This window comes from Cornus florida, unplaced genomic scaffold (genome assembly GCF_030987335.1).
Source record: "Cornus florida cultivar Cherokee Brave unplaced genomic scaffold, ASM3098733v1 CherokeeBrave_3.0.0_Hap2_Chr02, whole genome shotgun sequence".
Lineage (NCBI taxonomy): Eukaryota > Viridiplantae > Streptophyta > Magnoliopsida > Cornales > Cornaceae > Cornus > Cornus florida.
This window is the reverse complement of record NW_026775572.1, coordinates 19696478-19768566: the sequence shown is the minus strand read 5'-3', so window position 1 is coordinate 19768566 and position 72089 is coordinate 19696478. Positions and strand designations below refer to the sequence as shown.

General features: G+C 34.3%; 5 protein-coding genes and 1 pseudogene across 10 annotated transcripts; 3 read left to right on the top strand and 3 right to left on the bottom strand.

Annotated features, from left to right (window-relative positions):
- The first annotated feature begins 5047 nt into the window (after positions 1–5047).
- On the top strand, positions 5048–12116 carry LOC132294102 (polyadenylate-binding protein 8-like). Its single transcript, XM_059791834.1, has 9 exons — positions 5048–5637; positions 6639–6757; positions 6874–7530; positions 7621–7698; positions 7768–7857; positions 8227–8361; positions 8741–8920; positions 9069–9272; positions 11656–12116. Exons 1-9 carry the CDS (start codon positions 5415–5417, stop codon positions 11905–11907), a joined length of 1938 nt encoding a protein of 645 aa, XP_059647817.1. The 5' UTR covers positions 5048–5414; the 3' UTR covers positions 11908–12116.
- Positions 12117–15232: 3116 nt separating this feature from the next.
- Positions 15233–23258, top strand: LOC132294101 (probable histone H2A.3). 6 transcript variants are annotated; one of them, XR_009477972.1, is made up of 3 exons: positions 15233–15593; positions 16659–16706; positions 16828–17275. XR_009477972.1 is itself a non-coding variant. In XM_059791831.1 (3 exons), the coding sequence occupies exons 1-3, from the start codon at positions 15439–15441 to the stop codon at positions 23049–23051; spliced, it is 273 nt and encodes a 90-aa protein (XP_059647814.1). In that variant the 5' UTR covers positions 15250–15438; the 3' UTR covers positions 23052–23258. The 6 variants fall into 6 exon arrangements, 2 of the variants coding, with proteins under 2 accessions (XP_059647814.1, XP_059647816.1); XR_009477971.1 differs by lacking the exon at positions 16828–17275 and adding an exon at positions 22909–23258 and having other exon boundaries at positions 15234–15593; XR_009477969.1 differs by lacking the exon at positions 16828–17275 and adding an exon at positions 22902–23258 and having other exon boundaries at positions 15237–15593.
- Positions 23259–26391: 3133 nt separating this feature from the next.
- LOC132294100 (wax ester synthase/diacylglycerol acyltransferase 11-like) lies at positions 26392–31676 on the bottom strand (annotated as a pseudogene).
- A 5248-nt stretch (positions 31677–36924) lies between these two features.
- LOC132294099 (wax ester synthase/diacylglycerol acyltransferase 11-like) lies at positions 36925–40912 on the bottom strand. The gene is made up of 6 exons (XM_059791830.1): positions 40083–40912; positions 38172–38244; positions 38026–38093; positions 37709–37921; positions 37466–37603; positions 36925–37352 (listed from the first exon to the last, which is right to left on the bottom strand). Exons 1-6 carry the CDS (start codon positions 40827–40829, stop codon positions 37197–37199), a joined length of 1395 nt encoding a protein of 464 aa, XP_059647813.1. The 5' UTR covers positions 40830–40912; the 3' UTR covers positions 36925–37196.
- A 12969-nt stretch (positions 40913–53881) lies between these two features.
- On the top strand, positions 53882–54652 carry LOC132294098 (small ribosomal subunit protein uS9). Its single transcript, XM_059791829.1, has one exon. It carries the CDS (start codon positions 53985–53987, stop codon positions 54429–54431), a length of 447 nt encoding a protein of 148 aa, XP_059647812.1. The 5' UTR covers positions 53882–53984; the 3' UTR covers positions 54432–54652.
- A 5635-nt stretch (positions 54653–60287) lies between these two features.
- LOC132294097 (caffeoyl-CoA O-methyltransferase) lies at positions 60288–61742 on the bottom strand. Its single transcript, XM_059791828.1, has 5 exons — positions 61577–61742; positions 61401–61480; positions 61126–61270; positions 60872–61003; positions 60288–60774 (listed from the first exon to the last, which is right to left on the bottom strand). Exons 1-5 carry the CDS (start codon positions 61652–61654, stop codon positions 60481–60483), a joined length of 729 nt encoding a protein of 242 aa, XP_059647811.1. The 5' UTR covers positions 61655–61742; the 3' UTR covers positions 60288–60480.
- Between the last annotated feature and the right edge of the window lie 10347 nt (positions 61743–72089).

Below are 72089 nucleotides of genomic sequence, written 5' to 3'. Positions count from 1 at the left end.
GTGATCCTACTTGCTTCTTGTTTTTCAATTGACTCGATACCATTCGAATAAAATCGTGTTTTGGTCAGAGAGGATTCATCTATGTTATACATAGGATCTTGGGGAATGTCTTTCAAAAGAGATTTGAACGCTTGGTCAAGGATGAGATTATTAGGCCACAAATTTTATGCGTTGGTTGTGTTAAAGGACAAATGCTAAGAAACGCAATTTTGAGGCTAGTCGGTCATTTGGTTTTAGACTATATTTATACTGACATTTGTGGTCCATTTCTTATTGTAGCTCGTTTGCAGCAAAGGTATTTCATTGTCTTCATTGATTGGTTCTCAAGGTATGATTGTGTACTTAATCCACCAGAAGTCCGAAGCACTTGATGTGTGTAAAATCTACTAGACTAAAGTTGAAAGTAGTTGGTATAAAGATTATGGTTTTAAGATCAGACTAAGGTGGTGAGTTTTAATGAGAGAATGATAAGGAAGGTGTAAATAGTTGTATTTTTCAATACATACTTAAAGAGTAAGGTAATGTGCCACAATACACCATTCTTAGTTTTCCTGAACAGAATAAAGTTGCAGAAAATAGAAAGTGTAGGGATATCTTATAGAGACATAGTTATATAATGCAGATATTAAGGAGCTTAACACTCACATTACCAATGATTATTTCATTAGACATCTTAAAAGATTAAAGAATTCGAGATTTTACTGTCCTGTAGACCTATGGGGATTATTGGAATATGTCATGCATATGTAATGAGAGTGGTGAATCCAGTGGGAGTTTAAGATATTGTAGTTTCTTTTTGTAGAAAGGTATTTTCAGCATCTGTTCTATTTATTCCAAGCTTCATTCCACTTTCTTTAGTGGTTTCAGTTAAAGCTCATATTCCTACCTTTCAGTTATTTCTCCTTTGTAGACCTTTCTTTCAGTTTCCAATCTAGTTCCTAAGCCAGTTTAGCTTAGGAGATTTTCTAGAGCTTGGAAGTATACTGTAGTTGGTAATTTTGATATGTCTGGTGGATATAAGAAAAAAAAAAATTGATGGCTAAGTGCTTAAGCAAAAGTTAAGTGTTGATTTTTTTTTGAGATTTTCTCTAGCTTAATTAAACGACTTTTTAAAAGTCATTCTTTCATTATCACTCATTTATGGATTAAGTAAAGTTTAAAGCAGTAGTATCCAAAATTTTGATACAATGGTAATTAATTGTAAGTTCAAAGAGAATGTTATGGATAAATGCATATACCTCAAGTTCAGTGGCAGTCATTTTGTTTTCCTTGTCCTATATGTTGATGATATTTTACAAGGTAGCAATAACATTCATGTGATACATGATATTAAGAATTTTATGTAAAGTTTTGACATGAAAGACATGGGTATGCAAAGTATGTCATTGGCTTTAGAATCCACATAGATCATGCTACTGAAATATTTGGACTTTCTCAAAAGGCTTATATTAATTAAGTATATGAAAAATTTTAACGGTGACCAACCGTAATAAGCCCATTGACATAAAGTTTATTTTCAAGCATGAGAAAGTTAAGGTTTAAGTGCCTTTAAGATTTCCCCATATGGGTATAGAAAGATTGTTACATGTCCTCTCATTAAAGGTCTTCAGCCAAAGATAATAAAGTATTTATAAAGCATGTGATTCGGATAGGTGTTCGAGAGTTATTATGTTATGATGTCCGGTATTTCTTTTATATATGCTACATTGCAGTTAGTTTGTTTACGCCTTATGGTGACAGTTATTTGCATCCAAAATAAAGTTATGATGCATAATTATTATTATCTTGATATACATGGTTTATGCACGTGCTATCATGTTTGCTTGGAGTGATATTTCACTCATGAGGTTGTTTGGGTTAGATGTGAGATTGGCACCACATCGATAAATCAAAAATAATTATTAAAGGTTGTCTGAGAGTGATAATTCACTCATACGGTTGTTTGGGCTAGATATGAGATTGACGCCATATCGGTAAATCCAAATATAAGATTTGTCTGGGAGTGGTATTTCACTCATGAGGTTGTTTGGATTAGATGTGAGATTGACATCAGATTGATAAATCTAAACATAAATATTAAATTTTGCCTGTGGGAGTTTTTCACACTCCATGAGGATAACTTGGGCTAGATATGGGATTGACTCCATATCGGTAAACCCTCACATTGAATAGAAGGTTGGCGGTTTGCTGTAATATGTTCAGGTGGCATACCGCGATGGTATGAAGTAGGATGGATAGCTTGGGCTAGATATGGGATTGGCTCCATATCGGTAAACTCTCACACTGAACAGAAGGTTGGTGGTTTGCTGTAATATGTTTAGGTGACATACCGCGATGGTATGAAGCAGGACTGATAGTGAGGTGTGCGTTTAGACCCCATGCAGTTTGTACATCTCATGAAATACAGTAAAACCACTATATTTGCTTGAATCCTAGATGGAATCAGTTTTGAAACCATGGAACTGTTTAGACTAATATATTACTTGTCTACGCATTCATAATCCACTATTGAGGAAATTTATGGAGGAGAGTGTTCTAAAGTTTCAATCCATCAATTTCGATAATTGTGTTTTCTAAATAAAAATGAGTGGCCACTCGACTTTTATAAAGTGTGTTGCAATCCACAGTGTCACTTTATAAAACTTAGAATGCATGGACCAAGTGAGAGATTGTTGGAATTTATATATATATATTTAAATAATAAAAATTATTTTATAGTCCTATGTACTACGTTTTCTAAAATAGGATTGCAATGTGATTATTGATACTTGATGGATTGGGTTGTACTTTCCAATTTGGTGGTCTAATTGGGAGTATGGTTTTATACCGTTGGATTGTGGTTTTTCAACTTATTTGGTGTGATTTAATTTTAACCATTGATATCTAAGTTTCCATGATAGGAAGGGAGACTTAAATATGCTTGTTTGTAGAGAAGCCGTCCTCCCCTGTTGTTGTTATATATAAGGGTTTTAAAACCCTTATTCAGTCCTATTATATCGACGACTTTCAGAAGGGGGTAAAGCGCTCTAATTTTTTTTCAGATCTCTCAAAGGGCGTTAAGGAATTCTTAAAGGTATCTAAAGTTGAATTTTCTAATCAGGTATGATATCTAAATTACTCTTTAATTAATTACAGTATATTTGATTTCTACATGAATTATTGAAATAAAACCCAACATATCTTACGTCCGATCTAAGTCACATAAAAATGGGAGTAGGATCGAAAGTGAATTCAAAAACAGAAGTCTGAAAGCGACAAAATTAAACATAAACAGTGAAAATGGAATCGAATTGAGAGCGCGGGTTTTGACTTCTGAGCGCTAGAGTAGCATAAATTGAATAAAGTGTCAAACCTGTCTCTCACACACACACACACTAAAAAAAAAAAGAAAAAAAAAAAAACTACTAATGGGCCCTGCATGTGTGTATGTCAATTCTGGGCTTATGTTGGGATGGACTGGATTTAAGTAAAAGATTTCACCCTGCCTACAGACCCATGTTCTATTCAAGCATTCAACCTGGGTTAGACTTTGTGAATAAGAGAGAATCGAACAAGGCCTCTCTTTTTAAAATATATTCAAGTAAAAAGACCATTTAGACCCCACTTGGACATGTTCTATTCAAGCGTTCAAACTGGTTTATTCAGGTCTTGCCCATACGCAATTGAAACACCCTATTGAGAAATTAGTTTGTGAACCAACCGCATATATAAAATTCAGCAGGACATTTGAAGGAAAAAAAAGATAAATATACACAATCAACCTGGGTTAGACTTTGTGAATAAGAGAAGTTCTAAACACATTATGTCATTTATGCATTCAATGCAATGACAAAGCTAACTTGGGTCAAAAAAATAAAAAAATAAAAAAATTTAGTATTATTGTACATCAGTTCAGTCCGGTCTATATGTAATACTATTCTTCCTCTTAGTTCAATCCATATGTAATATTACTCTTCCTCTTAACCTAGTCTACTTTGCAATTTTGGTTCTTGATTCAATTTAATTATATAACAACACATATTTGCAGTAAAAATAAAAAAATAAAATAAAATAAAATAAAACAAAACGCACTCACATATTTGCCTGCCCCATTAAATTACCAAAGCACTTTTGTTACAAAAGATTCATATCTGGTTTTGTTAAAAACTTTTGCAACATGATCAACTAACATCACAAATAAAAAGAGGGGCAACTAATATAGTAATAGTAGGTAAAGGGTGCAAAGAGTTAGCAACTTTTATTTAGAGTTTAAGCAATGAAGACTATTTTGTAGTTATTCTATTAAATAAAGTCAACCTTCTAAAAATAAAACTTATCTTTTCAGTAATTATCCCAATCACTAAGCCCTACAACAAAACTCCTCTTTAAGGTCAGTTTTTAATCAGTATAATAAAGTCATCAATTATATCACTTTTCTTTATATATTCATAATATATATCTAGAAACAAATTTTCAAAATGGAATGAATTTGGAGTGATTTCAAAAGAAATAATATAAGATTATGAAACGAAAAAAAAAATAAATAAATAAAATAATAATAATAATAATAATAATAATGATGATGATGATGATGTAATTTGAGTGGATTTGGAAAGTAATTATTTTTCTACCAAAATTATTCCTCTAATGACGGCTTTCAAGTCTCTCTCTCTCATCCTAAACTGGAGCCAAAATTAAATTATTTTTTTAAGTTACAATTCAATTTCTTTTCCAATTCTAATTTTAAATTCTAAATTTATTTTGATTCCAGACAAAGTGTTAATAGGATTAAATTGTAATTTTTCGACAAGAATGTTGGGGTCCAACACGAGTCCTATTAAGATAACAACGCACTTGCAAGTTAAATTATGGTTCAATAATACTTCTTCAATTGTTTATGGGGCTTCTTGCCGAGATTAATTAAATTTATTTCTTTTTTTTAAAAAAACTTATGTTTATCTTTTGTGATGACGTGGAGTGACCTGCAAATCGGACGGCCAATATTTCGTGGGTCTAGATCATATTAGGTTTTGTACAACGACCAACCTAACAACTATATAAAAGATTCCAGCACCTTTGATTGCAGTGTGCAGTTCGAAGCTGCCCAATCTCACATTTAGAAACTCCGCCTCTCCGGCGTCGCCGTTGCACCCGGCGGCGATCTCATTCCGCTCTTAGTCGGATTCCGGCAATCTATCACTCTCTATCCTTCCCTCTCCCCTATCTATCACTCTATCCAACAAAAAGAAAAGAAAATCTTCCAAAAATTTCAACTTCTAGGGTTTATTTCTTCCTTTCGTGATTTATAGGGTTTGGTATTTTCAGCTTTTTTTTTTTTTAAAAAAAAAAAAGGAGGAGGGGGAAGAAATATTAAAAAAAGAACCAAAAATTTGAAAATTTTTGAAGAAAAGGAAATTCCTAGGGTTTCGATTGAGATGGCACAGATTCAAGTTCAGTCTCAGCCGATGAATGCTGCTGGGAACCAGTTGGTCACTACATCTCTATATGTCGGCGACTTGGAGCTGAATGTAACTGATTCACAGCTTTATGATGTGTTTAATCAGCTGGGTCAGGTGGTCTCCGTTCGAGTTTGTAGGGATTTGACTAGTCACCAGTCACTCGGCTATGGGTATGTCAATTATGGCAACCCACAAGATGGTTAGTCCTCTGCTTGATTCTTTAATGTATTTGTTGTTTCTTTGGTTGATATGCTTTAGTTTTATTCGGTGTTTTGTGCATAAAGATTCAATCTTTTTTATTGTTTCATGCATCCGCAGAAAACGGTAATTCACCACATAGCTTCATATTCCTATACCAGAATTGTTCTTCATGTTCCTATACCAGAATTATAATAAGAACAGTTAATAATCAATTGATTCTTGCAATGTAGGACTAGGATATGGTTATTTTGGTGAAGGAGCTAACTGAATAATCATATTGAGGTCTCCAATTGCATCATCTGTTTCACATCAAGAAATATCTTCAATGAGAAACTTATAGCTTCTTGTATTTAATAATTGAATTTAGTAACTTTAAAGATCGAAAAAGGAGAATGTAGAACAAGGTTTATAGTCATAATATGTGTAGAGAATTGCAGGTTTTCTTCTTATTATTATTGTAACTTTTTTTTGGTTACAACAATATCTCCACAATTCATTTGGACAGAAATTAATTTTGGGGATCCGCTGTTTGATTTAATATACATGCATCCCCTTGCTGTTTGATTTAATATAAGAAAAAAGCCAATTTAAAAAAGGAAAGGACCAAGAGGGAAGGTAGAAACTTAAACACCGGAACTTTGTATCTTGTGGAAACAACTTGCGGTTCGACTGCAATTATCGTTTGGTGCAGACCTTAAAAGAATGAAACTTCATCACTTACAAGCCGAATAGCAATGAATAAGGTGAAACCATCGGCAGTGCGTCTTGTCATGCAACATTCTATCATCGTGAGAAGCTTTTTTTTTTTTTCTTCTATTTTTCTCCTTGAATTTCGTGCTAGTGTGCTCAATTGGAGCATCCTGTACACAGGGAGCATGCTGCTTTCTTTGTTGGAATTGACAATTTTTCAAGTGTTTGTCTCTGAGTTGTGCATTGAGTGGGGCACCTTCTTCCTTGTTTTATTGTCATGTTTTACTTTTTATATATATTTTGATACAGCTGCAAGGGCATTGGAGATGCTGAACTTCACTCCTATAAATGGAAAGTCCATCAGGATAATGTATTCTCATCGTGATCCTAGTATACGCAAAAGTGGGGCCGGAAATATATTTATAAAGGTAGGAGTATCTTCTTTTTGTCATCTTGTTTTCATGTGACCAGTTTCAATATTTTCCTCCTGCTGTTTCATTTGTTTTGTTTCTGGTCAAGTTTACATGTTTGTTGGGCTTTGCAGAATTTGGATAAGGCAATTGACCACAAAGCACTGCATGATACATTTTCCGCATTCGGTAACATTCTCTCTTGCAAGGTAGCTACGGATTCCTCGGGTCAGTCAAAAGGATATGGTTTTGTGCAATATGACAGTGAGGAAGGTGCCCAAAAAGCTATCGAACAGCTGAATGGTATGCTATTGAATGATAAGCAAGTATATGTTGGGCCCTTCCTTCGTAAGCAGGAGAGAGAAACGGCTACGGACAGGACAAAATTTAATAATGTCTTTGTAAAGAATCTCTCAGAATTGACTACAGATGAAGATCTGAAGAAAGCATTTGGCGAATTTGGATCAATCACTAGTGCAGTAGTGATGAGGGATGAGGATGGAAACTCTAGATGCTTTGGATTTGTCAACTTTGAGAATGCCGATGCTGCTGCTAAATCTGTTGAGGCTCTTAATGGACAAAAAATTGATAATAAGGACTGGTATGTTGGGAGAGCCCAAAAAAAATCTGAAAGGGAAAATGAACTGAAACAGCGGTTTGAACAAACTGTGAAGGACGCTGTGGATAAATCTCAAGGACTGAACCTGTACATTAAAAATTTAGATGATACCATTGGTGACGATAAACTCAAGGAATTGTTCTCTCCATTTGGTACCATTACTTCATGCAAGGTGGGGTCTATTTTTTGAATTGTAAAACACCTACATAATTGGCCATGTTAGCCATTTTGTTGATATTTTGCTGTTTGGATATTTGAACAGGTTATGAGAGACCCTAATGGCATAAGTAGAGGATCTGGGTTTGTCGCGTTTGCAATTCCTGAAGAGGCATCTAGAGCTGTAAGTTGATATGACTTTATTCAATTATGAAACTCTTCTGCAAGTTCAACTGATTTTTTATTTTTATAGCTCTCGGAGATGAATGGCAAGATGGTAGTGAGCAAACCTCTTTATGTTGCACTAGCACAAAGAAAGGAAGATAGAAGAGCAAGGTTGCAGGTACATTTTTTAGCATTGTTTTCAGCTTCTTACCAACCTTAGAAGAACACCTCACCCTGCTCCCAAAATCTCAGCAACTAAAAGAGACAATAAAAAAAAATTAAAAAAAAAAAATGAAGAAGAAAATTTTGGGGTTCTCATGAAGTTGACAAAAAACTGTGGGTTTCTCTCGTTAATGCTTCATTGCTTGTTGTGAAGGAAAATCAAAATTCATTTTCTCAGACTTGTTTCACCAAAAAAATGCTGCTCAGATGAATGACACACACTGTTTTAGAGGGCCCTTTTCTGCATCAATTTTATCGACTGCTTGTGTATCTGTGTATGTGGTAAAGAATGATATATCAATGGTTGCTTTTATTGTCTATGCAGGCACAATTTTCTCAAATGCATCCAGTTTCAATGGCACCTTCAGTTCTTCCTCGTATGATGATGTACCCTCCTGGTGGTCCAGGTCTTGGACAACAAATATTCTATAGACAAGCCCCTCCTATCATTCCTCCCCAGGTATGCCATCCTCCGTTATAAGCATTTTTCCCAACACATTTTATTTGTAGCTCATGCATATGTTCAAGGCTTCAATTAACGAAACTACTATTCTAAGTTCTGCATAATTAACTAAGTACATAATTATCCTTTATTGGAGATTTGGTACAATCTGAACTTGTGGTATACTCGGAGTACTACTACTTGCAAAGATTTCATGTTCCTTGTTGAGGCTTGGAGCTTTGGAACAGGAAATGAGATTAAAGCCAGGAAATTGTTGTTACAAGTTCAATTTTCTCTATTTCATACTTTACTGTTTGAATTTGTGATGTTGGCGGTACTTTTCTAACTTCAACATGTTGGTGACATATTTTCTGTGCTTGCATTGATACTTTGTCAGCCTGGTTTTGGGTATCAGCAACAACTGGTTCCTGGTATGAGGCCTAGTGGGGCTCCCATGCCAAATTTCTTTATGCCAATGGTTCAGCAGGGACAGCAGGGGCAGCATCGTGGTGGCAGACGTGCAGGTTCTGTTCCAATGCAGCAGAACCAACAGCCAGTTCCGCTAATGCAGCAGCAGGCAAATATTTCTTATTTCTTATTACTTCCTGCAGAAATGAACAATTGTTGGTCATGTTTATTTACTTATTTTATTATTTTTCCTCCTACCTTTTGGGTTTTTGTTCTAACAGGGGACACTCATCATCTAATGGTTGTTTTCAATGTAGATGCTTCCTAGGGGGCGTGTCTACCGTTACTCCCCGGGGCGTGGCTTACCTGACGTTTCTATGCCAGGTGTTGCTGGAGGCATGCTTTCTGTTCCATATGATATGGGTGGCATGCAGCTGCGTGACACAGGAATGTCTCAGCCAGTTCCAGTTGGAGCTTTGGCTTCTGCCCTTGCAAATGCTACTCCAACGGATCAGAGGACGGTAAGCATTAAGTATTTACTTTTGGGAGGAGTAAACAGATAGGTTTATTAATGCATGACTGGTAGGGTTATTTTGATATATGATTTAGAACCATAATGAAAGAAAGGGTGAGAATGAGATGAGGCTAGAAGGAGGAGGTGAGAAACAGACAAATGGGGTGAGAAATTAGATAGGTTGGACAGACAGAGTGGTCAAGAAGAGCATGACAATGAGGAAGAACAAGGGACGAAGGAGAGTTCTCAAACTCATTAATAATTCAATATTTGAAGTTGAATTGTCTGATTACAAATGAACCTAAAAGCCTAACCCTTTATTTAGTCCTAGGAAGCACGGACACGCCTAAAAGGGCAAAGAATCTATGTCGGATACCGACACGCGCCGGACACGCCTTGCCACGTGCCGGTCGGACATGCCAAAAGACGTGTTCGAATATTTTATATTTTCTTGAACATTTGGACACGCCATGGATACGTGTCCGACGCACATGTCCCATTCTTGGGGATTTTTAAGCAAGTTTTAGAAACAATGTTGAGTTGAAGTATAAATATTAGGAGTTGTTTAATAACTTTCAGCAATATGATGGTAATTACATAAAAGAAATTGTTTTATAAAATAATTTTATATTAAAACAATTAGATATTTATCCTTATATTTTTGTTCAAGGTTCGAACTCTTGCACGGTTATCTTTGACTCTCTTGTTCTCCCACCAACCAAGCTTCGTTACCGGTGGATGGTCTCTCTATCTCTCTCTTCTCTTTTCTCCCTTCATCCTCTTCTTTTCTTCTTCTTGTTCTTCACAAATCCTAGATACTTATTTTTTTCCTTTCACAATAAATTTCTTTTTGTGTTTCTTTTTCCTTTTTCCTCTATTCCCCATGAACATTTTTCTCTTCTATGGATTCTTACCTTTATTTTTAATTGTGGCCTAATTCTTTTTCTACCAAAACCCTAAGCCTCTTTGTTTCTTTGTTTTTTTTTTCCCCTCTTTCTACCATTCTTTCTTTTTCCTAGCAAAACACAAATTTTTTTTCTTCATTATGAGGTTGTAAAAACTAATATTATTCTTAATTTCTTAAAGTACAACGTCATATATATATATATATATATATATATATAATATTTATTTATATATATATATATATATATATATATATATATATAATATTTATAATTTGCCGTGTCCGTGTTCTAATTTTTTTGAATTTGTTGTGTCGCTGTGTTCATGTCGTATCCGTTTCCGTGCTGCTTAGATTTAATCCGAAGGGTTTGGCTCAAGTGGGTAAGTTACTTGCCCCTGGTGCCTCATGAAGCATCGAATCTAAGGTTTGACTCCTCATGGGTGCAAACAATTCCTTTTTTTGTTTGTTTGTTTGTTTTTTTTTTTTTTTTGGGAGGGGGTGGGGTGAGCATTAATTAATTATAAAGCAAGCCTAAAAATCCTAAAACATAAAATTACCAAAATACAACATTACCAAAAATAACAATAAGCATAAATAAAAATCGTAATTTACTAAAGTTCGTAATTTTATTTCTCCTTTTCTCTTCTCCAAAAGTACTGCTGAAACATGTGCAACTCGTGTGCGAATTTCGTCTTGTTCTCCACCATCTATTTATCAAGCTAAGTAAATCGGTACTCATCAAGATTATTATTTTTTCATTAATAGTACTTGTAATGGCATGTATAGCTATTACTAGTATTTTCCTCCTTATCTTCTATGTTAATGTAGGTGGTTATGGGTTCAAGGTAGTGATGTGGAGTTATTACTCAAGACTCAGTGAGGATAGATGAGCTGGCCCAGGTGGAAACCCAGGCAATCTCAAATGGGAGAGAGAAAAGGTGGCAATTAATGAGATAGCCCACATGGCTCTTGAGTTGGCTTCTGGGAGAAATGATTAGGTTTTGAGTATGGCTTAGACGTGATCACCATTGATGTTGAGTTACTCGGGGTAACTACTGAGGCATTGATTCTCTGTAGTAGGTTAAGCATTTAATGTGGGACTAGTGGAGGACATAGAAGTGAAGTGATGTCATAAGAGGTCACATAGTGAGTCATTTCGAGGTAGATGTGCTCCTTGAGGATGGGTTTCCTTGATGGTTCTTGGGTTTCATCAGTAAAAAAAAGTATCAGTGCCTGCTCCTTGCAATTTATTTATGTAAAAGTAATATTTAAAGTGTTTCTAGTAGCGGATAATAGATATTAGCCATTCCGTTGGTTAATCACCTTAATTGCATATTCTAGTTTGAAAGCCTTCATATTATATATATACCACAACCATCCGTAGATGCTTACTGATGACAACTTCTTTATTGGAGCCAGCTATTTATTGCCTCTGGCTGTTGTGTTCTGGACTAATAACAAGTTTTCTGTGTTGGGATTGTAGATGTTGGGCGAAAACCTGTACCCACTTGTGGATCAGCTGGAACCTGAAAATGCAGCTAAGGTAACTGGCATGCTCTTGGAGATGGATCAGACGGAGGTGTTGCACTTGCTCGAGTCACCGGAAGCGCTGAAAGCAAAGGTTGCAGAGGCCATGGAAGTCCTGAGGAATGTTACTCAGCAGCAGCAGCAGCAAGCCAGCAGTCCTGCTGATCAATTGGCCTCATTGTCATTGAATGATGGCCTTGTTTCTTGAGTGCTTGTCTTCTTTTCGGTAAGTTTTGAGTGCGTGACTTAAAATAAGGAGTTTTTACTCCCTAAAGTACTTCGTATGAGTCAGTTTTAGGTGTGTCGCAGAGACTCGAGTCCTCTAGCAAAGGAAAGTACTGGTTTTTGTATGGCTTTAGACTATATTATGTGTGTTTTTCCAGAGATATGATATTTATGCCTATCGTTTTCCATCAATTTTTTTTGTTGTCTTAGGCACATTACAATGGATGGATCACAGCAATTTTTCCCTAGATAGGAAATTCCATCGGTTTGACATATTTGCTGATATGTGCTTGAAAATTTGAGGTTTATTCCGTTTTGGCTCAAAGAAGGTGTAGTTCTTAAATAGGTGTAAGCACGTATTGAAGGTGGTCGACTGAGGGATAGTATATGGGCATGTTTGGTTAGGTTTTGTTTTCATAGAACTGGAAATCAAGAATCAGTAATTTTTTTCTTTTTTTGATTCCCGGATGGAGTGCATTAGGCCCCACTTCAATGCATCAAATGGCAACTAAAGTCGTCGTGTCCATCAAATGGCAACTAAAGTCGTTCTGTCCGTGAATTCGGTGCAGTCGAATCATTTTCCTTTAAAAGAATGCTTGCTTTCTTGTACGAGTCTGTGTGAATGCAGAGGACCAATTCTCTCCCTCTCTTCTCTTTTGGTACCAATCAATTCAATTCAAATTTCAAACCATAAACTTAAAATTCAACAAATTTGCTTTCTAATAGCGTAACGAGCAGAGAAAAATAAAGGGAAATATTGATATTGACCTGTGATCCTGATCTTTAAGTTAACCATAGCAACACCTGTAATTCCTCCTTGAACTCAATTTAGTTAAGGTGTGATTATATGATGTGATATGGTATTATGGTGTGTATATATATATACACAAGACTTACCTTTGGACGGATATCCCGAAAAGGACATTAATGATCTGCATAGTGATATAGTCATTAGATTAATAATGAGTTTCGAAATCCATAACTTCCATGTACTCTTTAAACATAAGTGACGTGACAACAACCAGAGCAATGCTTGAAGTACAGTAATTCAAAAATTATTTTTCCGATAAAAGCTAAACTTAAGAGCGCGATTTTGCTATGGCACCAAATTTTGGTAAGGGAACTTAAAATTTCATCCTTTTTACTACTTACATTGATTCTAAAAAGATGTGAATACTAGAAAATATCGATACAATACAATTCTTGATCAAATTTTGTGTTTGATGAGACTTTTTCACCATTTCCTGGTGCTTCATTCACGGAATTCCAGGGAAATTTGGATTTTTAAGCATTTTCCTTCAATCATTTATGCTACTAGCTTATTTTTGGTAAGACCATTTATGCTACTGTCACGAATCTAATTATTAATCATTTATGATGCTGTCCTTTCTTTATTATTGGGTAAGATCTTATGCTACTGTCACAAAACTAAACATTTATGCATCTATCTATTTTATGTAGGAAAATAATTTTTGCACCTGAATTGTTAGACTTACTCTTCTAATTAGTTTATTATGCAATAAATAATAAAGTAGAACTCTTCATTTAATTGTATTTGGTATAAATAGTCAATTACAAATTATACAAATTATACAAATTATTCGGTTAGACAATTCACGACAACTGTTCGGTATGAATATCACAAAACTAAAATTTAATAATTTCATTCAACTATTATTTTTAGGTAAGATCATTTATTCTACTGTCCCAAAACTAAAAGTATATGAAGATCGCGTTCTCATTGAAAGTAGTTTAAATATAAAAATAAATAATTATGGAAATGGTTAAATTGTTTTCACATTAGAATGAAGTTAAGATTAAAAATCCACATGTGAGATGTAAAAAGGTCATCCCGTTCCACCCTATTTATACTATTCTCTCCATATCATATAATTTTTGCACTCTTGATATTATAATTTTTAACGAGATATGCAATTAATGCATTGTTTCTTTTTAAAATTATCATGTTGTCTTTTTAGATATAAAGGTATATATTACCAAGTTAGGAAATATTTATTTGTCTTCCAAATTATCTTAGTGCCTTATCATTGCTTAGAGAGAACCGCATAAGCTGAATTTCATCATAAGTGGGTCTGGGGATGGATATGAGGGGTGGAATGAACACATATGGAAATAATGTTGAGATATATGGAGTGCGAGTGTCAGCACCTGGGTAGGAACGAGGCTGCATTCCCCAGTGTAGAATGGTAGTAGGACAGGATTTCCTACTTAATTGCAGTTTCAGTTTCGGTTTCAACAGGAACTCCATTAGCACTAGTAAGACCATCTCCAATGCAAAATACCGTTTTTGTATGCCAAATTTATATTTTGAGAGGAGCTACAGTGTTAAAATACTATATTTTAACAATTTTGCTCCAATGGTGCATTTAATAAAAAATATTAATTTTTTTTATACAACAACCATTCTTTTTCAACTACCATTCCTAACTACCAATTTTCAACAACCATTTTTTTTTTTTTTTTTTTTTTTTTTTGAGTGTTTGTATTTTATTTAGCTTATTTGCCTCATTAAAAATAAATAAAATATAAATGATATATTTGATTATATTATTAGTAACTCTAAATCAAAAAATAAAATATTTTTAGGGTAAATCATTTTAGTTGAACTTGCCCTCTCAGCCACCCCAATCGCCTCCATCTCTATTCTTGTTCTCGACTCTAAACTTGCCCTAATAATGCACATGTGGTAGACATATGAAAAGATTAATAAATCATATTCATTTTTTCATGCCAACTTTAAAAAATATTGATCGTTTCAGTTATTGTAGTGTGATGTACTTGTGCATATTCATGTGATATTTTTTTATCTTTAAAAAAATATATATATATATATATATATATATATATATATATATATATACATTTAAATTATATATATATATATAGTTAGATGATGCATTATTTATATGGACAACGATGAAAAAAAGAAAAAATTATACATGTCTTATATAAATACGGAGTAACTTTTTTAGTTTATTTTATTTTAAAGCACTTGTTTGGATAAGTTTACATTTCATAATTTTTGTAAACTATTCTGCGGTGAGTTTATGTAATGTTATGACTCATATATATATATATATAATTAAATGTGTGGTGAAGAATTTTTGTAAACTATTCTGCGGTGAGTTTATGTAATGTTATGACTCATATATATATATATATATTTAGTTTATTTTATTTTAAAGCACTTGTTTGGATAAGTTTACATTTCATAATTTTTGTAAACTATTCTGCGGTGAGTTTATGTAATGTTATGACTCATATATATATATATATATATATATATATATATATAATTAAATGTGTGGTGAAGAATAAAAAGGAAAAAAAAAAGAAAATTTTAATTAAAAATGGTGGGATCACCACCACCTTTTTCATTGCAAATGGCCTTATGGCCATCAGTTTCTCTCTCTTCCCTTATTCTCTCTCGGCATACCTCTCTTTCTCCCTTCTCTTTTTATTTTTCTTTTCCATTTCAAAGCTTTAAGCTTTGATGTCTCTCTCACCATTTGGTATTTTTGGGTGTCGTTTGCGGCAAATTAAAGAGCGCATCGAGATCTTTAAGTGGGTGTGAGCAATTTCAGTTTCGGTGCACTCTAGGAATTTTGAATTTTTGACTCACTTTGGAGATTTTTGCATCTAAGTGAAGTAGGGGTGTTCTAATTTACAATTTCTTTGATTCTTTGTGAATTTTTCCTTCTAAAGTTGGTCATAAGCATGCTTAGTTTTAGTTATGTTGAATATGGTGATTGTATTTAGTTGTATTCATGATGCTAAGTGATGTGATGTGTTAATTGAACCTATGAACTTAATTAATTTGTTGTGATGAAAAGCATGCTTAATTATGACAAGTTATATGTAAAATGTTTGTCAATTGCTATGTAAAATTGGGGTTATTGGTTGTAAAAATAAATGTAAAATTGGGATTATTAGTTATGAAAATAAAAGTAAAAATTGGGATTATTAGTTATAGAAATAAATTTAGAATTTCTTTTCAAAATGTGAATATGACATTGATGGAATGTGTAGAATTTAATTGTTGGATCTGTGAATTGAAAGTATGTAAAATACCATAATTTGAAAATATGAGAATGCGATATTGTGTGAAAATTCATGTTTTAAAACATGCTTAAATGATGCGGATAATATGTATGAGATTCTATGTTGTCATGGCATTAAAGGAATTGCATAATTCATGCATTGTCATTGGGAAAGTAAAGGGAAAAGTTTGTTTTAAAAACAAATGCAATTATTTTTGGGGAAAAAGTTTTTCTAAAAGTGTTTGCGAAAACTGGATGCCTAGGAGGCGCCTAGTGGTCCGTGGTGTTAGTGTAGTCTAGAGGGGAGTATGGTTGAGCTAATTAGGCCGAATGCAACGCTTTGGAGATGCCTTGTGGTCGTGGATGGTTAGCCAATCCTCCTTTCGTGACGCCATGGAGGTACCTTGGGTCGGATTACACTAACGGTTTGGAGATTGAAACAGAAATGTTTCGGAACAGGGAGTGATACGCATGACATTGCATTCCATAGCATGGCATGGTTTGTTACGACTTGGACTATTGTTGTTGATGTTGTGGTTATATTTATTCCGGTAATGGCATGATCCTTGCTCTTTTTCCTATTTCTTATTTGGATTTACAAGATCACAAGAGGTGTGTTTTAGACACCACCTACTGAGCAATTTGTTTACCCCATATATTTAACATTTTTCAGGTCACGGGAAGGAAGTGGCGGACGACGCTCCTCCACAGGGTTCGATGGGTTAGTGGACTGCTTTGACATATGTTGTAGCTATGATCTCTTTTTATTATTATTGCTATTACTATTTTTTTTTTTTTTAAAAAAAACCCTGGGATGACACGTATATTATGTATTCATGTAGGAAAGGACGGTAGTGTCCTTAGTTGATCTCGGGTTCGGATAAGGACTCGGTTAACGATTCTAACCCTTGGATTCGGGTCGTTACAAATTTGGTATCAGAGCAATGGTTTGAAAACCAGTAGGACGACGGGTAGAGGCCTATCTAGGGTTGTGTGGAAAGTGGATTGCATTATTTATGTACTTATGTGTTAAAGTATTTGTTATCTGAGAAACATGCTTACTTGCCTAATTACTTATGTGTTTATGGTTTTAAAAGACACGTTTATTTACTAAGTGTTCATATGCTTACGTAGTTGATTGCTAAAATGTGTGTTATATGGCCATGACGATGAAATGTATAAATAATTGAGAACATATTAATTAAGATATGATGACATGTGTGATTTAAGTGGTAACGGCAAGTGGTAGGCACGATGTGTGCAGTTTTATTTTAAATAATAATGTAGCAAATAGTGTGATACCCCTCGATTCTAGAGCCACGGGTGATCAAGTCCGAGCACAGATCCGAGGGATATCAGACAATTAATATATAAACAAGCAAGAATAAAACTGAATTAATAATAAAATAATGATACGCTGAAAAGAATTCTAATTGTAAAACCTCCAAAATAAAAGTTTTAATATAAATAAACTTTCCAATCCGTACAACTCGGGAATCCATCTAGTGGACCCCTAATATTTCCAACTGGTAAAACATTTACAGAATTAAAATCCAAAACCAAAATAAGAAAGAAAATCCTATGTAGTCGGAAGAGTGAGTGACTGTATCTGCATCACCACGATCAAACCCTAAGCCTGGTACTCACGAACACCTGAAAAATAAAGGTGGGTCAGGCCCACATGCAAGTTCCATCCTACTACAATCCGTACATAAACCCGATACGCAGATACATCCTAGATAGCTCGACAATATCTACAATAGTCCATAGACATATATATACACACTATAGGATGCTCACTAGCCTATAGCATAGTTCAGCCTGGGTAGAAGGTGACATATAAAACACGCTTTTCAGCGGCCAAGTACCTAGACCCACCAGGGAACATTAGCTATATCTAGCTACTCAACCTTTGCAATATACGCACCCTAACCGTGATCAGGAGACTCAAGCTCGTATCACAGTACCATAAATATATATATAAATTCCTTCCTAATGCCGAAAGATAAAACAAGCATCCATTATGTCGTTCAACTGTTTTAGTTGACAAGACATGTATCCATGTAGGAGTTAACTATTTTAGTTAATCCATTCCGCATGTAAGAAGGGGTAGGACTTAGCTATTTGATCTAATCCATCCCTGATATGTCACCGTCCCATACCGGTACATATAATGCAAATGATCCATAAACGATGCACATTCATTAGAACATCAAATAAATCCAGAAACCAGCACAATAGAAAACAGATATTATTAAGATCCTACTATGCATCCAGTATATGATTATAATCATTAATCCTCCAAACAAATTGTTAAAGTATTGATAAACAATTTATATTATCCACATCCATACAATTGATAAAACAGAAGTTAAACAGTTCATCAATTAACATCCATAACCTGTTATAATGATCAGTTAGAAATATGAACTAAATACATTATACTAGATATCCCAAACCATCCTCTCATACCATATTATTTAAATTGCCAAAACAAAGACAAGTAATGAAACCCTCCATAAATCCTTAACAGCATAAAAGTTAGCATTTACACCACATGACGTCCCTTTGATCCTCCACTCCAAAACCTGTGCCTGATATAATATGACACTCTGAATTCCAAACTGCTCATTATATGAAACCCCAACAGTATTCCCACACTAGTCCATTTAGTTTGCTAAACCAAAACTAGCAACTAAAATTCCTACCATTCCTGACAGCATACCATTTAATATTTAAGTTAATACTGTCTATGCCCATAACCCACACCGAACTTTCTGGCCTCCATTAAAGTATATAAATAATTTATATAATATCCCAAAAGTAATTCGATACCAGTCAGTTTAAGTTATTAAAACAAACTTATTAACTTAAACATTCATCCTTCCTTGACAGCATGCCTATTCCATGTTTCTGTTTCCTGATGCCCCTTAAGATTAGCACCCTAGCATAACCAACTATTTAAAGGTCTTAATAGGTTAATTTTAACATATTTGAAACCCCCTTTAATTTTCAGTATTTGCGTTTAACCCCAGAACTCCGAAAAAATTATAGAAAACACCCCGTAGGGGTTTTTTTCCATGGGAGCCGGCTCCCCTTTATTGGAGCCGGCTCCTAGGCTTCTAGAGCCGGCTCCCCCTCATGGAGAGCCGGCTCTCACCCCTGAGAGCCCCTCTGCATCGTCTCTACTTCGTCCGATGATTTTTCTGCGTTTCCGGCGAAGTCCGACGTTCCTGTCCCAAATATTTTAACATTCCTAGGGTTCAATTTAAATTCTTAAAGCCCTAGAAACTTCTCACCATCCAGCATGCATTAATTGACAAAAATCTAAAACAAAACAAAACCGTATCCAAAAACGCCATTCACAGTTAACCGAACGTATGAACAATCTAAAGTCTGATCACCAGTGTCAAAATTCCATTATAATGGTTAACTAACTTCCTAACCATCCTAACAACACCCCACATCGCATTATGAATTAATTTACAGAGGTTTAATACATAATCTAACAATTTATGCAAGGGAAGCCATCTTCAGTTAGTATACGGTTAACCAAATTTCAGACTAAACTAATATGCATAAAATTTGTTTTAAAAGTTTTAATTAAATTCCTGGAGTCTATTTAGAATGCACAGAACACAAGTTTACAGGAAGGAGAGAATGAAACTTGCCTTAAGATTCTGGTTTGAAACCTTCATCGCCGTTGCTAAATTCTGCAACGAACTGTAAACTACCTGCAACTCTCCCACTGTTCCAGCTTTATTCCACAAGCCATCGACTCTTTCTTCCTTGATCCCACCTTCAATCCATGGCTGCAATCCTAATTGATTCTCTCAATTTCCCTCTGTTTTTCCTTCTCAAGGAACCTCTCTGTTTTTCCTCTCATAAACCATTACGTGAATAGGGTTTTCTCCCAAAACCCTTGCAGCATATATTGTTATATATATATAGACTCCTCTGAAACCCTAATCCCAAATCCAGTAATCCTAACCCTAAGTCCAGCCCAACTACAAGTCGGCTACCTAATTACTTAATCATAACACCCTAAAAACCCTTAATTTAGGAAAATAAATAATTAATTAATTTAAAATACCAATTCAATTAAACAATTAATTTAAAACCAATAAACAAGTAAAATAAATCAATTAATCTAAAACAAATAATTCACACTTAATCAATTAAACAAACCACAAATAATAATAAATCAACTAATTTAACCAAATAACAAATAAGTCCAATAATGTAAATAAAAATGAAAAACAAACCAAAATATTAAATAAACCAATCCACTATATAACAATTAAATTAAATACACACAAATAATAATAAATCAACTAATTTAACCAAATAACAATAAGTCCAATAATTTAAATAAAAATGAAAAACAAACCAAAATATTCCCATTTTATCCTTTTGAAAACTAGGGGTATTACAAATAGTGAGCATGGTAGGTGCAAGCCTGTCTCGTATGGTATTGTGACGGTTATTTAAGCACGGTTTATGCAAGTATTTTTTTTAAAAGGAAAGACAGGGTGTTTAAATTTTAAATGAAGGGACACAATTGTATTATGATATGGGGTACGATAGAGTACTTGTTGCGGCATGGATGGTTGTGTGAGTTTTGACCTTAGTAGGTGAGGAGCTCGGTTGCTCCAGTGTTGTTTGGGGTGTCAGTTCTTATCGAACGAGTGTCTTAAACTTCTAGCTCGTGGATTGAGCTATTCAGTATGTAGTAATCCTGATTTTTTTTGTTGCCTTTGTGCGGTGCTTAGAGCACGGCTTTAGAACGGGTCTGTACTTTATGGCATGGTGTCTTTATTGTGTGTGAGTTTTATGCATTGGTGGACGGGTTCTTGTGACCATGGAGGTCAGGTGTGCCAGTGAGGGTTTCGAGGGGAAAATGTATGACCTTAGGAGATTAGTGTTTGTGACTTGGGTCACAGTTTGGTGCAGAGGTTCTTTTTGAACCGATTTGTGGTAGGTGTGACAGGGATTGCTTAAGTCACTAATGTAGTCTATAGGTTGTAGACATGTATTTTGGTTATTTTGGTACGGTCCGAGGGAGCGTGTTGATTATGATTGTTAAAGGGACTTGTTGAACTCTGTGAATCTAGGGTGGCGTAGGCATTGACTTGGGTTATGCCAGTACCGGGTGATCAATTGTTTGATGTGATTCAGTTCATGGGTTGTAGGAGTCTATCTCAGAGACTTGTTAGTCAAGGGTGATTCCCATTTCGGGAAGCTATAGGATAGTGTTGTGGGTAATTGACTCTCGGTAAGTTGATTATATGGCTCGGTGGATGAGCGGGGTTGGAGAGTCCAAGTTAAACCCACCTAATATATTTTGAGATTGGCAGCCCATTAGAGTTGCTCTAAGGCTTGTGATCTTAACCACCATATTAAAACAAAGGCCTAAGTCAAATAAGCCCAGAGACAGCCCTGACCCAAGGCAACAAAGACAGTCTCCCAGGGCTCAAAAATTATGGGCCCATGGATGATGGGTCACCAAAAAAACAAAATATTTTTAAGGCAAATCATTTCAGCCTCCCCAATCGCCTCCATCTCTATTCTCGTCCTCCTCCACTCTGAACTTATCCTCTCTCTCTCTATCTCTCTCTCTCTCTCTCTCTGTGCAACTGCAAACTACAAAATCTACAAGAATCAGAAGTTCAAAACCCATATATTTCGGTTTATCTATCTGTCTGCAAGAATCAAAAGTTCAAAACCCATATCGGCATATCATTTCAGATTGTTCAAAAAATCAAAACCCATATCTTTTGCAAGCTTCAGTGTCAAAAGTTCGGGTTCGCCGTTCGCAAGCTTCAGCCACTGTCTCTCAACTCTCAAGCTTGTCCCCCTCTCTCTCTGCAACTGCTAACTTGTATGTACACTGTGCAAAATTCTGTCCTACTTCACAATTACCATATTACCAACTGGGTTACCCTCTGAAATCATCGATGGATCGACAAAGAGCATTGTTGAAGAGTGCTAATGATTTTTGAATTTTAAATCGAGGACTACCAAGAGCATTCAGATTTGATGAACTAAAGTTTCATGAAGCTCCGTTGAAGATGACACACCTTTCATGAGACCGATACAAATGCATGAAAGGGAAAAAAAATATATCATATTCTATGAAGATTTTGATCTGACATGGAGTAAATATGCATGTGACACAAAATTCTTCTTAAACCAAAAGGAACATGAGATTTCTGCAACAGTACCTAAGGAAGAAACAAGAACAATCTTGAGGTAATTAAGAATTAAATAATTACGGTAGTTATTATATATTATTAACTTCTGGAATTTGGTTAAAAAAAAAAAGTCGCTTCCCCATTTTGAGGTACCCAACCCTAGGACTTACCAATAATGGGTTCAAAAAATATGTAGAATTTTATGTTACTTGGTATGTAACTTCGGACTGAATCTGGCGCTTTGGTGAGGTTAGTTATTTAATTTTGATCTTTCTGAGAGTTTGATTTTTAACCCCATTCCTTTGTTAGGTCTCCTGTTTTCCAATTGGATTCAAACTGTTGAAGTCCGCCCTAATTAATGGGCCTAATTACTGTTTGGTTGCCGAGAAAACTAGGGAAATGAGTGAGTTTTATTTATTTATTATTATTTTTTTCTTGAACATCATTGACTCTGCTAAGCAATGCCAAACAGTTATGTGCTAGATTTGGTTCCTACCTTGGAATTTTTATTTTACTTATTTCTTTTTAGTAACACTATCAAGAGACATTGGAATGATCCTTTTGTTTCGTTGACCATATTGAGAGTGTTGGATTCAGTGATTTACTGAAAGATTTGATTAGATTTCAAAAATGTCTCAATCAATAGTTCACAAGGAGAGTTCACAGAGCTTAATTTTAAATACTGTATTGTTTTCGAATTGTGGGGTTTGAATTGTGTTTAGGTTGTAGAATTGGCAGGAAATGGAGTAAGAGACAACAAAAAGTATAGGATTATACCAAGGCATTTGCTGTTAGCTGTAAGGAATGATGAAGAGCTTGGAAAGCTTCTTGCTGGTGTGACAATTGCTCATGGAGGTGTTCGGTGTTCCTGATCGAGGAAGCGGGCGGCTTAGCCTGAAACAAAATTTAATCTAGGCCATTTAAGGCTCACTGGGCCGGGTTTTGGTCATCTATGGGCCAGGTTCCAGCTTTCTGGATTGTTTGGCCGAAGGCCCATGTAATTTTTCTTCAATTAATACAATTTGCTTAATATTATTTATTATTATTATTTTTTTAAAAAAAAACCTACTTGTATCAAATTTTTTGTCCATAACTCGAAAGAGTATCCTCCGTAATCACACAAGTCCATTAATAAACAGGAAGAAGTAGTACACCGAATTGGTTTCGCTACGGTGATTCTGAATTTCTTGCAAACAACTCTAAAACATTCTGATTGGTTAAGTAGTACTAAATTCAATTCAAAGTTCAAACAATAAACTTAAAATTCAACAAATGTGTTTCCAATTCCCATAATGTAACAAACAGAGAGAAATTAAGGAAATATTGACCTGTGATCCTAGTTGTGATCTTAAGTTAACCATGGCAATACCTGCAATTTGAAGCCCCTCTTTGAGAGTTAGATGAGTCAGTAGAACTCAATTTAGTTAAGGTGATTGTATGTGATATGTAAGCATATATATATATATATATATTAAGACTCACCTTTGGACGGTCGAATATCTAAGTATTTTGATAGGCCAGATGATACTATTCTGAAAAGGACATCGATCGTTAATGGTATATATAGTGATATTGTTTATAGATTAATAATGAGTTTCGAAATCTATAACTTGGGTGTACTCATTAAACATACATGAGCAGTGTTTCAAATACATTAATCCTATGAAAATGTGAACACTTGAGAATTTCTTTTCTAAAATACGAGAAAGTATGGTAACATAATAAAATTTCATGTTGGATGAGACTTTTTCACCATTTCCTCATGGCAGTACTTTGCCATTTGTCATGGTTCGTTCACAGAATTCTAGGGAAAAATCGGATCTTTTAGCATTTTCATTGAAGGGAAAATTATATTTTGATAACCAAAATTAAACAAAATTATTTTATTGTGACCTTAAACTGATGAAAAGATAAATAGTGACCAAATCTAAAATTTAATTGTTAATAAGTGACTAACTGATGTTAATTTAGTAAAAAATACTTGATTGTTTATCAAAAATTGTAAAATTGTTTCAAGAGGACTAAATTACCCCTTATAGCTCTTTTGGGGTCATCCTCCTCTGTCTCCTTCTTTATGAATTCTTTTTTTTTTTTTTACAGTTTGCAGTTGACCAAAAAAATAAAATAAAAAATAAAAAATAAAAAAGGTTTCTTTATGGTTTTTTATCTAACTTCAACCCTGTCCACATCAAATTAATGGATCTAAAGTGAAACTAAATACTCTCCGATACAAATTTTTAAACAATTTAAAAATTGTGGCCTCCAATGACATAAAAAGTGATGCGAAACAAAAGATCATCTCTCACTTATTTACAGGAAAGAAATAAAGATCATCTTAGATAAGTCCAAATTTGAATGTAAAATTATGATAGTGCTTAAAACAAATAAATTCCATTCCAAACCAATTGTAATGGCATAAATATCATGTTACTATTAACAAATCTTTATATAACTTTTATATTTTTTATTTTTTTTATAAAAGAGAGTATTATGATTTTTTTTTGTTTTTTTTTGTTTTTTTTAAAGCTGTAATCATGAACAGGTATTGAGTTATTCCTTAAAGTAATAATCTTATGGCAAATCTCAAACATAACCATGGGAAGGGAAATAGAGATAACAATCATTGTTGCTTATGAAATTTTTTTTAAAAATAATAATAACAATCATAGTGCTTCCATAATTGTAACCTTGTAGCCATGTATATGTGTGTCTATGAAAATTTGAATAATGGGAGAGGAAGGTCACTCAAAGTAGAGAGTTGTCACACTTATGGGCCTAAAGTTTGATCTAATTTGATTAGCTCATGGAATATATATAAGCAGGCCAGTTGTGAGTCTATTGTCTCTGAAACCATAATCAATGGAGTAAACTTAAAAAAGGAAAAAAAGTTAGTAAGAAAAGAAAATAGTGGATTTGTCCAATTATAAAATATTTTATGATAAGAATATTTATGTAATTTTTCACTACATGATCACTTATTAATATTTAAGTTTTAATTTTGGTGACTAACCTTTTCTCACTTCAGAATAATACTAGTATTATTTAGGTTTGGTTACTAAATTTTAATTTTTCCTTCATTATTGTCAATCATTTATGTTACTATCTTATTTTAGTAAGGCCATTTTTGCGACTGTCACAAATATAATTATTAATCATTTATGATGCTATTTTTGGATTTTTTTTAATTTTATAAGATCATTTATGCTATGTGACAAAACTAATTATTAATCATTTTTTCTGCTATCTGTTTTTTGTTAAGATCATTTATGCTACTGCCACGAAACTAAAATTAATCATTTATGATACTGTCCTTTTGAGGTTATAACATTTAATCCCATCATCGCCCAACGCGTGATGTGCCCGAAGGGTGATGCACTTGTGGGCCATCAACAGCTGCATTTCCCACAGCGGCTTGTCCAAGCTGAACTCAGTCGACACCGCCAGATCAGCCAGGTAATCGTTGACCGCATCCTCGTCCGGCCTTGAGCCCCGCGAGGACCGGCTCGTGGCGGATGATCAAGGGGCGGCCAATCGTGACGGTCTCTGACCATCAAGCTGGTGAATATGGGAGTGTGAGGGCGGATGTAACCTTTCTGAATGGACTAATTTTGAACTGAATTAACTTTAAACTACATTATTATTATTATTATTATTATTATTATTATTATTTTACTTGGCTTAAAGTAGTATGATAATTTTTTTTTTTTTTTTGGAGTGGGCTGAAGCCCAGCTTCTCCCACCTTTAAATCCGCCCTTGAGTGTGATCATGACGGATTTGTTGAACTCAACCTTCAAGGCGTCTAGGTTGATTGGGTGTTTTTGGCCGATCGTGCACATTATTATTTGGTTCATCTCCGGCTGGATGAATAGCCGGCCGACTGACGTTAGTAGCTCGTCTAACTCTAAAGGGTCCATGGGCTCATCCCTATATGGTGGTCCACCCACACATTTAATTGAGTTAGTGGGCCAATTATTTATGTGTTTGTTTTTCATTATTAGGATAATACTTAGTTTTTCATCGGTGAATATCCATCTAAATATGAATGTGGATCGATAATAAATAAACACAATTTAATTTACTATTTTTGATTTAGCAAGTAAATATATACCACACCATCTCAATTGATAATTAAATAGGACGTTAAGTATTATTCTCCTTCTTTTTCTTATTATTATAATTATTAACAGTGGTAAAGAAAATAGATTTACAAGTACCTATACTTTTATTACTCAAGTGATGTGCTATAAGTACTCTCCTTTCTTCTTTTATTTGAAATTCTAGATTACTAAGAACACAATAACTTGTCGCAGCAATACGTTATATGCATTCTGTTACATTATAGGAAATTGAGGCATCACAAGGCATTATATATTTCGCCGTTCTAAAAGCACATTACAACTCTCATTATTGTTCTTCAAACTACATCACATTCACTATTATTTCACTTATATTCCGTCATTTTATGTAAAATTCACCCTTTTTATTTATAGTATTGTGAATCTTTCAAATGACTGGAATCATAATGCATGCAGGAGAAACTTTGTTCAGGTCTTAATGGCTGCCTCAGCGGCTTCCTTCAATTTGAGCAAGGCATCTTCGAAGCACTTGGCTAAAACCTGAGGATCAGGGATAATTTCTTTGGTCACCAAGATTTGCATGTCAGCTCTTCCTGCATAGCTCACCATGTTCAATAAGATTGCCTGCAATACCAATCAACATTAACCATATATATATATATATATATTGCATCAATTTCCAAGAGGAAAATAAAGTGAGTTCAGAAGTTGTACATGGGGTATGCTGGATGTATTTGCCCTTACGTAATTTATAGGGTTGCCTGCAAATGATATCTCCTCTTGTGGACCAACCACATTTGAGATTAAAAATGTTGTATTACAGATAATTTTGTAATTAAGCGAGGTTGCATGCTGCAAAAACAATAACATTAATAACACCATCAACAAAAACTAGAGTTTCAAGTTTTAGTATCACACAAAGTGTTGAACTCTCCACCTTTGCTCCAAAATAGGACATAACAAAGCTGCAGACTTTGCTTGAGAAATGAGCCTCCAATGATTGTTTCTTCTTGTCAAGCATTTTCTTTGCTCTCTTCAAATACTGCAGAGGATTGCTCTCTTCAAATACTGCAGAGGATCGGCACGGCTTTTATGATAATAAACAGGAAGAAGAAGTATACCAAGTTCGTTGCCCCACCGTAATCCTGAACTTCTTGCCATCAACTCCGAAACATCCTGCTTGGTTGGTACCAATCAATTCATTTTAATTCAAACCATATGGTTAAAATTCAACAAATGCGCGCACTTTCCATGTTGTAACGAGAGGAGAGAGAAAATGAGGAAAATATTGACCTGCAATCCTGGTTGTGATCTTAAATTAACCATTGCAACTCCTGTAATTTGAAGCCCCTCTTTGATAGCTAGAAGAGATGATTCAACTCAATTCAGTCAAGTCAATTATATGTCAAATGGCTGATATATGTAATGAGAGTAATGATAGAACGACTAATTTTAAGTGAGCAAGTACTAATGTCATCTTGACATTAGAAATATTAATGATATCATGATGATATCCGTTCGTATTCACATAAATCAGTAAAAGTTATTTGATTTTTAAACTCTAAAATCGTTGTAATATAATAATCAATACACACCTTTGGGCGTTGGAATATCCAAATATTTTGAAAGGCCGGATGATATCACCCCAAAAAGAACATCATTAATGGTCTGCATATAAATAAGTCATATTAAAAATGAGTATTGAAATCTATAACTTGCATGTACTGGTGCTTGTGTTAATTCAAAATATAATTTTTTGATAAAAAATTATATTTTTTTATGTCATTTTTACCTTGGCAAGAATTTACACACTCACTTTAATCACTAAAGAAATTTAGCACCATACAAAGACCTCAAAAAATCGGATTTTAAAGCAATTTCCTTTCATTATTTATGTGACTCCCTATTTTTGGAAGGGTCATTTATGCTTCCACCTATTTTTGGTCGGACCATTTCTGCAACTGTCACAAAATTAAAAAGCATATCATGGTGGAGCTCTCAAATCTTGATCTAATGGCCACGAACACCCCCACTCCATTAATTAATTGAAGTATTGATACAAATAGGCGTGGCAACACAAACGAACGTTTTTATCAAGTTGTTGGGAGCCTATTAGGTGAAATTATTGATTAATGATATCAAGGTGTTGGGAGGCTATTAGGTGAAATTATTGATTAATGATATCAAGGTGTTGGGAGGCTATTAGGTGAAATTATTGATTAATGACTTGAGACACTCGTTGCAATTAATAATTTCTTAAATAAGATAATTGTGAACCATAAGTTAATGATTATGGTGATTCAATCCAATTAAAATTTGTATTTGAGTTACTGATTTACTTTTCATAATTGAAGAACCTTGATTAATCTAGACTGTATGTATGGCCAGGGTTATTAAATATTTTCTTATAAATTTATAAGTTTTTCGAATGATTTATAAATTTATAAGTTGTTTCCATAACTATAGTACATTATTTTAAATTTTTGTAAGACAACACTTACTCATGATTTCATTGGTGAATAGGAAGTTCATGCTATAATTCACGAATTTAGATTTAACCATCAAATCAAATCTCACATACTCTATCGCAAATCCCTAATCTTATTTAATCTCACTGGCTCGACTCAAGTTCATCGTCATAATATATTTCACGAATTTAGATTCAACCATCAAATCAAATCTCACCTACTCTATCGCAAATCCCTAGTCTTATTTAATTTCACTGGCTAAACTCAAATTCATCGTCATAATAATTAAGAAAATCATCATTATAACTAGAATTAGCACCATTTTATCACAATCTTGAAAGAAAAAACGTAAAATTCATTATATTTACCGGAAAAAAAACCATAAAATTCATTATTAATCGTGAAATGGTTAACTTTAAAATTTTATTATATATATTGGTCAAGTGCAGAAAATAATATTCTTAATATACACATTGCGTAGGACTTTCACTCATATTTGAAAAAGTGTGCTAAAAATACCCCCATTCTTTTAAAATTGTACGAAAACACCCATCATTCAAAAATCTAAAATATGGCAATTTTGTAATACACGTTTTGTCCTTTTACATTTTCGAAAATGCTCAAGGGAGTGGGTATGCTAATAATATTATAGTATCGGGGTGTTGTGTGCACATTAACTATATTTAACCCATTTTTAAGGATTTTCTCACATTTTCGAAGAAAAAAAAAATTCTATATATTTCCAGTAACAGTCTCTCTTAAAAATAATAAAAAATTATTATCATAATTGTCAGATTAATGTATATATTATATGGAATGAAAACTTCAGTTTATTTTATAATTATAAAAAATAAAAAAAAATTCCCAATTAAATTTAAATATAGTTATCAATTTTCATTAAATATATAATAAAAAAACTAAATTAAAGATACTTATTCATTATATATAAATAATATACATTTAACTTTTTAAATTTTAGAATTTGTAATAAATTTTCACACACACACACACACACATATAAACTTCCTTACATAGCAACAAATGGATATTAAATCTTTATTGGAAAAAGAAAAAAAAAATAAACAAACAAATGGGTGTTAATCACCCACTGTCGTCATTCTATTCAAATCGTGATAAAACTACGTTCTCGATTAAATCTATTGTTAAGATCAAAAGATTCAAAACAACAATAATTTATTAAGTGCAGAAAACACCCCTATAAAATATTTGCAGTGTGTATTACACCCCTCATTTACTAAATGACCATTTTTGTCATTTCATAAAATGATGTATTTTTAAATAATATATAAAATATGTATATAGAGGCAATTTAATTAAAATATAACTTAAATGTGTCAGGAGGGACCTATTTGCACCAAATTGAAACTTTATAGGTTTTTTCTGCATATAAGGTGTGTGATACGCAATGTAAACATACTATATGGTTGTTTTTTGACATTTGACCCATATATACATACATATACATATATCCATATTTATAATATATAAAAATATAGTTAGTTCAAGTCTTTTTGAAATTATTTCCAACAGTAGAGAAAATAAAATAATAAAAGAGTCAAACTATTTTAAAAAAATCAAACCGAACTCAACTTCCCTGTTCGGTTTGATTTTTCGGTTCAACCGATTCTTTTGTATACCCTAAATGTTATGAAAAAAAAAACTGTGAGAGAATTATATTAGGATTCTTGCCATAGAGTAGTAATGTGAGAAAGGGAAAATATGGATTTGACTTGGATACTATATTTTGTGTTTTACCTGCGTCTCAATCTTTTATTTTATTATTATTTTATATTACAAGGGCGTTTTAGTTTTTGCTTCACATCACTATTGTTCATTCTTCTATGCCCTTTTAGTAAATATCAACAAACACGCTTAAAATTACAAGAAGAATAGTAGTACTAAAAAGAGAAGTTAAAAAAAAAAAAAAAAAAAAATGATGAGTAAAATGAAAACATACCCCGTGGGCAATAGCTTTTTTGACCATCTTCATGTCGTCCATCTGAAACCTAGCGGTGGCCATTTTCCTGGGCCACTGCTCGACCCCAACACCGCCGCTCAAGGCGGTCCTCTTGTCTCTGACCCACAAACTCCTCAACACGAACTCCATGATAAACACCAACGAAAACCACGCCACTTGCAGAAGTCTCCACAACTTCCACTCTCTACGATCACGGGTCGTAGAGTTGGAAGAAGAAGTCCCCAAAGATTTGATAGTGGGTAGCTGATCAGGATTATCGGCCCTCCTGCAGCACGTTAGAAGCAAAGACATCTGCGAAATTCCATCGCCCAATGCGTGATGGAACCGAAAGATGGTGCCCTTGTGGGCCATCAACAGGTGTATTTCCCACAGCGGCTTGTCGAAGCTGAGCGTCGACACCGCCAGCTCCGCGAGGTAGTCGTTGATCGCGTCCTCGTCGTTGACTCCATCGACAACGGGTTCAAGGTGGACGATGAAGTGTTGGTTGAGATCAACCTGGGTTTTTCTCCAGTGTTCGAGACCGCGAGAGTCTCTAACCATCAAGCTATTGAATCTGGGGAGTGTGAGCATGACGGAGTTGCTAATCTCGGCCTTCACGGCGTCCACGTCAATTGGGTGTTTTTGGCCAATGACGCAGGTGATTATTTGGTTCATCTCTGGACTGAGGAATAACCGGCCGGCCGGCGACAGTGGCTCGTCCATCTTTGCAGCATCCATGAGACAGAGAGACGGGGAGAGTTAGCGGTTTTGGTGTCTAGAGAGAAATTGCTCATCTTTAAGTAGACATCCACACATTCCTCGGCCAAACACTTCGGTTCATTCATTTTGATATTGGAACTGTAACAACAACCTTGGTGTAATTTGTCTCCATTGCTCCGACATAAAAAGCCGAGCACTCAACCTATTTGGGTGGAGCAAGAAACTTTGGTTTGGAGCCAAATTAAACATATGTAATTAAAATTTAAAAAGTTTATAAATCAATTATACGTTTTTTATCATATTAGTATTGGTATATTTATGAAATAATATATATTTCGAAAAGTATAAAAAATGCAACTCAAATAAATAGAGGTGAATAATTGATATTGATAAGAACTGAACAAGTTACTTGTTCATCGAGTGATTGGATTGCTCAAATATGAGAGTCCGTGTTTAAGGCCTTACACCCTCTCTCTCTCTCTCCCTATATTCCCTAACCTCTAACACTGATATTGATAAGAAAATGATAACCTGCGTTCAAAAAGAGAAGTGGTAAAAAAGAGTAAAAAAAAAAAAAACATTGTTAAAACATTAATTTTTTTCTCAATATTTTTTTTAATTTTCTAATATTAAATTTAAATTTATAATTATTTTTCTTTTTAGTACTTTGGTTCCACTAAAAAAAAGGTTACCTTAGTGAAATATTAATAAAAAAAATATACTTACGAAAAATTATTAAAAAAATGCCTGATAAAAAAATGCCTTACAAAAATAAAATATTTAAAATGTATTTTAATAACTTATACGCTATAGAATTTATTTCTTAACAACTGGCAACTAAAATATTAGCTTATATGATATCAATTTGTTGTTGGCATTTTTGCAATCTTGCTAATGTACTTTAGTTTCCTCTTGCAATTGCACCAGAGATGCGCATATGGAGATTAGCATATAATTTAAGATAATTTTTTTGTAAACATAATCTAACAAAAATGTTTGATAAAAAAGGTAAATATATTTATAAAAAAAAAAATTATTGACAAAAAATATATCCACACACCCACAATATTCTATGGAGACTTGAAATCCTAACATTCTCTTTTGAAAGACTACGGAGTATTATCAACCATGTCTCACTTGATATATATTTTAATAAGGAAACGTTAGTGAGAGTCTGTAGACCCCAAACCTAGGGGAGTCTTGGTTCCAATTAGGGTCAGCCCTTGGATGGTGCAGGTGGTGCCACCGCAGAGGTCCCCTAATTTTGGAGGGCCCCCAAATTTTTTTGTGAGCCCATATATATGGTATATATACTGTAAAAATATTTTATTTATAAAAAAGTAAAGTGCAATAAACTCCCTGTTCTATTAGGCAATTGCACAAAATCCCCCTGAATTAGCATTGGCCCCCAAACTATTAAAAAGTTGCATTTAAGGACAAAATTAAAAGTCACTGTCACCATAGTTAACCGGAAATAGAAGATTACCATTTTACCCTATGACCAAACGACGCTGTTTTATTACTTTATCAAAATCCAATCTCAAAATCCAATAGGAATCTGCCAGCACATCACCATATATATATCACAAACACTACCTAACACTATTTCATGTTAGCAGCCAAACACCTCCTTACGCTCTCTCTCTCTTTACTCTCTCCATCTGTATGCTATCCTCATCCGGCAATAGATGAATCACCAACCAATCACAACCTCCGTCAATTGAACCAGCCAACGACCATCACCGGCGACAACCGCCGCCGACTTTGGATATTTTGATTGGAACCTGATTTGGCGGAGTAAAGATCTGGATTTTGCCAAACGTCCATCAATCGACCTATAACTCTCTCTATCTTGTCTCTCCCCACAATAATCCTAAATCTGGAATTCCACACCTCTGACTCCAATCTTCAACACCTGAGTAATTAACTTCTCCTTGTAAAACTCTTCGACAAGCAACGGCCATGTCACAAACAAATTACCGGCTGCGACACCAATTGGAGAACTTGAATTTGGAGAAGAAAAGAGTGGTGATCCGCGGTCTAGCTTTTTAAAAGGCCTCTGTTCAACTATATATATATATATATATATATATATATATATTACGATAGTGACGGTCAGCTATGAAAAGTGCCCTCTGTTGATTGGTGGTAAGGGGAGGCAATATTGCGCCGGCGTCGACGAGGCCGGTGGAGACTGGCAGAAGAGAGAAATTTTGGAGGCACATCAAAGAAAGAAGCAAATAGGCAATTTTGAAAAATTAGAAAAAGATCAATAGATCAAAGGTGTATTTGAATTTTGTGAAGGGATCCATGAGTTGGGTCTGAGATGGGTCTTAGGTTTGTCAGGTCTATGTAACTATATATATATATACACACACACATATATGACTTGTATACTTATTTCCTCTCTGTATCACGGTTTTAAGAGGGACGTTACTGATTGTTTAATGGTTGGAAAGTGTTTACAGAGACTGAGACCTTCACGAGAAAGATAGCGTTAGGGGAGGAAGTTATGGGGAGGTATTGTTTATTGTAAACTGAAAAAGGGTTCAATTTGGGGATTTATTAAATAAGGGTAAAATTGCCATTTTCAAATTACAGCATAGGCCACATGCGCACATCTTACGGACAAAATCTGCCGGAACAGTGTTGCCTGGTGTTTATTGTAAAAATTGAAATAGTTTATAGGGTTTATTGTTAAAATAGAAGTTCAGGGGCGTTTTTAGAAAGAGAGAGTAAAGTTTAAGGGAGTTTTTTGCACTTTATCTTTTATAAAATTAATTGCAGCTCAGTTGATGAAGGGTTCCATGTAAATACAACTTCTTTTTAATACACACTCATAACTTAATTTTTTATTATTTATAAACTTAGGCCCAATATGAGTGGAAGAGAATACAGCCCAATCTAGATTTTTTTTTTAATGCAGCTCATGCAGCCCAATCGAGTCAGTCCACTCGTAGCTTAATTTTTATTTTATAAACGTGGGCCCAATCTGAGTGGAGGAGAATATGAGGATATCTTTGGGTTTGTCCACTTCGTATAAGTTAAACTCATTGGATGACGATGACACGAAGACTTGTTGCTTTCATCTCGAAAGCAATTTTGAAAAATGACAATTTTTTTGATGTTGGTAGGAATGATTTATTGAATTGTTTTCCAAATGCTTGGATTGCATATATAATACTATTGACTATTCATGTTAGTGTTGCTTCTACAGAAAGAAGTTTTTCAAAATTGAAATTATTAAAATCTTACTTGCAATCAACCAGGTCACAAAAAAAATTGATTGGGCTAACTTTGATTTCAATTGAAAATGAACTTTTAGAAACACTTGATTTTGAAAGTTTAATTGAAAATTTTGCATCTATGAATGCAAGAAGAGAAATTTTCAAAGTTGAATATTGCACTCCTTAGACTTTTTTGATACTTCTTTTATCCTCGTGGTTCAAGTGAATTTTGTAAACTCTTGATAAATTTTAATTATAAAACTTACTTTATTACATTAATTTAATCACAATAAATTTTATTTTTATTTTTATATTTTTATGTGAGAGTGAGATTATGCTAAGTAGGGCCTCAATTTATTTTTGGCAGAGGGCACTCAAAAACTTTTGCGGACCCCTGGCTCCATTGATAGGATGCCCAGTTGACAAATTGATTCCTATTTGAGGATTGCAACTTTATTAGCTATTTGAGCGATTGGGTTGCTTGTGTCTGAGAGCCCGTCCCTGTTTGAGACCTTACACCCTCTCTCTTCCTATATTCACTAACCCCTAACAATGATATTGATAAAAAAAAAAATGAATTGAGCTCGTCTTTAAGGCCTTACACCCTCTCTCTCCCTATATTCACTAACCCCTCCTCCTCGGGCTTACATACTAAAACCCAAGCCACTCTAGCCCGTATTTTTTTAAGATCCGCCCGAGTCCATAGAAATCTCGCAGGTCAGAGAAATTCAACAAAAATTGGGTCAAACTTACTCAGAATTTATCATACAAGACATTAGACAAATTCAATCAATTTTTTTTTTTGTTATATGTCACGTCATAAATTTGCTAACAAAATAGACAAATGTTATGCTTGTCCACTAAATTATACCAATGCATTTGAGAAGGTTTTTAATATTGATTGTTCTAAATTATTTTTTATTAAAAAATATAAATTTAGGTAAGATATTTTAATAATATATTCAATCACGTGTTATGCACAAAATATATATATATATATATATATATAGGAGCATTTACATGATGTGCATTGATGAGCCTTTATTATGATGTTGTGGCCCGAATTTTGTTTCGGTCAGGGTTGCATTGTGACTATGGATTCAATCCTGGGCTTTGTGTAAAAAAATTTTTTTGACCTGTTTTCTCTTTTGGACTGTGAACCCGGTTCTAGAACTCCTTGATCCAAGAGTTTTAGGGTTTGGGACCTTGGGTGGTTGGAGATTGATCGAGAGGGAGAGTTTGTGGCTGGAACTTGTAATCTCATATTATTAACATAGTGAAATTTTTCGTTGAATCTTCACCTTGAATGTAGACTTTATTTTTCTTTCTGATTTTTGTAGTGTGTTTTTGGTTTGCCATATTTGTCCCACCCTATATGGTCCTTGTGTTCAGAATTCACGAGTTAATAAAAAATTAATAGAATGAAGTTCAAAGTCTTTTGACACGGCTGATTTTAATGAATCTAGAGGCAGTACAAAAAAGGGACCATATATGGTGGGACAAATATGGCAAACCAAAAACACACTAAAAAAATCGACAGAAAAATAAAGTTTACATTCAAGGTGAAGATTCAATGAAAAATTTCACTATGCTAATAATATGAGATTACAAGTTCCAGCCACAAACTCTCCCTCTCGAACAATCTCCAACCACCCAAGGTCCCAAACCCTAAAACTCTGGGATCAAGGAGTTCTAGAACCGGGTTCACATTCCAAAAGAGAAAACAGGTCCAAAAAAAAAATTTACACAAAGCCCAGGGTTGAATCCGTAGTCACAATGCAACCCTGGCCGAAACAAAATTCAGGCCACAATATCATAATATAGGCTTATCAATGCACATCATGTAAATGCTCCTATGCTCTCACATATGTAAGCTGTCTTAAATTCAACTTTAGAAAAGAGGAGAGTACAGGCAAGCTCCCCTCTACTGACTGAGTCCCACGCAACCCGGCCAACTCTCCCTTCTGTGTCAACTGACCTAAAAAGTGTATGGCCTTTCAGAGAAGAGCATACTTACCTTGAAGATAATCTAAAAAGTTGCCTATGGAAGGAGTGTACCGCTTTTTGAGATTCCACACAAAAAGAACATACCTGATTTACTATTTCATTGGAAGATACGGTAAATCATTTTCCTTTTTTCTTGTGGCACAGAGTTTTGGGGAAATAAAAAGAAAGTACTAATGATGTTTAATCTCAATTTGAGATTACTCAAACAATTAAACAATGTATGCACACCAAAAAAAAAAAAAAAAAAAAAAAAGGAGCAAGAAGAAGATCAGAAAACAGTTTACAAAATTTTTGTCCATAACTCGAAAGAGTATCTCCGTAATCACACAAGTTCATTATCGCATTGGCTGTAAATGATGCACAAATTTATTATGTTGGAGCAATTACAGAGAGGTTTTACTTTCGTTTGCTTGATTTTTGTTACAAATTTGGGGCGTACAATGGGCAAGTATATATGTGGGATTTTAATTTTACAAATAATTACCTGTAGTGTGAATCTTTCAATTGACGAAATCATAGTGTATGGAGGGGAAACTTTGTTCAGGTTTTTGAGGCAGCCTCAGCGGCTTCCTTCAATTCGAACAAGGCATCTTCGAAGCACTTGGCTAAAACCTCTGGGTCAGGGATAATTTCTTTGGCCACCAAGATTTGCATGTCAGCTCTTCCCGCATAGCTCGTCATGTGCATTGTGATTGCCTGCAATTCCACTATCAACAATCAACAACTAACCAATTCCTATCATTCAATCAATACGACGCTATATACCAATTTCCAAGGGTAATAAACTAAAGCGAGTTTAGAAGATGTACATGGGGTAGGCTGCATGTATTTGCTCTTATGTAATTTATAGGGTTGCCAACAAGTGCTATCTCCTCTTGTGGACCAACCACATTTGAGATCGTAAACGTTGTATTACACACAATTCTGTAATTAAGCAAGCTTGCATACTGCAAAACAATAACAATAGCATCATCAACAAAGACTAGAATCCAATAACAATAACATAAGTTGGTTATTCTTTCAAGTTCAGTATCACCCATATTGAACTCTACCTTTGCTCCCAAAAAGGACATGACAAAGTTTCCCACATTGTATGAGAAATGAGCCTCTAATGATTGTTTCTTCATGTCAAGCATTTTCTTTGCTCTCTTCACACACTGCAGAGGATCAGCACCGTCTTTATGATAATAAACAGGAAGGAGAAGCATACCGAATTGGTTGCCCCACCGTGATCCTGAATTTCTTGCCATCAAAGCCGAAACATCCTGATTGGTACCCAGTCAATTCAATTCAAACAATAAACTTAAAATCCAGCAAATGCACTTTTCTACGGTGTAATGAGGAGAGAGAAATTAAGGGAAATATTGACCTGCAATCCTGGTTGTGATCTTAAATTAACCATAGCAAGACCCGTTATTTGAAGCCCCTCCTTGAGACCTAGAGGAGATGGTTAAACAAAATTTAGTTAAGGTGATTATATGTAACATGCTAACTGGTATATGTAATAAGACTCACCTTTCGGCGATCGAATATCCAGGTATTTTGATAGGCCAGATGATACTATCCCGAATAGGACATCGTTAATGGTCTGCATTGCCAAACATCAGATTAGTAATGAGTTTCGAAATCCATAACTTGCATGTTAATTTTTAAACATACATGACAAACACCAGCGCGTGCTTGAAGAAAGTTAATTCAAAATTTAGTTTTTGATAAAAGCTATATTCTGTTAACCAACTGCCATATAAATAGATAGGTTGTTATACTCCTATTTGCTATGCCACTTCTGTTCCCTAAAATTGCTTAAGAGCTCATTTTTGCAACAGCTCCAGATTCAGTACCTACGAGTCACTGCCATTCTTCGAAGACAAAAGGTAAGGGTGTAGATTCTCCCAGTGCTTGAAAGTATAAAATTTCATGTTTGATGAGAGTTTTTTTTTTTAAATCATTTTATCATTTTTTTTCCCCTTTCTCTTAATTAGTCTCGAAACCTTGATATAGGACTTCAGAGTTGAGAAGTCACCAAGACAAAGGTAGATCGGATTTCTTTTTTCACCATTTCCTCATGGCACTACTTTGCTATCGGTTATCAAGTAGTATTTGGTCCTGGTTCATTCACAGAATTCTATGTGTTACATGCTAGCCAGGTAGGCATTTTAATTATGAGCACCCAAATTCCGTGGGATGGGGCTTCGAGGAAATTGGATTTTTAAGCATTTTCCTTTAATCATATATGCTACCATTTTTTTTTTTTTGTTTTTGGTAAGATCATTTATGCTGCTGTCACAAAACTAAAATTGAATCATTTATGCTACAACCGTTTTTTGGTAAGATCATTTACGTTACTATAACAAAACTAAAATTTAGTCATTTATGCTATTATTGTTTTTGGTAAGATCATTTTATGTTAGCGAACCAAGCAAGTAAAGGCTACGCTCCTGAGGGAGTTTGGAAAAAGCTTAATCCTTGAAGCACAAAATTAAAAGTCACATCTTGAAAAGTACATCAAGAATTCAAGATTGTGTTCTCATCCACTCTTGATCTAGTTCAAAAGGCAGAGACATATATGTCTAGTGTAACCTAACTCCAGTAACTAAAGTAATTGATGTAATTATGCCTGGATCCAACCCAGACGCACAAATTTGTATAAAAGTTGCAGGGGCCGGCTACTTTTATAACTAAAAATTTATTAGATGGTGCTCGGCCATTGGGTAACTATAGTCCAGTCGAATCAAAATTCATATTCAGGTGTCTTTGTAATATTATTTTAAAAAGAGATAATTACACTTGCCTTTTCTATGTAGATTGCCTAAATAACAGGACTTCTAACACTGATCCCCTGCTGTGGTAACTTTGACCCAGATGTGTTAAATGAATATTATACCCATTGTATTTTTATTAATTCAACATATGAACAAAAAAACATTTTCAAGTTTTCCAAGGGTGTTCTCGGATTTTAATTAAATTTTGAATATAATATCAATAGATAAGAGTGTCAAATTTTATTAATTCAACATATGAACAAAAAAAACATTTTCAAGTTTTCCAAGGGTGTTCTCGGATTTTAATTAAATTTTGAATATAATATCAATAGATAAGAGTGTCAAATTTTATGACATCCAAGGTAAGTGTTACTTACAACTCAACCAGATGAGAGGTCCCATTGTTTAGGCAATCTATAGGGAATGCAAAATTTGAAGCCATAGCAAAAATGCGCTGACACTCAACTGGGCGGGACTATTGAGTTTTTTTTTTTTTTTTTTTGGGGAAAGCTCAGGCTAAATTCACTTTATGCTTCAAAGCTTGTGCCCATTTTGGTAACAGATAAAATTAAATGAAAAATAGTACTAAAAAGAGAAAGTGGCATAAAAAATTAAGAGAGAGAGAGAGAGAGAGAGAGTAGGATATCATAAAATAAACCCCTACCGCATCGGCAATAGCCTTTTTGACCGTCTTCATGTCGTCCAGCTGAAACCTAGCGGTGGCCAATTTCCTCGGCCACAGCTCGACCCCATCACCGCCGCTCACGGCGGTCCTCTTGTCTCTGACCCACAAACTCCTGAACACGAACTCCAAGATAAACACTAACGAAAACCACGCCAATTGCACAAATCTCAAGACTCTCAACACCACCCACTCTCTACGATGGTGATTCGTGCTCGAAGAAGAAGTCCCCAAGGGTTTGATAGTGAGTGGCTGATCAGGATCATCGGCCCTCCTGCAGCACGCTAGAAACAAAGACATCAGCGAAATCCCATCGCCCAACGCGTGATGGACCCGAAGGATGGTGCCCTTGTGGGCCATCAAGAGGTGTATTTCCCACAGCGGCTTGTCGAAACTGAGCGGTGTCGAGACCGCCAGATCAGCGAGGTAGTCGTTGACAGCGTCCTCGTCGCTGACTCCGTCGACGACGGGTTCGTGTCGGACGATGACGTGGCGGTCTACGTCGACCTGGGTTTTTCTCCAGTGTTCGAGACCGTTACGGTCTCTGACCATCAAGCTGGTGAATCTGGGGAGTGTGATCATGACGGATTTGGTGATCTCGGCCTTGACGGCGTCCACGTCGATTGGGTTTTTTTGGCCTGCGACGCAGGTGATTATTTGGTTCATCTCTGGCCGGAGAAACAGCCGGCCGGCCGGCGTCACCGGCTCGTCCGTCTCTCCAGAGTCCATGAGAGAGTGTTACGAATTTGGTCCTTAGAAAGGGAAAAAGTACTTTATCTTAAGTTATCAGCCACTGATTGTGGCGCACATTCCTCCTCATTAATGAAGGTCATCTTAAAGATTCATAAGCAAGTGTCAAATTCTCAATATATATATTATATATATTTGTGAAATTGTGAATATGTATATACGGAGTATATCTATATTCATAAGACGAATGAAGTAAAGATTAGCCATGAAAAAAATTAAAAGAATGAGGTAAAGATTATATGATGGGCAAATATATATATTATTATGATCAGTGCAGAAATTTTCTTTTGTGAGGGTAATATTTAATAGTAATATATATATATATATATATATATATATAGAATTTGAACCAAAATAATATATATATAAATTAAAACATTAATTCATAATATTCTTATTCAGTGCATTCAAAACAATTTTTCAAATTATTTATTGATGTTTTAAAATTGAGTTCATTCAATTAAATATACAAAAAAAAAAAACCATATTCAATAAATCAATAATAAGATATGAAAAAAATAATAATACAGTTACCTAACTTTTCTATTATATTACATACGCAAAAAAAATAAAAATACAAACTAAAATTTGAAAGAACAAGTTCTAAAATAATTTTAATAGTAATAATTAATAATTTTTTTAATTAAAATTATAATATCAAATAATAATAAATTTATATGGTAAAAAAATTTCAGATTACCTATCCGTCACATTGCAGTACGACTGATTGAGTCTCTGTTTACTGATAAATAGTTGCTCCGATTACTTTGTTTGGGTTGTGAAAAATGTTAAAGATGAAGAAGTGCTGGAAATAATTCATTTGTTTGTGGTAAAGTCAAAGTGTGGTAGAATATTTTCATGATTTTTTTTTAGAAAGTGATAAATAATATAATATTTTGGGAAAGTAAAAAAAAAAATCATATTTTTTGAAAAAATATAAATTATTAGATATATTATATATATATATATATATATATATATATATATATATATAATTGTGTCACGATTATATTTCTACTGTGAATGAACTTTTGGTTATATAAACGTATATGCCCTTATATTTCTACTATGAATGAACTTTTGGTTATATACACATATATGCCCTGTCAAATTTTAAAGGAGGCGAGGATACAAATATAAAAATCTTTATATATGAAAGTTCAATGCAGTTGTCCCTCTCTGACTACGCCACTGATTATGATCGATTGGCAGAGTAAGTCAATACCGGGTGACATGTTATGGCACGCTTAACTTTTGGAAAGCTTTTCTCAGGAACCAAACAAAAATCTGACCGGATTCGGGCACAGCCCATGGACACAATATGGTGTGATACATATCTAACAGCTTGGCCCCGGTTGTTCAATGTTTTTTTTTTGTTTCTTTCAATGTTTTAACTTTTACCCTGACAAATGACTCACATTCAGTTGCTCAAACATTCCTTGGGTACGACTGGGCCAATTTGGAGGTTCTTGCAAATCAAATGCCATTCCTTTTAATATTTTAACTTTTACCCAAGGAATGAAGCCATTCCTTGGGTACGAATCCAATTCGGAGGTTCTTGCAAATCAAATACCGAATCCGAGTTTCGCACCTCTCTTGGAATGGCTTCGTTGCATGGGCGTCAGCTCGCTGGCGAAGGAGGAGTTTGCAGATTTCGACCAACTTACTTGTTCTCTCCACTATTGTCAATCAAAGGTACTAAGGAACACCATGGATATGATTAAGCAAAGGTTGATCTCGATGCCGGTAAAGGACGCTGCTCTAGCGAGAAGGCTTGCTCTAGACTGGGAGCTTCCCCCGTCCTTCATCCGGCCACCGCCTGACCCTGACTGATCTTGCGAGGCTCTGCCTCTGTTTTCATTGCACCGGCTGTTTGGTTCTCTTAGACAACAACATTCTAGGGTATTTAGAATATAATTGTCTTCTTTCAACTGTAAGATGGGTTAGGCCTTGCTTACGCTGGGTTGTGTTGTCCTATGTTTTTGTTCCCGCTTCGGCCTATGTACAGTTATTGTTTCATCAATATTTTACTCCTTAACTTCCTAGAGAGAAAATAATAATAATAATAAATAAATAAATAAATAAAATGAGGAAGAAGTAGAAGAAGACTGGGCCAATTTGTTTCAAATCTCATCTTGCCGTATATTAAGCATATGGTTCAAATCTCATCTTGTCGGTATATTAAGCATATGTTTGTTTCTACCTAAAATATTATTTTTTTAAAATAAAATATATTTTTAAAAATTTTTGATGTTTGAATGTTGATGTTGAGGTAGAGTCGATCCAGCAAAATTGAGATATGTTGAATAACTTGTTGAAAATTGATGGATAAATTATTTTTGCTAAATTTTAATATTTTCTACTTCTTAAATATTTTACTACAATCAAACACTAAAAAATAAAAATATATTTTTTTAAAAATATTTTATATCCAAACAAACGGAGCCTCCAATCCGATCTGTTAGAGATATGAATTGGACCATTAATTTGATAATATGTTAATGATTTAAATTAAATCTGATAATTTATTTGCAAAACAAATCGAAATTTGAATAATAAGTTTTGTATAGGTATTTTTCTTTGGTTGAGTATCATTATTGCTTGTTAAAAAAATTAGTGACCTTTTATGTCATGAAAAATTTACTTGAAGCAATATAAGCTAATATGGATTATTAAAAAAAAAAAAAATTCCATAATTTTTGGATTATTAAAAAAAAAAATTCCATAATTTATATCTATACTACTTATAAAAGAGCAAGTAATTTTTATTTTTTATACGTTTTTCACATTTTTTAAATAAAAAAGTGTATGTTTTTTTTCATTAAAATAAGAAAATTGTGTTGATTTCTTTTCATTAAAAGTTGTAAATGGTATTTTTCTTAAATTTTGTGATTGTTCGTGGTTACAAGATCGGTCTTTTAGTTATATTGAAGTTTTTTTACCCAAAAAAAAAAAAAAAGGGATAATTCCATAAAAATGGAGTTTTGTGGGTGGACAAAATAATGGAGTCAAAATTAAGTTTTCCAAATAAATGGAATTTTCTCAAAGTCTGAGGTGAACATGGAAATTTAATTTAGATCATCTTTATATTTCTAAAATACCCTTCTATTACTGTTATGGATCTCTGCATCTGCATCGCCTGTGCTTGAATGCCTCGAGCTTTTTTATTTTCTTTGGATGAAAGGCTCTCTCTCCATGTAGTGGAATAATTTTTAATGGTGACCAAAGGCCCGCAAGACTAGAAGTCTCAATTGTTCCAGAGCAAGCCCACTAACAAAAAAAAAATAAATAAATAAAATAAAATAAAATCCTATTTCATCATCAATCTTTCTCACACCCCTAAACCAGCCCCTTCTGAATGTGTTCATTTATAATGGCAAAAACAATTCTTTCTTTTTGGTTGGCCATCTATTTTTTTTACCCACCTAACTAGCAAACCCACTTTAAAAATAAAAATAAAAATAGCAAATCCATTTTATCATTAGAAAAGTGCAAATGACCAGAAGTTTTGGATGAATTTCTCAGGTTTGTTGGTTGTTTGTTTGAGAAGAAGGGTTGCCATATATGGGTTTCTTTCTCTAAATATGAGGGGTAGTAACAGAATTTCATAACAAGTATTTTGGAAATAAATATATAATATACATTAAATTTCCATGTCCACGTCAGATTTCGAGAAAATTTCATTAATATAGAAATTTTAATTTTGACTCCATTTTTTTGTCCTTTGACCTCCAAAACTCCATTTTTATAGAATTATTCCAAAAAAAAAAAGTAAAATTGAGGGGAAAAAAAATTATCTGTTGCTGGAAATACTTTGAGATATTTATATATGCAGTCCTCTACTATAGCAATTATTTTCAGTAATTTATGAATAAATTAGTCGATTGTAATTAATTATTTAAAATAACGAGGGTGGTGTAGTCTAATAATATTTTTTCATCTTTCAAAGTAGAAGATTGATGGTTCAAGTTTTTATAGAGACAAAAATAAATAAATAAATAAATAAATGTGTTCTTTACCAATAAAATAAAATAAAAAATTTATTACATTTATTTTTTTTATTACATTTGGAATCTTGAGAGGGTTTATCAAGTCAAATAGGTACTCTGAGTTAAATTATACTTGTAGATTTTTTTATGTTATTTTTATTTTTATTTTTATTTTTAGGAAGTTGATATTGGCGCTCCAATATTCTCCTCTCACGCTCCAACCCCTTTATTATTAAAATTACAAGATTGTCTAAGGTTAATGGTTGAAACACAAAAAAGAATTATCGGCTTCGGTGTCATTCCTGCAAGTCCGTATCTTTTTGGTCTAATCTAAATCTTTCCAAATATTAATTTAGGGTTAGATATAGTGTTTTGTACAACATATTAGTAATTTTGTCAAATTTGGAAAGCCAAAGGAGAATATTGGAGTCCAATATCAGTTATTGTTTTTTTTTTGGGTAAAATACAATGACACCCCTTGAGGTTTGGCATAAGGATAGATAGATACAAGTTGACCCATTTTTAGACAATCACATCCCTTCATGTTTGATAAAATGGGCAAAGAGACCTCGACAATGGTAAATTAACTTTATTACCCTTTGATATAAAATTGACATTTTAATTTACTTAAATACCCTTCGATTAAATCCAAACCCATCAGGAACCCAAACCCGAACAATCCTAACAGTGTAAAGAACCCACTTTCCCTTTCTCTCTGTGTATGTGTATATACACACACTATGTTGGCCGTCAAAATCGCCACCGCCGCCATCATTACACCTCCTCCTTCGCCGTCGTCGCCACAACATCACACCTCAACCGTCAGGGTTCACCCTCCACGTGCATCATCATCACACCTTCACACGCTCTTTCTTCAGCGACATTTTTTCGGAGCTCACCGTCTGCCACTGGGGTTCACCACCTCCTTCATGAAACCCTCGTAAGTTGCAGACGAGGTTATGGTGCTAACCACCTCAATTTCTCGGCCTTAGAAACCGACCGAAGCCACCTTTGCTAACCCTTGCTTCGGCTTCACCTCCTACCAACAATGGCCATATCTACAAGCTATCTCTCACACACAAAGCTCACAACAACCCTTATTGGCGGCGGAACCACCGATTTCATCCTCCCTCTATCCGCATCATCCAGATCTGACGATGACGGAACCAATTGTAGAGTCAAGCTAAATGCCCCTCTTTCTTCAGCAATCACTCCAGACTCAAAGTTTCGCTCTACGCTCAAATATCAACTTTCTGCCGCCGTCAAGAATCAAAGACGCCGGCGTGGGGAGTACGTCTCTGTCAATCTTTGATCTGTCTGTTTCACTCCGAAAATTTGTGGCGATGGCTGAGGAGGAGTTACTTGAGGGGTTCTTGGAGGATGGATGTGATACCCCTCGGATCCGAGACACGGGTTGATCAGGCCCAGGTCCAAACCCGAGGGAATATCAAATAATTTAAGTATTTTAAAGCGAACACAAATGACAAAAAGAAATAATAAAGATAGAATAAAGCTGAAAGAAATAATAATAATAAAACCCTCCATGTATAACTGAAAAATAAAACTCCAATCCTCCAAAACTTCAAGGTTACAACCCCAAACCAGAAGTTCAACTGAAATTGAAAACTGAAAATAGATAATGCTAGAAACATCGAGAGAAGTCTTACATAATCAGATAAATCTGAGACTGTCCTTGACAAGTACGATTAAGCTCTAAGGCTGGAACCGTCCTGTACCTGAAAAGAATAATAAAGGAGTGGGTCAGACCCACGAGCAAGTTCTAATCTAATTGCAATTCATACAGTGACCCGATACGCAGATACATCGTAGACACCTCACAATATCTATCTAGTCCATACGTATAAATATATCCACAGTAAGGGACATTCACTTAGTCTATAATAGGGGTCTTAACCTGAATAGAAGGCAACATGCGAATACGCACCCAAAGGTGGGCATGAGTTCTTAGACCTAACAGGGTACACCTCAACCTATTATAACCAGCTATGCATCCACCACATATACGCACCCTAACCAACGAGTCTGAGACTCAAGCTCAGCTCGTGGTACCATAAACATATATATAAAGTCCGTCGAAATCCAGGGTATGTAGTTCATGTTGGGAAACGTGTAATATTTAAAAACTTTTCAAGGGATTTAAATTCATAGATCTTGATTCATCACATAGAGACAAGTTTTATGCAAAAATAAAACATGATGTATCATTCAATTAAAAGATTGAATACTTACATCAAGGTTTGAGTAAACCTTAGATCTCTCCTCTAAAGTGAATGTTCTCACTTATTGTAGATCCCTTTTGCTAGAAACCTTTTCCATGGATCTCCATCTTCTTGGTAATGGTCTTGCCTTTAGGAATCACTCATAAGCCTCCATGAATGACCTTGAAAAATTAGGCTTATGGGAGCCTCCATTAGATGAGAACACTAACCCCTAATTTTCTAGAGAGAGAAAATTTATTCATTTTTCATTCTTCCAAAAATCACCCCTAAAATATTCATAGACCATGTATATTTATAGGCAACATAAAGGTAAAGAAAAGGAAACAACAAATCATTCTCAATCTCTAATTCACATGTCTCAAATCTAATATGATTCCAATATCAAGTTGGGCTATGAGTGAGAATCCATTGGGCCTATTATTTTATTGGCTACAATGAATTAATAATTGGCCCGGTCCATGAACCCAATTCAATTAATTCATAAATTAATTTCTACTCCACTAAAAGAAATTAATTGAACTCCAATTAAATAATAAATAACCACTAAGTCAATATTGCACTTTGACCCCTCTATGCATAATTAGTTATCGGATAAATAAAGCCATCAATCCGACTACTTAATTAATATATTTATTTTGGTACCATTGATTATTTCTGCCTCGATCACAATAAAATATTTGTTTGACAAAAATAATAATTTAAATAAATAAATATATAATAAATCATTTTGTCTAAAAACATACGAAGGCCTTTGAATTTACTTTGTGATCAACCATAATTAATACAAAATAAATACAAGTAGCAATGATGCAAATATTGAAAATATAACCCTCTAATTATTAATTACATAACTACCCAAAGTGTCGGTCTAAGATCCCGAAGGATCCGCCGAACAAATCAAAGTAATTATTAATTAATAAAAGAGTCTATAATTTTCTCATGCTTAAGAGTCAAATGCTATGACGGTAATAGGGAGCAATTGCATACGACGGCTCTCGCAATATATCTCAACCTAACGCGGATCCAGTTCAAGTCTTAATCAATTATGAGTCCATCCATAATTACCGACTATGAACCATTTATGATTATTATTTATATTCATGTATTGATCGCCATCACATACATATATAAATATCTCTTGTAATCAAGTGGACACTATCAATTCTATAATGAATCGAAACATAATACATTGAATTCACCAATTGTAAAAAACATAAATATTTCAGAAACGTCAGGAACTTATGTCACTTTAATCCAAATAAGAATTTGCTATGCCAGGGCATATAAATCCCAACAGTTCAAATATTTAATAAACTGACATATAACAAACCAACTAGTTAGTCACTCAACTTATTCAGTTGATGTGACTTAACTACCATCCATTAATCCAGGAAGCTACTCAACTTAGTTGCAGTTGATATGACTTAACCAAGATTAGGATTCAATATTTATAAATCCATTCCTTAAATCCGTTGGGTTAGGTTTAGGTGTTTTGAGCTAAACTGTCCCTAATATGTCACCGTTCCATACCGGTGCATACAATCCTTCATATCCAGGTAAATTACAATGTATACATAATGAACAAGTAATTTACAGTTCAAAAACCACTATCCAAATAATTGCAGAAAAGTATTTAAAGTTTCAGCAATTTAAATCCAAGAATTTAACTATGTAATTGCAGGAAACGGTTTAATAGTTTACACAACTAGCATCCAAAGCATGCATAGACCCAATCCAATATATCAATGACTCTATTACGCAATTAAAATAAATTCTATAATCCTATTATAGTCCAATAAATTGCTAAATTAATCTAAACAATTTATTTCGTCCCATCCGATAATAGTGTACTAAGTTATATGCTTTTATACTGTTTTATCTTTTATCTTAGAGACTTAAACCATGCAACAACAAGTTTAATCACACTTAGAATCAAGTATTTAGATCTTCTGTAAAGTCCCCACAATCCATTAGAAACATCCAAAGGCTCAAACAGTGCCTAGAATACCAAACAGTGCCTTAGAAAACTAAAAAAAAATTAATTAACCGTAAATTGAAGAGGGAGCCTGCTCCAAATTTTGGGAGCAGGCTCTTTCAGCCTAAAGGTGGCTTTAGGAGTCCTTGGAGCCGGCTCTACTTGTTGTGGGAGCCAGCTCCCACATCCATGGAGCCGGCTCTCACCTCATTTGAGAGCCTCTGTCCCCGTTGCTTCGTTTCAGTCCGTCTGCTCCCTCTCTGATCAATTCCTACCACTCTGTTGGTTTCTAAAACTAATCTTAGGAGTCTTAATTGAGTCTAGAAGCATCCCCAAGGTTGCTTACAATAAACTTGAAATCAATTACTGAGTTTAAACAAAGCCATTTAAACTAGCATTGTTGATGAACAACACTGAAACTAATTTGCAACATCAGTTCTATTCCAACCCCTTTGTTCTTCCTCTAATTTAAATTTGAAGGTCTTAAATTACATCTAGGATCCATTCAGGCCTTGGTTGATTTCAGTAAGATTCAAATTAAAAAATTAGAACAGTGGGACGTTATGCCAAAACAAAGACTAGAACACATAAATGATAGAATGGTTTTACAGATAAACTTTTACAGTTAAAAGACCTTCAAGTAAACAAATACAAATCATGCATGGTTCAATTAATGGCCAATTAATCCCTTAGAGGTTATCTAGGTGCACAGAACACAAGCCAGAGGGAAGGAGGAAGATAAGAATTTGCCTGCACAGTTTTGTAAACAAAACCTTATCGCCGTTGTTCTAAGCTTTCCGACGACCACTACAATATAGTCTAGCCTCCTATGACTTCTGTTCCTCCCTTCTCCTAAGCCTAATCTCGAAGCCTCGGTTGGAAACCTCACAAACTTGCTCTGCTCTCTCTCAAAGCCTCACTCTGTAACTCTCTGTATCTCTGTTACGTGAGTAAGGTTTTTCCAACCCTTAATACAGATTATAACTATGTATATATAGGCGTAAAAATCCTAAACCCTAATCCTTGTTTAATTAGAGACAGAGCCCTAATTCTAATCCTAGTCGGCCCATGAAACTATCTCTGTTACCATAGTGCTGCTTACCTATACGTGAATTGCAACCTAAAGCTTACTGTAACTTAAACCATAATTAAATTAAAATTCAATTAAATAACTAAATACACTTAACCAATTAATTCCAATTAAACAATTAAAAACACTTACACAATAAATTCTAATTAAATAATAAAAGATAACTTACTTAATTCAATTTAAACACATGTCACATAGTTAAACAATTAAATCAAATTAATAAATAAAAAATAATTAAACCAAATAATCACCCAAAAACAATAAATAAAATAAATAAAATGCCGAGACTATTCTTTTAAAATTAAGGGTATTACAATGGAAGTGTCGGTGAAAGGAGTAATCGACATATGAACGAAGGAGATGGTGAATCGCTCGTCGGCCGGTGGTTGGAAGGTGTAGAGGTGGTGTCATGGCCGAAGTTTTGGGTCTGGGTTTGATATGTTTACAATATACATATAAATATATGTATAGGTGTAATAAGTGTTTAAGGGTAAAAGAGTCATTTAAAAGTTTTGATATTTTATAATTTAAATTAATAAAGCATTAAAGGGCAATCTTGACTTTTGCCAAATTTAAGGGGCTGTTTGGATCAAATTTCTGACCAAGGGGTATGATTGTCCAAAAATAGGCCAATTTGTATCTACCTGTCCTTATGTCAAACCTCATGGGGTGTTTGTGTACTTTACCCCCTTTTTTTTCGTTTTTTTTTTGTCTATTTCTCCATCTTTACTATAATGATGCAGAAAAAGTCTACAATACCCGAGCTTTTATCATGTAGTATTATTCACCAATAGTAAGTCGTGTTTTTTTTCTTAAATATTCCATATTTGTCATGTATCAAGACAAAATAAAAGTTTGAATTCTTGTTTAATGATAATCCACTATGTGTCAAAGTAATAATTTTACGTAGCCAACAATATTATACACTATCTCAAATGAAATCTTGGTCATCGATTGGTGTCTGTATTTCCAATTCATGATTGCTTGTTAATAATTAAATTTTTTTGAACTAAATTAATTACCTTTTTAACTTTCTAGGTCAGCATTTAGGAATTTGGTCCCATTTGATATTTTTCCATTTAATGTGAGGCCTTCGTTTGGATTGAGGGATTTAGAGGGATTTGGAGAGAAAGGAAAGGGAATGATAGTAATTAGTGTGTTTAGATGGGAGAAATGGAAGAGAAAAGAAAGAATTGGGAGGGACATTTGGAATCCCTCCAAAATTGACAAGATTTGGAGAGAAATGGAACAAATTACAAAAGCAATCTTGAGAGAAGGGGCAAGCTTGAGACGGCGACCGAGCTGGAACAATGGGAAGAGGCCGAGACAGCGTATGAGACCTTTATCGGAAACTGTACGAATGGCGGCTTCTGAGAAAGGAGTATTATGAAGGGGCTTGGATCGGAGAGCAGAGGACCAAAAATGGGAGAAGCACGAGGAGGAAGAAGAAGCAGAGTTACTGCCACTCTTCTCAATTGCCATCTCTCTCTACCCATATGATTTGAAATATGGGTTTTGAACTTCTGATTCTTGTAGAATTTGTAGTTTGCAGTTGCAGAGAGGGGGGGAATACATATGGCTTTTGAACTTCTAATTCTTATTTTGAACTTCTGATTCTTGTATATGGGTTTTGAAAAATAGAATATTATATATATATATAGAGAGAGAGAGAGAAGGGAATACATCTCCTTAAAATATAAGATATATATATATATATATAGTTTGCAGGTTGCTGCGGCAGCGGCGGGGGGGGGGGGGGGGGGGGGGGAACGAGAATAGAGATGGAGGCTGAAATGATTTGCCCTACTGACTCTGACACCACAAAAGGGTAAAATGATAAATTATTCATTCATTTATTTTCTTTTCTATCCATCCAAACAAAAATATTGCCTATTCCTTTCTTTTATCTGCTACCCATCCAAATATGAATATTATTATATCTATCCTTTCTTTTCTTTTCTTTTATCTCATAATCCTTTTTTTTTTTTTTTCCTCTCTCTCTCTCTCTCTCTCCCGTGTTTCCGAAAGAAACCTAACACATCTGAATGTATTTAATTCTTCAACGTGATTTGTCACGGTCATACACCAGTTTCTTCTGAATATAATAATTCAAAGTGCATTTCCAAATCTCTGGTTTCCTACGTGTGGTTTGTATTGTAAACATTGCATCCCTTTGTTCTAAAGAATAAAATGATACACAATTCTACTATGGTTGAGGATTATGACAATTTTTAGTGGGGTAATTTAATTAAAAAAATACTTTAGGAAGTCTTATTTATTAGAGTGTAAACATTCAAAAATAAACTCATAAAAAAATACTCTAAGCAAAAGTAATTATAAATCTGTTGATTTTTACTCTTCATGAATACATGGAGACCAAATTACCTTTAAGCATTTTATGAAATTTACTGAACTACCCTTACTTCTCTTTCCATCTCATCTCTCTAACCATTTCCAATCTGAAATTTACTCCTCTTTCTCACCATTTGCAAACCTAAGGCACACTTTTGTGCTGAGAGACTCATTTTAGACAAGGCCCATTTCGAATTCTCATCTCTCTTTCTATATTTTCTCTTTCTGAATCTTAAGACAAAATCCTATTTTAGATAAGAATTTTCTCTTTGGGTCTCTTATTTTATCACTCTCTCCAAGATCAACTTCAAACGCTCGTCTCTTGGACCTTTGTTGCCACTACCTACTCTTGCAAAAGAGTACAACAGGGAGAAGGAGGAGGAGTTGTAAAAAGAGATTCATTAAACTTATGTAAAACATTCATTGCACTGATGTAAAACATTTACTGAATAATGTAAAATCTTTACTGAATAATATAAACTTGTGCTTAAGTAAAATAAAACGGTAACTGCAATAATGTAAAACTCGTACTTAAGAATGTAAAACTCGTACTTAAGAATGTAAAACTCGTAATTAAATAAAGTAAAACTTCAATGCACTTAAATATTGCATGAAGATGCTTCTATAATTGAGTTTCATCATGTGGGATATGCCAAAAAATGCATTAGCAAAAATTGTAGTTATCTTTCTCACCATACATGATCATCTATTTACACAAGAGAAAACATAGCCTTCAAATCCCAAAACAGATTCAACATATTTATGATAGCACATATTATGCATCTGCTCATATATACAACACGAGCTATCAACTGAAAAAACAGAGCATGCTATCATTGTCAAGGTAAGCATCAAACTTCATTAAAAAAAACACGCAACAGTGCTGATTTTGATATCTCCTATAAGTAGTATAAGCATCAAACTTCATAAAAAACACGCAACAGTGCTGTGCTGATTTTGATATATATCCTATTAGTGTAGATATAAGAAAAGTAAAGTAAGGGTAGTTTAATAAATTTCAGAAAGTCCTTGAATGGATGTAAGATGGACCGGAGAACAAAGGCCGTGGCCCAACATGAAAAAAATAGGGGCCCAACATGAGTTTAACATTCTCGACTGTTGGTTTAAAAAGAAAGAAGAGACAATACTTGAGTTTAAAAAAAAATAATAATAAAAAATAAAAAAACATATATTTTTCTATCAAAAAGGGTCCTTCCATCAGTTTAGCCGAATGACCAGAGGCCCAGGAGATGATGGACTTGTTTTGGGCCATTTGACCCACGAATCCAGCAATATGCCATGATCGTAGTTACAACTAATAGCAGGGATATTTTCACGGATCTCCAAAAACCCTAATTCAACACCACTATATATACTTTTTTTGCCCTCTCCTTTTTTCGCCTCTTCTATGCATTTTCATTTCAAACCAGCTTTCTAGGGTTAGGGTTTTACCAGTCGAGAGTCACCACACCACCAAAACAACCAAACATGGCTGCTTCTGCTCCTACTACGATCGAATCGGTCCAGTGTTTCGGCCGCAAGAAGACCGCGGTGGCCGTGACCTACTGCAAGAAAGGGCGTGGGCTGATCAAGATCAACGGTTGCCCAATTGAGCTCGTGGAGCCGGAGATCCTCCGATACAAGGCCTACGAGCCCATCCTCCTACTCGGCCGCCACCGCTTCGCCGGCGTCGACATGCGCATCCGAGTGAAGGGCGGTGGTCACACGTCCCAGATCTACGCCATCCGTCAGAGCATCGCCAAAGCCCTCGTTGCCTTCTACCAGAAGTACGTCGACGAGCAGTCCAAGAAGGAGATCAAGGACATCCTCGTCAGGTACGATCGGACCCTCCTCGTCGCCGACCCCAGGCGCTGCGAGCCCAAGAAGTTCGGCGGTCGCGGTGCTCGTGCTAGGTTCCAGAAGTCGTACCGTTGAGTGTGGTACTGCTCGTATGCTTATGCTTCTAAACTATCCATGTTTTGGGTTATGTTTACTTGTTTTTATTATCAAAGACCATAAGATTTCTGTTTCGCGTATTTAGCTGTTTTGATTTTAATGTGTTATTGAGTCATTAAAGTTTTTGAATTTAGAAGTTCAAATTTGAATATGGAATTTTCGTATGGATTTATCTTTAAATTGTGTTCAGGTTCTGATCTTGTTCGTCTCTGATGTCTCCTGTGTATATTGTGCATTGTTTGTATGCTTGTATTTAGCTTAATTGAAATGTCCTGAATGTTTTTTCATCATTTTAAACCACTAAGTTGTTATATATATACATATATCTGTGTGTGTGTATATATATATATATATATATTATTTTCCTTCTTACTAAAGAGATTGTGGGATAATTGTAAGAACCGTGCAGTTAATTTTGGTTTACTAGATGTTGTTTGATAAAACTAAAAATTAAGTTAGAATTTTAAGTGTTGAATGTATTAGTTTGAAAACCTGTTTGATAACACTAATTTTAAGCTATGAATTCATTTCTGAATACAAATGCTGGAATTTGAAAGTTGTGCAGATCCCTCGATAACTTTTTTTACTCAGTAACATTTTTATAGAAGATACTATTTATACAATATAAAATATTTACAAATCAACTAATTTCACTCAAACAAATATATCAATTTAATTATATATATTAATGTCAAATTTGAACATAGAAAATATTAATTCAAACTTAGACAATGAACATTGTTTAAGCATTACTCTTTAATATAATTTTAAAATTGAATGTTTCATATGAAAATTATGTGTACAAATATTATTTAGGTAGTAATAAGATCTATTTTGTATACAAATTTTTAAAAAGGAGAAAATATTAGAAATTGTAATTCTAGAATGATAGACTATAATATTTGAAGGGATTGCTTATGAATCCCAAGCTAGGCGAGTATATTTGAGTCAATATTTGAAGGGATTGTACATGAAACTTATGCTATGCAATTATATTTTGAGTCACTAGTCAAGTTGATTTTTATCATTCTTCTAGATGAGTCTAGAAAGACTTCACATGTAGAAAAGCTAGACGAAGAGCGGTAAATGGGTTTTTTCAAATAAAAAATAAAAACCTTAACCACTTACCATTGACACCCCTCTTCTTTTAAGTGGTGATTAATATTTTAAGTGGTTTCAAAATGCATTTATTTCAGTACTTTCGGTTACAATTGCAGTGATTTTTTTTAAAAAATGTTTGTTTGGTAACAATTTATATTATCACTTAAAAAATTAAGCACTACTTAAAATTGGCCAAAATTTTAAGCTCATAACACTGCTAGTGGTTAATGTTTTAAAAACAAATTCTAATCTCCAATTTACCTCCATATAATCGATTTCTCCCCAACAGACGGTCTTGGCATGTTACCTTCTCTTTTCAACACAACCTGCGTCTCTTCTTTAAAATTCCTACCTGTTAAGTCTCTCTAGAGTCTGTGTACAAAGAGTATAACAATTAACTTGCACATTACATTTACCAAATCTTTGGGTGTTGGAAGGCTCAATTACCTAGCTTGTTGATTTTGGAAGGCTTAATTGCTTAGCTTGTTTTACGTAGGGTGATCCATCAGATTTATAGCCCACTTCCACCTCCTTAGTTACAATTTCTAGATTTTAGTACTTTCGTAAGTGATATTTGTAAACATATTTTTCATACTAGGCATTTAAGCTTGAATTATTATTTTCTATGATCAGTTTTGACATTAATATTCACTGTTATGTTGAAATATTTTTCTTTGAGTAAAATTGGTTGCTTTATAAATGCTTTTATATTTTCTATCTAGTATTTTTTACAAAAATGTATAAGGCAAAAATGTATTCTGTACAACCCTCCAAAATGGATTGACCACACACTATATTTTAGGAATGTGTCACAAAAGTTGACCAAATTGTTTAAACTCTTACATGACATATGACTCTTAAAGAGGGAGGGTTGACTACATTTTCGTTACCTCACAAGTATTATTAAAATTAGATGTCTTTCTGAGCCTTCTGCTCTTATGGACCAATTCATAATGCAATGTTGCACTATCTTAATCCATTGAAAATAAAGATTGTATATTTGTGTGCATGAGCGTGCACATGTTCCATCTACCAAAGAATCCAAAAAAAAATGTGCATGTATGCGTGGCCGCATTCAATTTAGTATTGTGCTCGTGTGTTAGTTTTTTATGTGCATGCAAGGCATCTGTGTCTAGAGTTTCAAGCTATGTGATTCATGACTGAGGTTACAGATTTATGGAACTTACTATTAGGGCTCTTGCCTCTTGGCAAGTCACTGTTTCATGTGATATTCCTGGTTTACTATTCCGAACAATTTTGACATTCCATTTTAGTTTTTCTTTCCTGTTGGAGTCCGCAAGATTGATGGGGTTATTGGAATTTGGCATTTGAAGAGATTTTGGAGATTGGATGGCCAATTCTGTTAGTTTTGGCCTTTGACAGATTTAGTAGTATTAGTCTAAAATGGCTGTGTATTATTGTTTGATATGCAATGCCACCTTAGCAGGATGATGGTGGAATAATTATTTAGTATTACTTCTCAAGTTGCCATACGTTGAGAACATTTTGAAACCTTATATATTTGTGTGCAATCTTTTGTAATTTCATATGCTTTCATATAGTTGTTTTTGCTTGCTTTCTTCTTTTTATTGATGGATATGTATGGTTCATTTTTAGGAGTGTGCTGCTGCACATAAGATGTCTTTTTTATTTATTTATGCATGCTGTGATGAAGTGTTGCTTTTTTTTTTTTTTTTTTTTTTTTTGGGGGGGGGGGGGGAAGGGGGGGGAGGGATTTTTGATAAAATGGACAGATTTTAGTTCAAACTGGTCGCTGAAAAATGTAATGGTGAAAAATAAGCAAGTCAAGTAAATTTGTATTTTACCTTGTAAGTTTAGTCACCAACATTAACAGGTTAACCAGGAATGCAAGCTCTAGGCTTGGTTGAAGCTTTGACCATTGTGTTAGTAGAAAATAGAGATGTTTAATTTATCCAAGAACAAACTAGCACACAATCATTTTGAATTATCAGGTTCACTCTCGCTCTCTCAGTTGAGCAAGTTGAGATTTGATTTATCATACTCAATTGATCTCCTCTATCACTGTTAACTGAACTCCTCTATCACTGTTAACTGAACACCCTTATCTTATCCCGGGTAAGTTGAAGACCAAATTTTAGGCGTCTGGTCAGCTTAGGGTTTTTTTTCCCCTATCACTATCTAATGGTAATAGATTGTTATCTTGGATAGTTGAGTTTACTCCCGTAATGGTGAGAGCTCAGATGGCTGAGGTTGCTAATGGTAATAGTTTGTTATCTTGGATAGCTGAGGATACTCTGTAATGGCGAGGGCGAGAGCGGATCGGATCTCTCTCTGTACATAAGGGGGATACAGAATGGCTCCCCGGCATTGCCTTACACCTACTACAAGGATCCTGAAACTGCCCACACATTCAATAGAGGGTTACTCTGAGACCAAAAGGAAATAATTTTGGAGAAACTGTATGGCAGGAAATAATTTTGGAGAAACTATAGGGCTCCTGTATGATTAATAGTAAGCATGAATGGAGCCCACTGGCTCTTGTTTGCATAATGTTATTGCCTTTAAAAGTGTTAAAAACAGTCAAATATATTCTAAATGCATCGACTTATCAAACATATTTATTTTTCTGCATCTCTATGTTCCCTTCTAACAGGAACTACCTCAAAGCTCACACCATTTGTTTTTATAGGATTTTCAATTATTTGTTTCTTTCTTTTCCTATAGGCTTATTTTTAGAGCATTTGGACCAATGCTCAGGCTGACCAAGTAAACTCATACTTACGTCACAGTTTACGATGTAGACAAATATAAAGGGACGGAGGTAATATTACTTACCCCTAAAGGGATATAAAAGTTTCGATAATTTGGATCAGTAAATTTACATACACATGCTCTAGGGCATAGCGGAATATTACTTACCCCTAAAGGGATATAAAAGTTTCAATAATTTGGATCAGTAAATTTACATACACATGCTCTAGGGCATAGCGGCGTCAGTAGAGGTAAATCCGTAAAATACACATGCTCTAGGGCACAGCGGCTTCAGTAGAGGTAAATCCGTAAATCCCAGAAATTTCTTTTTCTAGTAGAGGTAAATTCGTAAATCCCTGAAGTTTCTTTTTTGAATCGGGCTAACTCTAAGAAGAATTTTTTTTTACATACACAATGTTTTATTTCTATTATTATTATTATTATTTTTTAAGACCATGTACATTTTGGATGACATACCACCAAATTTAATGGGTGTTGTTTACCTAATATCTGCTGTCTTTACATTAAAGGGCAGCATGCATTAAGTCTATTTTAATATCATTAATGGGTGTTGTTTACCTAATATCCACTGTCTTCAACATGCATTAAGTCTATTTTAACTGGATATTAGAGAGACAGGAGTGCATTAATTAAATCCTTGGGTTAATTACAATGACACCCCTTGAGGTTTGTCATAATAACAGTCATATATAAGTTGGGCTTTTTTTTAACAATGATACCCCTTGTCAGAAATTGTATCCAAACAGGCCCTTAAGAGGTGTGAAAAGTCAAGATTGCCCTTCAATATTTTATTAATTTAAATTAAAAAATAATCAAAACTCCTAAATGACGTTTTTGCCCTTGGTACATTATCAGTATATGTCACCACCTCTAACCTCTCACCTTCTCTAACCATAATCTCTCAAACCCTAACCCTAACAAACCCAACCCATGCTCCCTCCATTAAACCCACCACCAAATACCTAGACCTCTCCACCCCTAAATCCCACACCACCGTTGTTGCCGCTGCCACCACCAAAAAATTCGTCGTTGTTGAACCCTTGGATCCCGCCGTCGCCACCACCAAAAAATTCGTCGTTGTTGAACTCTCAAGTCTGGCCGCCGCCACCACCAAAAATACGCGTTGTTGAACCCTCAGATTTGGCCGCCACCACACCCTCAGATTTGGTTCGCCGCCGCCGCCACCACCAAAAATCCGCGTCGTTGAACCCTCAGATCTGGCCGTCGCTGCCGCCACCACCAAAAATCCGCGTTGTTGAACCCTCGAATCTGGCCACTGAATCGGGTGGGAATTTGGACGCATCAAATTGGGTCGTCGTTGCCAAAGAGGGAGACGAGAGGCCCATCCCTATGATGGCCACATTCTTCTTAATTTGGATCATTCTCGTGCTTAGGGTGAAGGTTGTGATGGTGTTGACGCCACCTCCACCTCTGCCTCGGCCATCGTCAAAGTCTAGGACTTTATATATATATATATATATATATTGAAGATATGGTGTTTGAAACTGATGATATGTGTGTGTGTGTGTGTGTTGAAGATTTGGATTTTGAATAGTGAAGTGGTTGTGATGGTAGTGGTGATAGAGGTGGTGGTAATGGATGGTATGGAGGAGAAGGGAAATTTTTGGGTTTTGTTTTTATTTTTTTATTATACAAAGCTAGAAGGGTAATTTTATTATTTAAATGAGTTAATTGATAATTCAAAAGGACAACAATGTAAATTCTTTAAGTGGCAGAGGTGGCAGGTGATAGTTGGGGTGTCTTTGTTAACTTTATTAAACTTGAGGGGTTGTTATTGTTAAAAAAAAGCCCAACTTATATATGGTTGTCATTATGATAAATTTTAAGGGGTATCATTGCAATTAACCCTAAATCCTTTATAAATGGTCAAAAATGGAAATATATATATTGGGTAGCGCAAGACAACACTTTAATACACCAAAATCACGTGTTGGCTTTATAACAGAACAGTACCACACATATACAGAGTTCTTTTCTTTTATTTTTTAATTAAAAAGTCATTCATAATTTCATTGCACATTATCCCACATACTTTGACAAATCGCTTTTTATGAAATACAAATATAAGTCACAAATAAACAAGAAATAAAAAAAAAGAAGCTGGTTTTTTTCCGATAGCCAGTCAACATTTTCATGATATTGGGTTGACTGATCAGCTGATGCGGCGGCACAGGGTAATCCCATCGCCGACCGGAAGCATACAGATCTCGATCCTGGGATCAGCGGCCAGGGCTTTATTGAGCTCCAAGACGAAGTCCCTGTAGTACCTGACGTACTTCCTCATCGGAGCATCAGGTGGTGCCACCACAGATCCGTTCCAGAGGGTGTTGTCGTACCCGATCAGTCCCCCAACCTTCACCAGATCTATCAGCCTCTTGTGGTAGTTCAGGTAGTTGTCCTTGTCCGCGTCCACGAATATGAAATCATACGAACCATGATACTTTCCCTGCATAGTCAATTCATCACACCAATCAAATTTAGAGAGAGATAGGTTGATCAATTCTAGAGAGAGAAAGAGATGGTTTGATGATGATGATACTTACATCTTCGATCATTTGATCCAGAACAGGCAAAGCAGGGCCTTCTTTGAATTCGATTTTGTGGGCAACACCGGCCTTTTCAATTACGGGCAGACCCAGTTCGTAGTTTTCTCTGTTTATGTCCATTGCCAAAATCTGCCATCACAAACGACAATTTTTTAATCATTTGCTTTTCGTTCTTCTGTTTGTTTGGGTAGAAAGAAAAAATGCTGAATATTTTCTTGCACCCAAACAGGGGGACGGAGTAATTGTTATACCTTTCCGTCATCGGGAAGAGCAAGGGCAGTGGCAAGGAGGGAGTAACCAGTGTAAACACCGATCTCCATGGTGTTCTTGGCATTGATCAGCTTCAAAAGCATGTTCAAGAACTGTCCTTCATCAGCCGATGTAGTCATGATGTTCCTGTTTAATTCAAGATTCAAAATCTTTACAAATTCAAACAAAATGCAATTTGGGTAATTGGGTACGTGTGTGTTTGTGTGCATCTATATATATATCAAAATTAACCATTCCGGCAATCAATCAAACCCACCATGGATGCTTGGCAGTCAATTCTCTAAGCTCTTTCATGGGCTCTGGCTCTTTTGGGTAAACACTTGTTTCCAGTATATACTGAAATACACACACACATATATAAACAATCAATCATCTATGATATAGATAGAAACTGAAATTAATCTGAGATAGAAACTGAGACTAATTTGTAACCTGGTAGAGAGCATCACTCTGCAAAAGGCTCTTGTGACCAACCTCCTGGTGTCTACCGGCTTCTCCATTGGTCGCCATTTCTTTCTACTTTTACGGTTCTTCTGTACTGCTTCGCCGGAGTTTTTGATCGCCGGTTAACCGTGAATCTGAGTTTGGGAAGTGGAATGTGAAGGGTATATATTGGAGAAGGTGGCCGGTTCGAACCGGTGGTATTTCGCTCTCCGTAGTAGTTTGGACCGCCCGCCTACCTGTTGGGGGTTACCGGTTGGGGGTTGGTGAGGTTGGATAGTGTGGTTGTCTTTTCTTGGGCCCACCATTGGGACCCACTTTACCAATATTTTGCAATCTTAGACTTGTTGTAGTCTACCAGTCGTTGACGCTTGTGATGACGGTTAATGATGTCATGATTCTTGGTTTCAACGGTTGGATTGATGGAGTGCATTTTGTTATGATACAACCAATTGTAACATTGCGATGAAATGTTTCGAAGTGTGAACGTGGTGGGACCACTTACATCTTCCAATGTGGTGCCCACGCTTGCAAATGGGGTTGGTAAGAAGTTGGTCAAATAAGGAATTTGGATCAACGTACCACAACCCACAACCCTATAGTTGGTAACGAGCATCTTATTATGTGTCTAAAATAAATAAATAAATAAGTGCCTTTATTAGTTATGGCCTGTGGGACATGGTTGATTCTTAAACTCATATTAGATAATGTCATTTTCAAAAATGGACTCGCATTCAAATTTTATTTTTTATTTTATTATATTTTATTTTTTGTTTGTAGGTGGCTTGCATTTGGCCGAGTTTCAACTTTTTATTTGGTACACTTGAATTTCGGATGTTTTTATTTCCTTGTTTTCGTTTTTTCCGTACAATTTATGAAATCTGAATAAATTTAATGTCCAATTAATGTATCAACTATTAGATAGGATCTCAAATCAATCAACCTCTTGATATTTGTTATGGTTTCTTGAAAGAACATAGATGCAAATTTTAGAATGCTTATTTATATGTGTTCAAATTTTAATTATTGGATAGTGTATATAAAAAAGAGCACGCTAAAATCAACAAATGAAATTATTGAAAAAAAAAAAATTTCCAACCGATTGCTTTGAAAATAAATTATTGAATCACTTGATACTAAGCATTGTGTCTTATCATACAATTGTACGGGACGACAATGTCCTTGTTTTTGTTTAATTCCGTACATTTTATGAAATATCCTAATAAATGTGTCAAAAATTAGATAGGATTTCAAGTCAATCAACCCCTTGATATTTGTTATAGTTTCTTGAAAGAACATAGATTCAAATTTAAGAACGCTTATATGCGTTCAAATTTCAATTATTGGATACTGTATATGAAAGGGCAGGCTAAAAAATTAACAAATGAAATTATTGAAAAAAATAAAAATAAAAAATAAATTATTGAATCCATTCTACGTGGTAGCATTGTGCCTTATCGTATGATTAGATGGGGGAAATGGCGAATTTTGAGTTTCGAAAAAACGGAAATTGCAGAGTTTTAAAGTTGTCATTGAAGGAGGGTGCAGTTCCGTGAGGAATTTAAAGCCAACATGCAGACATTATTGTTGAAGATGTGAAGATCTTTGTGGCAATCCATTCAAAAAAATTCTGCTCTGGCCTCCCATGCTCTCCAAGACCAAGAGTGTTCTGTTTTGCATCATGATCAGGGACGGTGTCAGAAAATAAAGTGAGCGGTGTAATAATGAATTTTTAAAAAAAATTTTAGGAGGGTTAGTGTAATAATGAATTTTTAAAAATAATTTTAGGAGGGTTAATAGTAATATTTTATGAATGTATAATTAAAAAATTAAATTAACAAAGCTAAATTACCACCGCGTAGCTCTGTCCCTGCTCATGATTGTCTTAAAATGGATTGAATGATTGTGAATTAAAAATTGAAATAAATTCGTTGTCAGAGAATTATGGAGAAAAGAGGTAAACATTATTTTTTGTTGGCCGCGGCGCCTTGGGAATGCAGTATTGGAGTAGTTGCCTTGACGATAGTCTGACCTATGGGTCACTCTCGTTGCTACTTTACTTCCTTGGTGGTTTCTGCTGTTGCGTTGTTTTTCAGTAAATCTGGAGTCCGTTCTTCAAATTTTCCTATATTACTTCATAATTTGTTTGTCTTTATACGGTCATTTATGACGCTCTTTGTAAATACCGTATGACTATTTTTTTATTGTCACAAAAATAAAAAAATAAAAAGTAAGACGGAGGACATAAACTTTCTTGTTATTCAAATCCTAATCAACCACTTTTGGACATCACCTTGATTTTTATTTCACAAACAAAGGAAGTTTTTCAATATCGTTTTTTTCCTTCACATAACCAAGTCAAAATCAAAATTTTTTTTTTCTTACAGAACTAAAAAAAATTTCTTTTCCTTTCTTTACTGTCTGGCCGGTGTGGAAATTTGGTGTCCCACCTAAGTCACACAGAGCGGTGCAAAAGCAAGAGCGAATATGAGAGTGAGCTCAAAAATCGCAAAATTTAAGTCGCACATTATGAGATCGGGAATAAACGTGTGCCTTGAATGTTAATGTGCATGAAGTGACAACTGTTTAAAAGAATTATATATGTGATTTAGGTCGCCATTATTGCATGAGAAATCATTAATACTATATTTGAAAATAACGAATTAGATCTATTCCAATTTTAAATTCAAATCACCAATTCAATATTTTTCAAGAGTTGTTATATTTAGTAAATGTTATTTTGGTTCAAGCTAATACTTAAGAGTGTGAACAAGAAGGATTAGGGGTGCACGTGGTTCGGTTTGGACCGGCTTGAGATTTTTTTGAAACCAAACCATTCCTAGGGATTTCAGAAAATCTAGAACCAAACCGAACTATTTGAGGAAAGGAAGCGGACCAAACCAAACCGTGAAACACCGATTCAGTACGATTCGGTTATATCTAAATACACAACAATAAACCAAGTTAACCAACACACAATCTGAATACACAACAATAAACCAAGTTAATCAACACACTCAGAACTGTTAATACATTCACTTGTAGAACATAAGTTAATACTTTCAAAATTACTAATATATTCATTATTCTCTATCACTTTTGAAACTGAAATGAATTAGTGAATACGTTCACAACGGCTAATAGCCTAATATATTAGGAATTACTAATTAAAAAAAAAAACACCACAATTCAGAAAACCTACAACAACCCGTCACTATAGAATTATATTATATTATATGTATAATTTAATATATATATATATATATATAACTTAACAGTTTGGTTTAGTTCGATTTAGTATTTAAGTACATCAAATCGAGACCAAACCTAATTTTTACGATTTTACAAATTAAGAACCATGACTGAATTAAACTATTAATAAACCGAACCAAATTGCCTGATCTCATTTTGAATTTTTAGTTTCATCATATTTTTGTACACCCCTAAAAAGGACCATTGACGCAAATAAATAATAAAATAGGTCGTGAGCCAAAACCTACCCTAAAGAAAGAAAACTAGGAACACTTGGGATGTATGATGAAAATGACTGAGTTTGCTTTAGGTCAAAGACACTAATAACCACTAATGCCTAAACACCCAGAAACAGGTGAAGTTGGGTGAGACGGTGGAGAAGGTGAATGATGTAAACGTGGACCATTTGAATTGTTGCAACCCTAGATGAAGAGAATGACACGTGTTTTTAGCAGTTTCGATGAGCAAAATTTGATTCACTTATGTCTATTTTCAATACTCACCAACTTCACTCATGAAATACTTAGGTCTTTGTGTTTTTTTTTTTTTTTTAGAGGCAGTGCCAATTTTGACTCTCTTTAGGATTATTAATTTTACTAGATATGTACTTGTACTGGGAGCAAATTATTCATTCATTCAATAATAATATTTTAATTTTCCTTAGAATTATTTCGTTAATTGCTTTAGCAAACAATCAATTGAACTTGGACTACTTCCATTGTTTTGTATTTGGTTTCATAGAAAATGTCTTGCAGACGTAGTCAACAAACTGACCACTTGGCTCTGTAAAAAATCAAAAGCTCTAGCCACTAGGTATTGGAAGATATTATTCATATTTTAGAGAGTTCCATTGGTGGGTGGGTACTGGGTCTGGGTAGGTAGTGTTTATATATATATATATATAAAGTATATTTTAAACTTCATCATTTGTTGTTGACCAAAATTTTTAATCTACCCAACCACCTCAGTACAGTAATCAGGATTATTGAAATAAATAAAATTGCTTGTCTAACAAATAGCTTTATGATTAACTAAAAATTGATGGATGGGAAGATTGCTTGTGTTCTGTGATTTTTTTTTTTAAATTCATATTATTATCATTGTCCTCCTCTTTGTGAAGAGTAAGAATTACTTAGTATATTCTTTCACTTCTTTTATTATAAAATATATATCTTATTATATCTAAATTTATCATTATTTCATCCAATGTCACCACAAGCAGTCATAAAAGTGTATATATATATATATATATAAACGAAAGAAAACGATTTCTCAACTGTTGTTATTTTGAGAATTTCTTTCCTGTTTTTTACCTCCCTCCTAAGCCTCTTTCAGCCTTCATTTCCTTATTAGTATTATTTTTTTCGCCCAACTATTTTGGGAAACCATTACCATTTCAAATGATGAAGCATTTTTGCTACTTCAATTTAACTACGTGCACTCGCTTAATAGTTTTTATTTTTTATTGACTCCATGTAAGTAATTTAGTAGTCTATCAATAATTAATTAAATATATTATTTATATATATATATATATAAAAGATGTTACACTCTTAGAATAAATAGTCACCTAAAAAGAGTTATGTTGGTTGATGGAACCAACACATCTCTTCACGTATGAATGAAACGGTCATAACCCTCACTATATATATATATGTAAAAGGCCCTAGAGTCCATCATCCAGTTTTGCAAACATAGGAGAGGATTGAAGATCGTTTCCACTGTATTTCTCTCCAAACTGAATTTTTGTATCTGATATGTCTTCTTATTAAATTTATGCATTAGATCCATATGTTTATTTGTATTATAAATTTCTTACATGTGGTATCAAAGCCAACATGGACTCTAATTAAGAGATCTATATTGTGATGAAGTATGTATATACGTATAATTTCATGTGTGTGAAAACTGTATTTAGTAAGCTATATATATATATATATATATATATATATATATATATATATATCGATTCTCTACAAACTGATATATGTATATATACACACACATATTTAATTGATGTGCATATGAAGAGTTGTATTGGTTGATGGAACCAACACACCTCTTCATAGTAAACATTGTCTTATATACCATGGTTACTCATAAGACAACACTAAAAGAGATCATACTTGAATAATGGATATATTTTTAATGTAAGTTAAAAGTAAATCGTCTCAATGGTTGATTGAAACCCTATTATTTGTTAATATTAACTGGCACATGTATAAAACTGTTATCACAATTGTTTTAACCTAAATGTGTTGGACAACAAAGTGAATGTCATATATTTCACGTCTCTATAAGAATGTCATAGTTATTTCAATAATGTGTTGGACAAGAACGCGAATGTCATTTTAGAGTGGGCATGGAAACAACGTTTTTTTTTTGGGTTCATGACAGCAAATGAATACTTTTCCATTTTAATTAATTTATGCATACAGTTCACATACTGATTGTGAAGGGTTATATGTTTCAACGTACCATTAGATGTTTTAGTTTTAGTCACTAATGTTGATTTGTTATATATATATATGTGTGTGTGTTCTGTCTTTTGAGTTTCAATCAAAGGTCATGTCTAATGGAGTTAGAATTAATGATCACATATATCGATCGGTTGGGATTAAACCAATAGGTATACATGTCTTTTGGATTTGAACCTTTCCACCAAGAGTTATGCATGTTGCATGCACCCGTAAGTACGATTTGTGGTCTCCGCACCAAGAGTCATGTATATAGTATCGTAAATGTGTTCTGCTATAGACTCATAACAAACTCAATTAGAGTGTGGGTGATTATTCTAAAAATAATTACATAACTAATATAAGATTCATAATTCAATTTTAGTTCAGAGATTCTTTTTATGACATGTATAAATTGTATAAAGTTTGAGATCTAATTTTCTGCCTTAGTAATCTTTCATAAATATTAATTAGTTATGTCATGCATCACTAATTAAATATTTTATATTTTTAATGATATGCATGATGTGATACCCCCGGATTTCCGGATGCAGGTTGCCCAGGTCCACGCCTGACTACCCGAGGATATAAAAAACAAATGGCAATAATCGAACACAGATTACAAATATGATAAAACAGAATAAATAAAATTGCTGAAAGAAAACTAAAATGATAATCCATTAATGAAAATTTAAGAATAAATTTTTATAAATAAGAAAATATTTTGGTACATCTAATCCTCCAATTCAAATATAACTCTACTATGTGGACCCCTAGAAAATCCCATCCGAACAAGTGACTACATCAGAACACTGAAACATACAGAAAACTTCTATGTAACTAATCCGGAAGAGTGAAGTAGACGATTCCTGCTCAGCACGAACAATCCCTACTCCTGATAAATACCTAAAAAATGATGATGGGTCAGGCCCACAAACAAGTTTCATTCTACTAAAGTCTAAGCAGAGACCCAATACGTAGATACATCCTAAATAACTCAACAATATCTAAAAAATCCATATATGTATATATACACACACTATAGGACGCTCGCTAGCCCAATAGTTTTGTCTCAGGGAATATCAACTATATCCAGTTATCCATCCTAGGCGATATACGCACCCTAACCATGATCCTGAGACTCAAGCTCATATCACGGTACCAAAATCATATATATATAATATCCTTCATAATACAGAAAATAGAAACAAACATCCAATATATCATTCAACTGTTTTAGTTGACCTGACATGAATATAGGTAGGACTTAACTTTTATAGTTAATCCATTCCCTATTTCAGAATAGGTAGGAGTTAGCGTTTTGGTCTAATTCATACCTAATATTCCACCGTCCTATACCGGTGCATATAACCCACAAAACAAATCCAATAATTGACAAAACAGAATAAACAGTTCATCAATTAAATCCTGAATAACATCCATGTAATTGACCGAATAAAATTTAATAGTTTATCAATTAAAATCCAAGACAACATCCACGTAATTGACCAAACAGAATTTAATAGTTCATCAATTAAAATCCAAGATAAAATCCACATAATTGATCAAACAGAATTTAATAGTTCATCAATTAAAATCCAAGATAAGTATAATAAAATCTAATAAGTATATGACCCTATTATGCATCCAATATAGATTTAAAAATCATGTTCCAGTCATTTAAACTGCTAAAAGAAAACTAGACAATTAAATCATTTACGTCCGTTAACAACATGCAAAATTGTTTAAACTTCCATATTGTTAAATCCACTAGCATATAGATGTTAATTATGCAATATGAGTTTTAATATATCATAAAACAAGGTTTAGAATCCTTAATAATAACTCAGAACAGTCTAGGAACTCCAAACATATCAAAACCGTACCCAAAACCACGTCCAATACACCTTTAAGCATGAGAGCTAGCTCTCAACCATTGGGAGCCGGCTCCCCTACCTTGGGAGCTAGCTCTGTGACTTAAGGAGCCAGCTCCCTCAATCCATGGAGCCGGCTCTCTCTCTCACAGAGAGCCGTGGCCAAAAATCTTAGGGAGCCGGCTCCATTCCTTTATGAGCCGGCTCTGTCCCTGCTTCCTGTCGTCGTCTTCACCTCCGATGATGCTAAAAACACTTTATAATGTCTTATTTAGGTTTCCGAAAGTCCGTCTATGTTCCAAAACTCTCCCAGAAACTTTTAAATCAAAGTATGCATCGTTACAAGATTTTAAAGCAGAATATGAAACAATTTGTTCAACAATTAAATTTCAATTAATCAACACATAAAATATAGTTTAACATCTGAATTACATGCATACATAGTCAATTTTTAATATCCGTTAAGTTCCTAGAGATTATCTAGGCATGCATAGAACACAGGTCAAAGAGAGAGAGCAAGAAATAGAACTTCCCTCTGATTTCAGTTTTGAAACCTTAACGTCGTCTTCCTAATTTTTTCGGCAATCCGAGACTGTTCTCAAGTCTTCTATTACTCCTGATTCAACCCATAAGCAAGCTTCAATCTCCTCTCCTTGGTTTAGCCCTTGTCTTAGCCAAACCCTAATTTTCTTCTCTGTTTTCTCTCAGACTCTCTGTATACGTGAATAGGTTTTGTGTTTTAAGCCCTAAGCAGATATAATACGATATATAAATATATATATATATATAGGCAAAATAGTTTTAACCTAATTCTATTTATGTGAGGAGTCGGCAAAGAAAATACAGAAATAAAATATAAAATACATATATGTATATAAGTCGACAATTTTAATGAATATATCTAAAACCCTAAAACTTGATATTACACACACACACACACATATATATATAATAATAATAATAAAGCTAATTTAATTATTAACAATTACTAATAATTAAACTAACCCAAAATATATATATACCCATATATATATGTATATCCATCAATGGGTAAAAACTGTACCCATTTACACTATCCAAATAGTCCATTTATCATATCCAAGTCCAACTCCGTTTAAAAATAAAAATAATATAAACATTTCCTTTCAATTACACAAGTAAAGCAATTTAAACAGTTATACAAAACAACAATTAAACAATTAAACAATTACAACTAGCCAAATAATCAAATAAACAATTAATTCAATTAACACATACCATCAAGCCACATAACCACATAGCCACATAAACCATTAAAATACACAAGAAAATAAAAATTAAATTTCAATTATATCCTTTTAAAAACTAGGGGTATTATATTCTTCCCCCCTAACAAAAGGAATTCCATTATCGGAATTTACGAAACTCTGAATTCTTTTAATTTTCGTTCCGTTATGGACGCTGCCTCTGTGTATGGGCTCCACTGAATCCCATCTCCTCCTAGAAACTTAATGGTTCCTATATTTAAGAAACACAAAAATATATGACACGTCGGTTGTAAGTAATAACAACTCATCCGTATCCAATATTTATACCAGGGTACAAATCCATATTCCTCCAAATTCGACAGTATAGATTTGCAAAACTTCTATGCGCCTAACGCTAACGTTTTGGTAATGCTAAATTATAGGCTACTACCCAAAATTATAAACACATTCCGTGAAAAGGCAATTTAATACGTAAAAACTGACCTTCCTCCAAAAAGCACATTGTTTCCCATATGGAATACATCCCAAGCAATCGTTTCCTGATAGTAAACTCTAGTGGCGAGTTCAACTATTTACAACATTCTATTGCCGCCTCCAAACCGCGCGTAATTTATTACAAAGGAGAGTATTTTTCTTCGATGTATCCTTTAATGAAGTTAAGGTCCTATTGTACAACCCTTACTTTCATTTAAAACCAACAAATGAGAGGTTTGCACTATAAAATACAAAACCTTAATCGTTGTCACACCAACCTCCCTGTGCCAACTACATGACAGACAAATACTCTGAAAAGTGAAGTAAACACTTCCAATTATCTATGAAAACCTAGGATATATGTCCCAAGCATACCCTCCGTGATCAAATATAATGTCTCGATCAAATCCCCTATCCGAATATGTGAAACAAAGTTACTGCTCCAACATCGTCAGAAAATTCCTTCGAAATAACACTTTTATCCGTTATAACAGATATCCACATGCTATAACATTCTCCATTATCAGGATAAAGAATAACTGATATAAAACTCCAAAGTGAACATTACTTTAGTTAATGTTCATAAGCAGACTTACTCAATCCATCACTCTTATCCCATTTGAAAATATTTACAATTCAATGTCGATAATTCCTACCGACTTTCCAGTCCTGATTAGTCCTACTCCCAATTTGAAAAAGGAAGTGGCAAAAATCTCCAATGATATCCGATTATCAATTTTTCACCTTTCCATCGGGTGTTAAACTTATAAACAGTTTTATACATGTCCCGATGTAACGCGTAATCATCTGAGTGCACCGTAAAATTATATATTTACATTTTAGGCATTCCGACCTCCAGAACATCAGTTACAAAATCTATTAAACCTCCTCCAGTACCTTAAACTCTATCTAAGTAAGGTAACACCTCCGTTAAGGTCAGCTCCAATATTTAAAGTTGACCTCCTTGATTTCCTTGATAATAACAAGTGTTATTGTTACACAAGCTAAAAACTTCAACTGGTAATTCAACAACTAACTGAAAGATTTAAATAGCATATCGGTTGTTCAGAACGTCCTCCTCTATATTACTTCCACCAGACAAAACTTAATGCAAAGTGTGAATCACCACTTCTATCCATCTAAACCGTCTTGTGATCCGTTCTATTTATATAATCTGATGTCTTACCAGTTCTAAATAGAC

What these genes read in the sequence shown, in the direction of transcription:
- LOC132294102 (XM_059791834.1), top strand. Translation starts at nt 5,415, where the DNA reads ATGGCACAGATTCAAGTTCAGTCTCAGCCGATGAATGCTGCTGGGAAC. An exon ending in TTATGGCAACCCACAAGATG is followed by an intron (nt 5,638 to 6,638) that starts GTTAGTCCTCTG and finishes ATTTTGATACAG; the next exon opens with CTGCAAGGGCATTGGAGATG. An exon ending in CTGAAGAGGCATCTAGAGCT is followed by an intron (nt 7,699 to 7,767) that starts GTAAGTTGATAT and finishes TTATTTTTATAG; the next exon opens with CTCTCGGAGATGAATGGCAA.
- LOC132294101 (XM_059791831.1), top strand. Translation starts at nt 15,439, where the DNA reads ATGTCTCTCTCACCATTTGGTATTTTTGGGTGTCGTTTGCGGCAAATT. An exon ending in GCATCGAGATCTTTAAGTGG is followed by an intron (nt 15,514 to 16,658) that starts GTGTGAGCAATT and finishes AACATTTTTCAG; the next exon opens with GTCACGGGAAGGAAGTGGCG. An exon ending in TCCTCCACAGGGTTCGATGG is followed by an intron (nt 16,707 to 22,901) that starts GTTAGTGGACTG and finishes AATTGTGTTTAG; the next exon opens with GTTGTAGAATTGGCAGGAAA.
- LOC132294099 (XM_059791830.1), bottom strand. Translation starts at nt 40,829, where the DNA reads ATGGACTCTGGAGAGACGGACGAGCCGGTGACGCCGGCCGGCCGGCTG. An exon ending in GGATATTCGATCGCCGAAAG is followed by an intron (nt 38,094 to 38,171) that starts GTGAGTCTTATT and finishes CATCTCCTCTAG; the next exon opens with GTCTCAAGGAGGGGCTTCAA. An exon ending in TGTCCTTTTTGGGAGCAAAG is followed by an intron (nt 37,604 to 37,708) that starts GTAGAGTTCAAT and finishes ATTGTTTTGCAG; the next exon opens with TATGCAAGCTTGCTTAATTA.
- LOC132294098 (XM_059791829.1), top strand. Translation starts at nt 53,985, where the DNA reads ATGGCTGCTTCTGCTCCTACTACGATCGAATCGGTCCAGTGTTTCGGC.
- LOC132294097 (XM_059791828.1), bottom strand. Translation starts at nt 61,654, where the DNA reads ATGGCGACCAATGGAGAAGCCGGTAGACACCAGGAGGTTGGTCACAAG. An exon ending in AGAGTGATGCTCTCTACCAG is followed by an intron (nt 61,481 to 61,576) that starts GTTACAAATTAG and finishes TGTGTATTTCAG; the next exon opens with TATATACTGGAAACAAGTGT. An exon ending in TGGATCAAATGATCGAAGAT is followed by an intron (nt 60,775 to 60,871) that starts GTAAGTATCATC and finishes TTGACTATGCAG; the next exon opens with GGAAAGTATCATGGTTCGTA.